This window comes from Solanum dulcamara, chromosome 2, assembly GCF_947179165.1.
Source record: "Solanum dulcamara chromosome 2, daSolDulc1.2, whole genome shotgun sequence".
In the NCBI taxonomy this organism is placed as follows: Eukaryota; Viridiplantae; Streptophyta; class Magnoliopsida; order Solanales; family Solanaceae; genus Solanum; species Solanum dulcamara.
Genome location: NC_077238.1, coordinates 80,696,328 through 80,767,407, shown reverse-complemented (window position 1 = coordinate 80,767,407; position 71,080 = coordinate 80,696,328). Strand labels below are relative to the sequence as shown.

Below are 71,080 nucleotides of genomic sequence, written 5' to 3'. Positions count from 1 at the left end.
AAATGGAATATTTATAACTTTAAGTCTAGATGTTTACCTCTTTTAGCTTTCCAGTGTAAAAATAAAAATGTAGAAGAGGTAGATAGGATGATTAGTTTCCTTAGTTCTTTTTACATGTAGCTATTGCACTAAGATGCATTTTACAAATGGTTGTACTACTCACCAGTGCACTCTTTGGGCATTATTTTCTAATTAAATTTTCACTGCAATTTCAAATATACATATGTTCCGGTTATGCACTTCTTCCATTTCTAACAGTTTTAGTTGCAAAGTTCTTCACATTAAAAATGTTGTCTCCCTTGTGAATCAGTTCGGGCATGGTCAATCAAATCCTACTTTTCTCATTGAGGTTCGTTCAGGAACCTTTGCAAAGAGATATGTGTTGAGAAAGAAACCGCATGGAAAGTTGCTGGCATCTGCTCATGCTGTTGAGAGAGAGTATGAGGTTGTAAATTCTGTTCCGCTGATGGATTTATTTATATATACTTACATTCATGTAGTTTTGTGTTCCTTGGAGGTGGGCGTGGGTCGGACCTGCACATAATTATGATACTTTTTGTATTACGTGGAGTTGTAGTAAAATACAACTCTGCAGAGGACTTCATTTATTTTATTCTGATAGTTAATATTTGGTTGGAGTAACTGGTAAAGTTGCTGCCATGTGACCAGGAGGTCACTGGTTCATGCCTTGGAAACAGCCTCTGGCAGAAATGCAAGGTAAGGCTGCGTACAATAGACCCTTGTGGTCGGGCCCTTACCCGGACCCTGCGCATAGCGGGAGCTTTAGTGCACCGGACTGTCCTTTTTTTTTTTAGTTAATATTTGGTTGGGTTTATCTTTGACATTTTGATTTTTGATATTCCAGGTTCTACATGCACTAGGTACTCATACTCGGGTTCCAGTCCCAAAAGTATTTTGTTTATGTACAGATTCAAGTGTGATTGGGACTCCGTTTTACATTATGGAGTATTTGGAAGGACGTATATTTATAGACCCAAGCCTACCTGTATGAAAGCTGTATTCAACCTTATACTCCAAGATTACTTAAATTCTGAATTCGATAAATTATATGTTTTCTGTAGCTTGCTTCTTTTTGGTTCAATAATTAACCAGATAAAAAGTGCTCTCCATCTATTCTAGGATGTAGCGCCTAAGCGAAGGAGGGATATATGTCGTGCGGTTTCTCAAGCGTTGGCCTCTATTCACTCTGCCAATGTTGATGCAATCGGTTTAGGTAAATACGGGAAGCAGAAAGACTACTGTAAGAGACAGGTGCTCAACCTTATATTTCTTGGAAAAAATAGATTTGGATGTAGTTTGTCGTTGCATTGGTCTTGAAACTTGAAATTTGTCATACTAGGCAAGTAATACAGTGTTCCTTCCTTTTACTCGAAAACAAGAAACAAAAAAAGTTACAGCATTTATACATTGCATCCATTCAATTACTCTTTCTGAGCTTGAAATTTGTCATATATGATTTATGCTCCTTTGTTCTCAAGGATAGTATTCTGCGTCACACTTATGAGGAGCTCTGTTGTGTGATAAATTGTCCGACCTACTTCAGGTGGAGAGGTGGGCCAAACAATATCTTCTATCTACTGGTGAGGGCAAGTCCAGGAGAAACCCTAAAATGTTAGAGCTGGTTGATTGGTTGCGACAACATATTCCCCTTGAAGATTCCTTAGGGGGAACAGCTGGTTTAGTACATGGTGACTTTCGGATTGACAATATTGTGTTTCATCCCACTGAGGTGCAGTCATTGACAGTGTTTGATAAATCTTTTCGTTCTTTCGTATAGTTTCTGTAATTAATAGTCCTTCCTAATATGTGTCAAATTCTCTCCCCCCCCCCCCCCCCCCGACAAAAGAAGGTGCACCTGACTCTATAGTTGATCTTGTAGGACAGAGTCATAGGAATTCTTGATTGGGAGCTGTCGACTTTGGGTAATCAGATGTCTGATGTTGCTTACAGCTGCTTGGTACTGCCACCTTTTTTCAACTTGTAATTCTTTTCTTATAATAATTTGTATAACTACATGAACTTAAATATCTTGCCAGGATTTTCAGCACATGACTATTTATGGACCTGAATAAGAAAATTACTAAATTTCTTATTTCTTCCTCTTTTTCTGTCAGAGCTACTTTGTGAATATTTCATTAGAAGATCTAGTAGAGAGTGATGGCTTTGAGCGCAGCAGCTTCCCTGAAGGAATACCTTCTCTTCCAGAATACCTTGCAGATTACTGCTCAGCAGCTGTAAGGCACATTCTTCTGTCTTTGTTACAATGTAATTCACAGGAAGAGGAATTTCTTCTATGGTGTTTTGCAACTAAGTAGTTCCAAGAATTTCTTCGGTCAGCACTAAAGAATTTGTTCTTGTTGCTTTGCAATGAGAAAAATATTGGATAAGAGAGCGTAGATTGTGATATGTTTTGGGAGTGCCTACCTGTGGTATATTTCCCATTATCTGAATCATTGAATATGTATGGGGAGCACAATTGTCATTTTAAATTTCATGGTCCTTTTTGTTAGTCTCTAGAAAAGAGCAGTGTAGAGATTTAACTATTCGTTTCCAAGTTCTTGATGTTCACTGTTACATTATCATCATCAGCCCCAACACCCTACTCAAAAGAGAAAATGACCCTGAAAAAGATAATAATACATGAACGTTAAGATGCCGTTGCACATTTTATATGAACTCCAGTTACTAATTTAATTGTATAGAAGGTTAATTTACTGTATGTCAGGATTCTAACTGTATTTCTTTGGCTTTAATATTGGCAATCAGGGAAGACCTTGGCCGGTTGATCAATGGAAGTTCTACATTGCCTTTTCTTTATTTCGTGGGGCTTCAATATTTGCTGGTATACACAGCAGATGGATCATGGTATCGCCTTTTTGACCTGCAATGTGGATGATATCGCTGGCTTTTGGTCCATGAGCTTTGTTAAGAAGGATTAATAACCAATATATGACTTTTATATTCACTTTATAGGGTAATGCTTCTGGAGGTGAACGTGCCCGGTTTGCCGGGGAAAAGGCTGATTCCCTCATCAAAACTGCATGGTTATTTATTCAAAGAAAATCTGTTCTCCCCCTTCACCCACCATCTGGTAAATATTGCTTTTTCACGACTGTATTCTGGATAAGCTTAGAAAATCCTTCCCTCCAATTTTGTTTCTGTTGCTGAACTTTTAGTTATTCCTAAATGTTTTGTGTGTATATCGAGAAATTCTCATTGACGGTGGCACAAAATCTTGTATACTGTTCTCAAATCACAACCTTGGCTGCTCATTATTCATTGGTTGTCATTTGACTTTCATAGATTCCTTTAGCTGGACTTTTGCACCCAGTATCCTTCGAAGCATGATGTAACATTCGCAGGTCGACAGATAGTTATCTCTTCTCTGTTCGGTGAATTTGCAAATGGTTGCTGAAAAACCAAAATTTGACTTGCTTTCCTATGGAACAACCAAGAAAATATTCCTACTTTACATTTCACCTAAATTCTCAGCCCTGAATTTGTTGTGATTTTCTCCAACAGAAACAACTAGAGAGGATCATGTCAGGCTTTTTGGAAGTGGAAAAAATCAAGTAACGCCTACGAGTGGGAAATTTGTGCCTAGTGAGAAGGTTCAAGATCTGAGAGACAAATTGATTAAGTTCATGGAGGATCACATATATCCAAGGGAAAGAGACTTTAACGAGCTTGCACAGTCTACCATGCGCTGGACCATTCACCCAGATGAGGAGAAGTTAAAGGAGCTGGCAAAAAGAGAAGGCCTTTGGAACCTGTGGATACCGGTGAGTTTGCAAGTTTTTTTCCTGACATAGCAGATACTCCAGAAGATTTATTTTCTAAGATATCTATCTAATATTGTCCACACAAACATGCAGTTTGATAGTGCTGCACGGGCAAGAGAAGTGATATTTGGCAGCGGAAATGATTCTCTAGTTGAAAACAAATTCAACCGCTTATTAGGTGCTGGCCTTTCGAACCTTGAGTATGGATATCTTTGTGAAATTATGGGTCGTTCTGTTTGCGCGCCACAGATTTTCAACTGTGGGGCGCCTGATACAGGAAATATGGAGGTAAAAGAACTCTCTTTTTACATTAACAGATAATGAGTGCCAACTATTACCGTGGTCTTCATTGAACTAAAAGTTGGAGATTTCTACTGCAACTATTGGACAAACAACTTAAAGGATGATAAACTATTTTCTTCAATAAGTAGAGGATGATTAGTTGCATTGTTATCGAAGGCGCGCTTAAGCCCTGAAGGGAGGCTCAAAACGCTTTGAGCGCTTCACCTCGCTTAATGTCCGCTTTAGTGTTGTCATCAAGGCTCTAAGACATACTTTCCCTTTGAATGAGCATTTCCTGAAGAGGCGACACTAAACCATTGATATTTCATTTTATAGTAAAAACGATCAATTTCTTAGTCCTTATATTTGTTATTCATGCTTATATTATTTGGTTTTGGACTAAACATATATATATTTGTATGTTTTCTCCATTTGCGCCTTTTCTCAATAAAGCCCACGCTTTATTTGCGCTTTGCACACAATGAACCTTAGAGCTTTTTTGCGCTTTTTGCTTTTGATAATACTGAGTAGTTGTCACTTTCACAATTTTTAGAGGAAAATGTCGCCACTTAAAACTAAAACAGATTCCTAGAGGACATTTGCTTGTTTTCTGTCCTGTTCAGTTCAAGGCTTGTTATCTTCTAACTCTCTGGGTCGCCTTTGTCCTTTCAGGTATTACTTCGGTATGGGAATGAGGAACAGATAAAGGAATGGCTTGTCCCCTTGCTTGAGGGAAAGACACGGTCTGGCTTTGCAATGACAGAGCCACAAGTTGCTTCCTCAGATGCCACTAATATAGAATGTTCCATCAAAAGGTACAAGCTGCATCTTTGAGGAGTAAAAAAGAAAGAAAATTTACCCTTTTTTGTTTGTTATTCTTGGGAAATTTGTTATCTTACTATGGTGGTAAATTTGGGCATAAGATACTTCAGCACCTCCATAATGACCAGTGGGTATATCGGGAGTGTAAAAGCATAGACTTAATTCCTGTATCATCAGTTGCAGTTTCAACATTCCACTCCCCCCCCCCCTTTTCTTGGGGAGGCTTTGGGCCATGACAGGGTTGGGACAGGGTGCGAAATGGGAAAAACAATGGGGAGAATAGGTAGAATAAGAGATTTTCAACGTAAGATACTGGAAATGATAACACAAACTTGTTAATGGTTTTTCCTTATTCTTTTAATCCTTGTCTCATAATCAGTTTCCTCTTATTAAGATGCTCCTCGAATTGTGTTACTCTCTAATATTCCTCGGTACTAATACTCTTTTCCTCCTTGCCTGGATAGGTAGTACTCCTTCCAACTTGTTGTTTACATGGCTCAATTGTGCATTTCTAAATGAGGAGCTAGTCGTGTACGCCTTATTATTTTAGTGGTGAAGGAAACAATTTAATAATCCATCAAATTATAATTCTAGTATTATTTATAAGTCACCTCATAACTTTTATTCATATATAGCGAAGCTGGATTTGTCAAAACTTGTGTGGGAAAATGTAGTGTGTCAAAATGTAAAAGAAGTTTGTAATGCACCTTGGGATCCAAGTATTATCTTGCAATCTTGGAAAGTAAGAACCTTTTTCATGGATCTAGAGGGAGCGGATTCAGCCTGATTATTCTGTGTTTTCACATACCCCCGAGCTTTTATCGAGATTTGATCATATTACACTCAAATGCTGGAGTTGTAGACTATAAACTTAATTATGAGAAAAAAATGTATTCAATAGGCATGGAGACTCTTATATCATCAATGGGAAGAAGTGGTGGACCAGTGGAGCCATGGACCCGAGGTGCAAACTTCTCATTGTGATGGTTAGTTTTCATTTTTCAAATGAAGACATGATTGACTTCTGTTCTATAATTCATTCTTGAATGCAGCTAGTTTGAATCAATGACAGGGAAAAACGGACTTGACTGCACCAAAGCATAAACAACAGTCCATGATTTTGGTGGACATTAATACTCCTGGTATTACGATAAAGAGACCACTGACAGTGTTTGGCTTTGACGATGCACCTCATGGGCATGCGGAAATATTCTTTGAGAATGTATCCGTCCCTACGAACAATATTCTACTCGGTGAGGGGCGTGGTTTTGAGATTGCCCAGGTATAGGTTTTTACTTTTGAGGAACTATATGTTTAAAATTCGAGCTTCTCTTTCAAGCATTACAGTGATAAAAAGTACCTAAGTTTATTTTTATCCAAACAACATGATTTCTTTATCAGGTTCCTTTGGGTTGGCACAATCTAGAAAAGCACATTAAGGGTATTTTTCCCTTAGTACCTGTTGGAGTCCCAGATTGATGGGTTAATAGGTACATGGATTCCTTATACGGTCTTGGGCCTAATTCAACCCCAAAAGTTCGCCCAAGATTCACTTATTTATCATGGTATCAACGCCAAGCCTATTCCAATTCATTGTTTTCAATGTTGGGCTCCCCATCTTATATTGTCCACGCTCCAGATGTCCAATTCTGCGTGCCCGGTGTTGGAATCCTACATCGGTGGGTTAATGGGTACATGGACTCCTTATATGGTCTTGGGCAATTCTCCCCTTATGAACTAGCTCTTGGTGTTGAGTTATTCCCAAGGTCCATTTCTTTACCATACCAAATACACCTTAAATGAGGTTTTCATTGATGAACAAATCACTTCCTTTTCTCTTGATAAAATTAGGAAAAAGGAAAAAATTATGAAGAAGTCCTCTATCTCCTTGAGTAAGAGTTTGAAATGACAGAGAACTGCATGTTTTGGTTCTCAGTGAGTGAAAATCTATGCAGCATATGGAATAGTCATCTGAAACTCGGCTTATTGCTTCGATTTTATTTCTGCAGGGTAGGCTAGGCCCTGGAAGATTGCATCATTGCATGAGGCTAATAGGTGCAGCTGAACGCGGCATGCAGATGATGGTTCAACGGGCTCTTGAAAGACGAGCTTTCGGAAAATTAATTGCGGAACACGGTTCATTCCTTTCGGATGTTGCCAAAGTTAGTTTCCTCAACTTTAAGTTTGCACAATATTTGCAGGGAAAAAAGCTCGTTTGTCTCTTTCTTTCGATCATTTCTATAGTAATGTTTACATGAATGGTGTTCACCTCTGATGCTTGCAGTGTCGAATAGAACTAGAGAAAACTAGATTACTGGTTCTGGAAGCTGCTGACCAACTTGACCGCCTCGGAAACAGAAAGGCCCGTGCTACAATCGCGATGGCTAAGGTGAGCTAGATCATCCTGACTAATGTTTACACAATTAGCATCGCATTCCTCTTTTAAATCCTTTACCAAGAGTCATTTGATTTACAGGTTGCTGCACCAAACATGGCATTGATGGTGCTTGACACCGCTATGCAAGTGCATGGTGCTGCTGGTGTTTCGGGCGATACTGTTCTTGCTCATCTCTGGGCTACTGCTAGGACATTGAGAATTGCAGATGGTCCTGATGAAGTACACTTGGGGACAATCGCGAAAACTGAGTTAAGGAAATCCAGGCTCTAAAAACCTTATACATTACTCGTATATGTATCGCGAAATACAATACAAAATAAAATTGAAAGTGGTGCTACATGAAAATAAAAAGGATGTATACCATAGTCCTATTAAGTATAGAAATCTAAATTCTGATGGTGAAAATTGATTCAGCAATTTTACAATTTATATTTTAGAACTTAATAAAGTCCATAAGTGTTTGTGAAGAGGCTTCTTAGAGCATTGCAATTTCTACATAACCTTTTATAATTTGAATAGAAAAAAATTATTTTGCAATTTTTTTTGTTTGTATTTTATGTATAAAAATAAAGATCTTTTGAGAAATTTGATAAACTAAAAAAAGGGGAAGATAATAAAACATAATTAAATTTGTGGCAGACAGAAAACAAGTGAATATAGCAAGAACAAAACAAGAAAATCCCATGTAATAACATTCCTACATTAAACCTTAATTTTAGCACAACTAAAGAAAACTAGGAAACTCCCACCCATTAGGACAAAAAAACAGCCTCCTATATTTTAGGACCATTAATAATTCACATCCTCAAACAAAAAATTACCAATAATGTCATTCATATTTCACTATAAATAGTTGTTTTCATTTTTTTTTGCAAAATCTCAAGCCAAGGGGAAGCAACTTGCCTCTTAACATAATTAACCCCCCAAAAAATCTTTTTTGGTTTAAATAATTAAAATTAATTATAGGGGTTAAGAAGGTTGCAATTGGTAGCATTGCTTCACTTCTTCTAGCAGCCATCTCAATTACAAGCAAGAGGAATGAAGATAATTCATCCAATAATAATAATGATTCTAAAATTTCAACTTCTACAAAGTCTGTCCATGCTCTTTGTCAACAAACTGATTACAAACAAACATGTATAAAAAGTCTTGCTAAGGCTAACAACACTCATGATCCAAAAGACCTCATTAAGGTTGCTTTTAGCGCCACGATTAATGATCTCTCTGACGTAATTAAGAATTCCGCCTCGTTGATCGAAAGATCACAGGACGAAAGACGCGTTGAAGACATGCGAAGGCCTCCTCGACGGACGACTTGAGGAGGTCGTTCGACGAAATCGGCATATTCGATGTCACTAAGTGCAAGGATTACGCGGATGACCTCAAGATGTGGCTTAGTGCGTCCATCACTTATCAGGAAACATGTCTAGACGCTTTTGAGAACACGACTGGTGAAAAAATGCAGGAGAGCTCACAAGTAATGGTTTAGCTATGGTATCTAGCTTTGATCACTGGCACTTTTAAAACTGCCACAGTTGGTAAGTACTCCCTCTATGTCAGAGTCAATTTATCTGACGCTCTTTCTTTTCATAACATTCTAAAAAATCTCGGCATCGTTCTATTTCTATACAACTGTCAAGAAAGTTCGAACTTTGATCATAAAGATTTCCCTACCAAACTACTTCCCGTCTTCCAATTTATGTGACGTAGTATGGAAGACTGAGGTCACCTAATGGTCTTTTAACATGTCATGAGATTTTTGTAGCTATAAAGAGTTAAAATTGTTTTCAAATATATAAACGTGTTAGCTCTTTTCGAAACAAACCAAATAAGGAAATAGTATAGTAACTTTTCATCCGACTACAAAAATTCAAACACCATCACATAAAAAAGAATCGTTTCATTCTACTCAACATTTTCAAAAATATAAATATGCCATAGATTGTGCCGATGCTACACGTAATGATCCCCCAGATACTTTTGGAGGGTCCAATAAAGGTTTGGCTAAAACTTGATCGAAAGTCATATTACCAAAAATTTGATGGGCTAACACACGCGAAAAGAATAAGAAAATCGCCTAATTTCGCTTGTGTTTTCTCTAAATGCTATAAATATATCGTGAATCATGCTGAAACTACACATACTTCTCCTCTGGTTACATGTAGAGAGTCCAATAAAGATTTCGTAAAAAAATTGACCGAAAGCTATATCACCTAAAAATTCATGGCTAACACAAACGAAAAAAATGAGAAAATCGTCTAGCACACACACTTCTCCTTCGATTACTTACGGAGGATCTCATAAAAATTTCACAAAAAATTGATTAAAAATCATATCATCATAAAATTTAGGGCTAACACATACGAAAAATAAAAAAAATTGCTTAATTCCACTAGAGCGACCCCTAAATTATATAAATATATAATGGATCATGCCGAGCTACATTTACTACTCTCCGGGTACTTATTGAGTGTCCCAAAAGGTTTTGTATTTTTTTTTTTACCAAAAGTCATATCACCAAAAAATTTATAAGCCAACACACATGAAAAATAAGAAAATCGCCTATTCAACTTGTGCGATCTCTAAATACTATCATTACGCCGTGATTCGTTCCAAGGCTACACATACTACTCTACGGATGCTTATGAAGAGTCTCATAAAGATTTTAGAAAAAAATTAAACGAAAGTCGTATCACCAAAATATTTATAAGTTAACACACAGCAAAAATTACCAAATTACACCTGTGCGGCCGCTAAACGCTATAAATACGCCGTGGATCATGCCAAACCTACACTTACTGCTCCTCCAGAGACTTACAGAAGATCCCACAAAAGTTTCTACATAAAATTGATCGATAGTCATATCACCAAAATATTTATTGCCAACACATAAAAAAAACGAGAAAACTGCCTAATTTTGCTGTGCGGCCTCTAAATGCTATGAATATGTCATTGTCATTTTGAGAGTATACGTACTGTTCCCTCAGGTACTTACGCAGGGTCCCATAAAAATTTCAAAATTTTTTGACCGAAAGTCATATCATCAAAATATTCATGGGCTAACACAAAGAATTGACGGGGGCCTACACAAGCGGTGGAGCTTGTGGTTTAATTCGATACAACACGAAAAGTCAAAAAATCGCCTAATTTTGTTTGTGGGAGCCCAAAGAGCTATGAAAACGTCATGAATCATTTTGAGGCTACACGTAATGCTCCCCCCATTACTTACGGAGGGTCTCATAATGGTTTCAGAAAAAATTGACCGAAAGTCATATCAATAAAATATTTATGAGCTAACACACACGAAAAATGAGAAAATTTCTCAATTGCACCTGTGCGACCCCTAAATACTATGAACACACCGTGAATCGTGCCAAAACTACATGTATTGCTTCCACAGGTAGATACAGAAGGCCACATAAAGTTTTTATAAGAAAATTAATCGAAAATTATATCACCAAAATATTAATGGGCTAACACACGAAAAATGAGAAAGTCGTTTGATTCCACATGTGCGGGCTAAATAATATGAATATGTCATGTATCGTGCCAAGACTACACGTACTGCTGACCGGATACTTACGGAAGGTCCCATAAAAGTTTCAAAAAAAACATTGACAAAAATTGTACCACCAAAATCTTAATATACTAACACATACGAAAAATTGAAAAATTGCCTAATTCTGCTTTTGCGACCCTATACGATAAAAATACGCCGTAAATCATTATAAGCGGCGACTTGTATAACTTTTAGTGGCGATCATTGTTGCCACTAGCACTAACTTTTAGCGGCGGTTTATATTCATAGTTGCAGCGGTTAAGATAGTTATTAATGGTGACATATATCTCCTTTAGTGGCGACGATTGTTGCCGCTAATGCCAAATTTCAGCTTATCTATTTGTGGCGACATTTATACCTTTAGTGGCGACTAAAGGTCACGCTATTGCCATATTCTGTTATATTATTAGTGGCGACTTTTATACAATTTCGTGGCGACTATAGTTGTTGTTTAATTTAAGCTTTACTTTTAGCGGTAAATTTTATAACCTCTAGTGGCGATCATAGTTGCCGCTAATGATGAATTTCAAAATATCTATTAGTGGCGACTTCTATCACTTTTCGTGGCGACAAATATTGTCGCTAATGCCTAGACTCTGCTTAACTATTTGTGGTAACTTTTATTACAATTAGCGGCGGTTATATTGCATCTAAGACTTCATTTAAGCATGAGTTTTAGCGGCGACATTTACAATATTTAGCGGCGACATTTATAATATTTATTACAAGCGACTTATATTGCTTTTAGTGGTGACTATAATTGCCGCTAATGCCTAGTTTCAGCTTAACTATTTGTGGCTACTTTTATAACATTTAGCGGCGACCGTAGTTGCTGCTAAATCTTAATTTAAGCATGACGTTCAGCAACAACGTTTTATTTCTGCAGTGGCGACCGTAATTGTTGCTAATGCTTTCTTTCAGCATAATTATTAGGGTGACTTGTATCTCTTTTAGTGGCGACAATAATTGCCGCTACCTAGTTTTAGCTTAATTATTTGTGGCGACTTTGATAATATTTAGAGGCGACTATAGTTGCTGCTAAAGATTAATTTCAGCATGGCCTTTGGCGGCAACTTTTATACCTTTTAGTGGCGACTATAGTTGCCGCTATTGCCAAATTTCAGTTTGACTCTTCCTGGCGACTTGTATACCTTTATTGTGGCGACCGTTGTTGTTGCTAGTGATTATTTTCAACATAGCTATTCATTGCGACTTGTATACCCTTTAGTGGGGACAAATTTCACTAATGCTATCTTTTTGTATAACTATTTAATTGTGACTTGTATACCTTTTAGTGGTGACTATAGTTGCCGCTAATGCTAACTAGTAGTGTCGACTTTTTATACTTTTTAATGGAGACTATACCTACGGAGAATTCCATAAACCTTTTGCAAAAAAATTATCGAAAGTTATATTACAAAAATAGTTAAATTTTAGCACACACTAAGAAAAAAAATAGAAAATCACTAAATTCAGCTTGAGTGACCTTAAATACTATAAACATGTCGTGGATCATGTCGAGCCTACATGTAATTCTCACGCTAGTACTTACAGAGTATTACCAAAAATTTTATGGGCTAACATATACGAAAAAAAATTGCCTAATTCCATTTGAGTGACCACTAAATGCTATTAATATATTGTGGATCGTGCCGAAAATACATGTTATGATCCCCCTGTTACTTACAGAGTGTCCAATAAAGGTTTCACCAAAAAATTAATGGGATAATACACATGAAGAAATAGAAAATCGTCTAATTCCGCTTTAGTGACTTCTAAATGTTATGAATATGCCATAGATCATTCTGAATCTAAACGTACTTCTCCTCCGAGTAGTTATGGAGGGTCAAATAAAGATTTTACATAAAAAATTATAAAAATTCATATCATCAAAATTTTTTTGGCTAAAACACACGAAAAAAGAGAAAGTCATCTAATTTCACTTGAATGACCCCTAAATGCTATAAATATGAAATTTTATATGAAATGAATCTTGTCGAGACTACACTTACTAATCCTCCAGGTACTTACGGATGGTCCCATAAATGTTTAGTAAAAAAATTGATCGAAATCATTTCACTACATAATTGATGGGCTAGTACACACGAAAAGTAAGAAAATTACCTAATTACTCTTAAGTGGCCTCTAAATACTATAAATATGTCGTGGATTGAGTTGAGGTTACATGTACTTCTCTTCTGGTACTTACGGAAGGTCCTATAAAGGTTACACAAATAAATTGATTGAAAATCATATCACTAAAAAAATCATGTACTAAAACACACGAAAAAAATAAAACAATCGCCTAATTCTGTTTGAGTGATCCCTAAATGCTATAAATATGACGTGGATCATATCTGGACTACACATGCTTCTCCTCCGGGTACTTACGGAGGGTCCTATAAAATTTTTGCAAAAACATTAACCGAAAGTAATATCACTAAATAATTTATGAGCTAACAAAATGAGAAAATCTCCTAATTCTGCTTGAGTGGCCCTAAATACTATAAATATGAAGTGGATTATACTGAGGCTACACATAATGCTCACCCAAGTACTTATGAAGGGTCCCATAAAAGTTTTGAAATTTTTTAACTAAAAGAACATTTGAGTCACTTGAGATTTGTGTTTCAAACTTTGAGGAAAAAATAATTATTTATCAAGTTTAGTAAATGTGAATTTTTGTTGAAGTCTATGGAATTTGTTGGTCACATTATTTCCAGTGATGGTATCATGATTGATCTAAAGAAAATGGAGGCAGTAAAGAATTGGCCTAGACCCTTGTTTTCTTATGATATTCATAGCTTCTTGAATTTGGCCAGATATTATAGAAAGTTTGTGGCAGTATTTTCAACTATTGTATCTCCTTTGATTAAGTTGACCCAGTAGAATGTGTAGTTCCAATGGTCGGATGAGTGTGAAAGAAGCTTGCAAACATTGAAGGATCATCTTACGCCGACTCCTATTTTGACATTGACGAAACATCCGGATGAGTTTTTTGTATATTTTGATGCCTCACGGTTGTATTGGGTTGTGTTTTATGCAACATGGAAAGATCATAACATATATACATCTAGGCAACTAAAAGTGCATGAACGAAACTATCCAACTCATGATTTTAAATTGGCGGCTGCTGTTTTTGCATTGAAAATTTGGCGTCACTATTTTTAGGGAGTTAATGTTGACATATTACAAACCAAAAAGCTTGCAATATGTGTTTAGCCAAAGATACTTGAACCTTAGGCAACGAAAGTGGTTTGAACTATTAAAATATTATGATATGAGTGTATTGTACCATCAAGTTAAAGATAATATTATTATCGATGCTCTTAGTAGGTTATCCATGAATAATATTGCTCATGTTGAAAATTACAAGAAGGAGTTGGTTGAATATGTGCACCGATTGGCCCATTTTGTAGTAAGGTTGAGTTACTCTGTAAAACCTCTAAATGTTTTACCAAGAAACGAACTGTTCTTCATATACGTATATGATCAAACTGAATGACTTTTAATTGTATATATGAGTTAGGACCAATTTCTAAGTATTTAAAATGTATTAGATGTGGTTTAAGTTCATAAGGGATCTCTAACACCAAGCCAAGCCCAAAGAATTTCTATCGGCTAAGTTTTTGTATGAGTCTGTATAAGGATCCACTTCAAACGATCATAAATTTTGTAATATTAAGAGTTAGTTGGTCCATGACTCTCATAGTAAAGGTCTTTGAGTCTTCTTTTCAATGCCACCAAGTTTGCCTTATTTGGAGTTCAAAGTAAAAAGTTATGACTGTTTTATTGGAGATGCTCTAATATAGTAGAAGTCCCCGATGGCTCCACGACGCGGAGAGGACGCAAACTCCACTCCCTAAGACGAAATATGCCTTTTTTATTTTTAATGGTATTTTTGTCCTATAACCCTTTAGAGAGTTATTTTAATGTCCTTAAACGTGTAAGAATCAGTTTTTCCTTATTAAAAACCCTCTCATTCACTTCTAAATATTAACGCTCAAGAATTTCCAAGATAGCATCAAGTTAGGGTTCTTTTTCAAGATTCTTAAACAAGATAAGTCTTTCTTCATAGATTTCAAGCTTTCCAAACCAAACTTCTTCATATATTTATGAATCGCTAAGATAAATCTTAAATCCTAACCATAGGGTTTCCAAGAAAACAAATCTAAGAATTTCAAGAAAGGGTCTTTTGATTGTTCTTCTTCAAGTTAAGATTTTTCATCAGGATTTGTGGAGCTTTTAAGGTATGTAAGACTAACACAACGTTGGATGAGTTCGTCCACATGCCTCTTCATCTTTATTGATTCGAGTTGAGTTGAGTTAGAGTTTTTGAGTTCCCTAAATTAAATTCTTGAGTTATCTATTATCTCTTGAGTTCCTTGTACTTATTTAAATACGTATTGATGTTGTTCATGGGTTGAGTATTTGATTTGGATGCATATTCATGTCTTCATTTACATGAACCCTAATTGAGGATTATATTTGATTTTGAGCAATGATTTTATAAGAGTTTGAGTTTTCACATGAGTTGAGTCTAAGGAGTCTTTGAAAGTTTTTCATTATTTTGAATATATATATATTACTGAAAGAACTTGATGATTTGAGAATGAGCCGAGCCCGAGTTGAATTAGAAAGAGTCTTTAAGATTATAATTGTGTTGTGATCTTGATTTCTCTATGCATTATTTTAAGTCGAGATTGCATGTGTTTAAAGAGATTTAAAAGAGTTGAGTATTTAATTTAAATGAGTGGGTTTGATTGAATTGATTTGAAAGAGCACCATGATTATGGATTTAGCCTTGAGCCTTGAATTGTGAATGCATGATTGTGATTGGAATGTGAGCATGATGATAGTATTGATAGTGTCGACGAATTGATAGTCTTGGATGTTGTCATAAATGATTGTCTAAAACCTCTCATAACTAAATGATTTGAGAATGATTGGGAAGTTAATTGGTTGAAAGAATTGATTTGATAGAATGAATGAGTTGAAAAAGGGTCCAATGAGACCAGATGAGATGATTTGAATATCTTACTTGATAGATATGAACATATTGAGTCTTGAGAGGAGTATTGAGAAGTGAATTGGGTAGGAGTATAGTTCCTACTCGAATCTCATGAATTACATAGTCAGCATAGGATGGAGGGTTAAACCTGTTAAGTCCCAAAATGATGGACTTTGATAAATTATGGATCCAATGATAGTAACTCGTCCCTTACCCTGGCAAAGTATTGGACGGATGTGGCAACGACACTACTTTGTTGTGCATCACTAGCTCATAGGTGATGAATATCGGTTAGAGAAACTCCCAAATTGAGTGGATTGTGCATGATGTGATTGGTTTGCTTGAGATTGTAGATGATTGAGTCGATTTGAAAGGCATTGCTAAATTCTAATTTGCATATCTATCGAATTGAGTCCTCTGAGTCAACATGAGTATTTTCAGAGTTGATCCAGATTGGTCTTGGTAATACTTCAATGAATGGATTGAATTGGTTTATATATGATTGGTCTCTGTCTAAACCTTAATCTTGCTTTAGACTTATGACATCTTGATTGAGCTACTTACTTCTTGATTTGATTTGTCTGAGTTGATAGTAGTCTACCTTATGCATGTTTCATTCTGTCATATTACATACTCATACATTCTACGTACTGACGTCCATTTGGTCCTGGATTATTTCATAATGCAGGCATAGGTACTAGTGGTCATCAACAAGCGCATCGTTAAGGATCTATTAGTATTCAGCTGATTAGTGAGTCCTCCCTGCTTCCAAAGGATGCCACATTTGTCTTTCTAGCTTTTGAGTTTATTTTTTTTCATTTGAATTGAGGTACCCTTGAACCTATCATTGGCACCATTTAGATAGTAGAGATAGAGGCCTCATAGACTAGATTATTGACTTGTTGATTTTAGATTGTCTTCTGATTATTTCATTCATACTAGTCTTGTTGATTGGATTAGACAGATTGTTGGTCTTTGACCTTATTCTATAAGTATCTACTTGATCATCTTGATGATTTAAGTCTTCCACTGACAGAGAATTGATTGAATAATTGTGTGAACAGGCCAAATGGTTTGCTTGGGGACTAGCAATAGTCTCTGAGTGCCGGCCACGCCTATGGTACCCTCCCGGGGCATGACAAACTCTAATGAGATTGATATTCTTGTTCAAAATGGTTCAGAATCATCATTGGTAGAGGATGTAAAGGCAAAGCAAGACATGGATCAAACTTTAGTAGAATTGAAGAATTTGGTGGTTGATAAGAAGATTATGGTTTTCTCACAAGGGGGAGATGGAATACTTCGTTACCAATGTCGATTATGTGTTCCTAATGCTGATGGCATAAGAGAAATGATTTTGAGTGAAGCCCATAACTTTCAATATTTCATACATCCTATTTTGTTGTATACTGTGATCCCCTCCTAGGTCCGCGACACGGACCGGGTCCCCAAATCTGATTTTCAAGAATTTTCTCCTTCGCGACGCGGAGACAACACAGATTCTACTGTTTAAAAATTTTATTCGAACAAAAATATAGGTACAAGTTTGTGATACGGACTTGCTCCCCAGATCTATCTTTTGCAATTTTTCTCTTATTTTCATGAAAGATCTTAGTTAGAACGGTATGGGGTGTTACACTAACACACATGAAAAAATTGAGAAAATTATCTAATTACGTTTGGGTGGCCACTAAATGCTTTAAATATATCATAGATCGTATCAATACTACACGTACTAATCTTCCAGGTAATTACAGAGGGTCCTATAAATGTTTCATCAAATGATTTAACGAAAGTCATATCATTAAAAAATTAATGGGCTAACACACACAAAGAAATAAGAAAATTACCTAATTCTGCTTTAGTGACTCCTAAATGCTATAAATATATCGTGGATTATGACGAGCCTAAGTGTAATGCTCCTCCAGTTAATTACAGAGGGTCCCATAAAGATTTTACAATTTTTTTATCGAACGTCATATTACCAAAAAATTTATGAGATAACATACACGAAATTAACAAGAAAATCGCATAATTTCGCTTGAGTGACCACTAAATGCTATAAATATATCGTGGATCGTGTCGAGCCTACACATACTGCTCCCGTACTTACAGAGGGTACCATAAAGGTTTCACAAAATAATTGACCAAAAATTATATCACAAAAAAATTTATTGACTAACATACACAAACAAAATGAGAAAATCATCTAGTTTAGCTTCAGTGGCCCTTAAAAGCTATAAATCTGTCGTGGATCATGTTGAAGTTAATATGTACTGCTCCCTCGGGTACTTAAAGAGGGGCCCGTAAAGGTTTCGCCAATAAATTAACAGAAAATCATATCACCAAAATATTAATGGGATAACACGCACAAAAAATAAAAAAATCACCTAATTGCTCTTAAGTGACCCTAAATGCTATAAATATGTCATGAATCATGTCGAGGCTACACGTACTGCTTCCCCAAGTAATTAGGGTCCCATATAATGTTTCCAAAAATATTGACAGGAAACCATATCACCAATATGTTAATGCGCTAACACACACGAAAAAAATGAGAAAATCACCTAATTCAATTTGAGTGACCCCTAAATTCTATAAAATTTCTTGGATCGTGTCGAATCTACATGTACAAATCTTATGGATACTTACATAGGGTCGCATAAAGATTTCGCAAAAAAATTGAACAAATGTCATATCACCAAATATTTAAAGGCTAACACATACGAAAAAAAAATAAGAAAATCACCTAATTTTGCTTAAGTGACCACTAAATGTTATGAATATACTGTGAATCATGCCGAGGCCGCATGTACTGCTCTCCTTGGTACTTTCGGAGAGTCCCATAAAAGGTTTCACAAAAAAATTAACCGAAAGCAATATCACTTAAAAATTCATGGGCTAACACACAAGAAAAATATTGGAAAATAGCCTAATTCAGTTTGAGTGACCCCTAAATGCTACAAGTATGTCGTGAATTGTGCCGAGGCTAAATGTATTGCTCCCCCGAATACTTACGGAGGGTCTCATAATGGTTTCACAAAAATATTAACTGAAAGTTATATCACCAAAAAATTAATAGGATAACACACACGAATAAAATAAAAAAATTATTTGATTCTGCTTTAGTGAGCCCTATAAGTACCGGGGGAGCAGTACGTATGGCCTCAACATGATACGCGCCACATTTATAGAATTTAGCGACCCCTTAACAATAATTTCGCAATTTTTTTAGTTTTTCATGTGTTTTAATCAATTAATTTTTTTGGTGATGTGACTTTCGGTCACTCCACACTCACATGTAAGCCTTTTCAAGTAGATAAGATCATAAATGAAGAAATGTGAAGGAGTTCGAGCCCTTTTTCCCCCAGTTCATGCGTGGAATGATTTTCAGTGAGTAAAGTAATCTGATGAAAAGATAAGTTACCCACTATCCTTTTCCACAAAAAAACAGCCCATCCTCGAGAAATCTGAAAGTACAATACCCTCCACCCATTATTGTTAACATAATATGTACGGCTTGCACAAAAGATTCACTATATATTCATAATTATTGGAAGCAATTATAGATGTATAACAACTGACAAGAGTTGTAAATTAGCTTCATTTTGTTCTCTTTTTTTGAAATTTTTATATGATCCTCTATAATGACCTGAAACAGCAATACGTATAGGCTCACCATGATCCACACAACATTTATAAGATTTAAGACTCTTTCAACAGAAATTAGGCAATTTTCTCAATTTTTTTCACTTGCGTTCATCAATGAATTTTTTGATGATATGACTCTCACTTTTTTGCGAAACCTTTACAGGACCCTCCGTAGTGACCTTGGGGGTAGTACATATAGTCTCTCCATGATTTGCACCACATTTATAGCATTTAGCTGTACCTCAATAGAAATTAGAAGATTTTCTCAATTTTTCATGTGTGTTAGTGTAACACCCTGTACCGTTGTAACTTAGATTTTCCATGGAAACAAGAGAAAATTTGCAAAAGATGGATTTGGAGAGCAAGTTTGCATTGCGGACTTGTACTTGTATTTTTTCAGGTAAAATTTTTAACAATAGAGACTGCGATGTCTCAGCATCGCAAAGAAAAAAATTTCGAAAACCAGATTTTGGGACCAGGTCCGTGTCGCGGACCTGGGAGGGAATTTTTTCCCACTTTCTATTTTAATGAAGGGCATTACGGTCTTTTCCCCACCCTTTTTCAACTTACCCCATGATGTTTTGGGATTAAAATCCGTTCCTTATCAGTATTCTTGGGGTATTTCTTCTCGTAAAACACTCACAACTTTTGAGAGAAGTGATTAGAGAGGAGAAGAAGGGCTAGTGTTCGAAATTTCAAGCGAGGTCTTTGATTTTCAGCGAGATAATCTTCTTCCCAGATATGTAAGGCTGATCACAACGTTGAACTGAGTTCGTTCACGTGCCCTACATATTCATTAAGTCAAGATTGAGTTGAGTTTGAGTTTCAATCCCATTAAATTGAGAAATTGAGTTCTTGAGTTTTCTATGGAATCCCTTATTGAGTTCTATATATCTATATATATATATATATTGTAATAATTTCTATGATTTGAGTTCTTGAATTCGTTGTTCATGACTTCATTCACATGAATCTTAGTTGAATGGATGGTCATTACATCTAACATGCATCTATTTTGAGTTGATGAGAATGATTTTCATGAATTAAATCAAACATGATTTAAATTGAGGTTTGAAAAAGCATGTGTCTTGAATGAAAATGAGTGAGTATGAGTTGAGTCTGAAAAATCTTTAAAAATTATTATTATTTGAACATGAGTATTTGAGTATAAATGAATGTTTTGAGATAGAGTTTTGAAGATATATGAACGAGTTTGAAAGCATGTTGTAAATGAAAGGGTTAATGATTGAGATGAGGTTGAGTTTGATGAGAGTCCAATGAGGCAAGATTAGATGATTTGATTATAATGATTTGATTGAGCATATGAGCATGTTGAATCTTTGAGAGTAATATTGAGCACCAATTTGGGTAAGAGTAAATAACAACTCAAATCCCATAAATTACGTAGCCAACATAGGATAGAGGCTATGCCTCTTTAGTCCCCAAAAAAGGACTTTGATTGATCGTCCCTTATCCTGACAAAGTATTGGATGACTGCGGCAATGACAGTGCAAAGCGTTGTATCATCACTATCTCATAAATGATGATTGTCGGTTAGAAAAATTCCCTAAAAGTTGAATGGTTTGATTTGATTGAGATTGTACATTAATGGGTCTATTTTCGAAGCATTGTTTATTTTTAAACTGCATGCTTATTGAGTTGAGTCGATTTCAGAGTTGAGTTATCTGAGGTTGAGTATGGTTGATCGTATTTCCTTCCATCTATTTTACATACTCGTACATTTCATTTTCTGACCTCATTTGGCCTGCATCATTTTATGATGTAAATACAAGTGCAGAGATCATCAACAGGCGCTTCGTTGAAGATCAATTTCCTTCCTGATAGTGGTGAAACCTTCTTACTTTCGGAGGAATCCTATTTACTTCATTTGTTCCTTATGAGTAGTTCTTTTGAGGTAGCCATAGGCTTGTCTCGGCACCTTTCCAATAGTTGATAGAGATTTCATAGACATAAACTGAGTAGATTGGAATTAATGTTCCTTTTGATTTGTTAGCACACTTAAGTGTCTCCTTTGAGTTATTTTAAGTCTTCAACTGATGTGATTGAATGAGTGATCGGACCAAGTGGTTCTCTTGGGGTCAACAATGGTCTTTGAGTGCCGGCCACGTCTAGGATACTCTCTCGGGGCGTGACAGTTAGTAAATAAGTTTTTTGTTGATATACTTTTCGGTTATTTTTTTTTTTGCAAAACCTTTACAAGACCCTTTGTAATGACTTGAGGGAGCAGTACATATAACCTCACCATGACGTGCACCACATTTATAGCATTTAGGGTCCACTTAATAGGATTTACGCGATCTCAGTTTTTCATGTCAGTAAGTCAATGAATTTTGTGGTGATATGACTTTTCAGTCACTTTTTTAAACCTTTACAGGACCTTCTGTAATGATTTGGGAGAGCAGTAGGTATTGTCTCATCATGATCCGCACCACATTTATAGTATTTAGGGTCCACTCACTAGGAATTAGATAATTTTCTTAGTTTTTCATGTGTGTTAGTCAATGAATTTTTTGGTGATATGACTTTCAATCACTTTTTAACAAAACTCTGTAATGACCTAGGAGAATAGTACGTATAACCTTACCATAATTTGCGCCACATTTATCATATTTAGGGATCAGTGAACAGGATACCATTATTGGATTATTTAGCCACTAATTTTTCAAATTATTTATTACTATCCAAATGAGGAACATGCATATTCAAATTTACTTCGTGTATATATATATATATATATTAACGAATAAAATTCAAGCTTGTGAGATGGACCGAAACTTAAAGTTCATAATTTTTATAATTATTTTAAGTTAATATATGTGATATTTAGTGAATATTTTAATAATTATATATAATCTCAATAAAAAAATACTGATTTTCTGTAAATTCGTAGTTGACATTACCAGTGTCTGCATTCCCAGCATCCCCCACTCCAAGTCTCATTCCCCTCTACCCTAACTCATCGCAATCTCCATCCACGATAATATTAATTTCATCAATATTTGTCTTAATTCGATATTTTATTCTAGTAATTTTTTAATTTGAAAAATTGCTCAAGTCCTATGTTTTTTTGAATTCCATGGTAGATATCGAATATTATGTCAGTCATATCTCTTTGGATAAATTATACTATTTGTTTTAATTGTTTATACGCACTAAAATATCATTTAATTTTGTAGTCTTAAATATGTTATGAGAAAAATTGAAATTTAAAAAATTATCAAAAAAATAAATTAAACCGGAGGGAATATAAAAAAATAATTGGAGTATTATTTTTATTTACTTACCAAATATTAAAAAAAATACAATAAATAAACCACTTCTTTTTAATAAAAATAATTTTAGAAAAATATTTTCTCTGCTTAATTATTCTCGAAGAAAAGGCTCATACAATTCCTTTTCCAGCTATGAATAATAAATATGCCCACCAAACAAATCCCTAAATATCCATTATTTTTAGAATATGAAATCGTGTACACCAATGTGAAGCTGACATAATGGGCAGTTTTTGGACTTTTTCTTATCCAGAAGATATGCATGATTTTTAATACACTGAATACATACACAATTCCTTAAACTTATCAATAAATTAATTTAAACACTCAAATTATAACTAATTTTAAATTAAGCATGTTAGCCGGTGTTTTTATTAGACTCTTCCAATTCAAATTTTGAAAAAGTTATTATGCATGATCTCACTCATCTAAGTTAATTAACCACATAAAATATATTATATTTTTTAATAATAAATATCAGCCTTAATAATAACAAACCTGATTAGTTTTACGACTTATTGAAATTAATATATATATATAATTAAAAAAAGTTGATATATTTTAAATAATTAATTTTTCTATGTAACAAATTTTAAAAATACAAATATAATTTGAGTCAAAAATAATTTATATACACACTTTATTATATATTGAAGTAAAACTGAAAACGACCTATATAATTCGGTGTCAATGTATTCAACCCTTATAAAACTTAAAAGAGTATTGTTGATGCTCTGACAAAAAATTTCACTCAGAGAAAGAACCAAGAAAATACAGAGTAAGAAAAAAAATAAAAAATGGAGAAGATAGAGCACAAGATGGTAGCTGTAAATGGACTTAATATGCATATAGCAGAATTAGGCCAAGGCCCAACAATCCTCTTCATCCATGGCTTCCCTGAGCTCTGGTACTATTTGCTTCAATCTTAAATTATGTTAGATTTTCTTGTAGGTTTTGGTGAGTCGATGATGATAAAGTTATAGTCTACACTTTCTAGAGCATACTTTATGGGATTAGACTGACTATGCTGATTTCTAGTAAGTTTGGGAACTACTTGGGATATGTATAATAGAGGTTGTCTGGTCATTCATAGTAAAAAACTCTTTCTGCTTTTGCCTTGAGGACTAATCTTGACCAGATCTTGTTAAATTATTGTGTTATTTTTTTCCCTCTATTTATTTTGATTGTGTGATCGTGTGCTAGTTAATCCGCGATCTTCCACGGCATGTTTGGAACTACTTGAACTTTGTATGAACAAATTGTAATAGGATTTTTTTCGTACTGTACAATTCCTCTCACTAGTCTACTCTGAATCTTGTTAATCCTTATGTTGTTTTTTGTTCTCTCTTTGCTTTGACCGTGTGCTAGTTAATCAACGATATTCCCCAACAGATTTGGGGAATAACTTTTTGTAGGATTATGAAGGGCAGTGTTGGAGCAACGATAAAGTTGTTTCAATATGATCTATAGGTCACAGGTTCGAGCTGTAGAAGCAACCTACTAATGCTTGCATGTATTAGGGTGGACCGTCTATATCACACTCCACGGGATATGGCTGTTCCCAGGACCCGGTCCTGCATGAACACTGGATGCTTTTTGCACCGGGCTACCCTTTTTACTTCTTGTAGGATTTTGAACTACTTGAGATTTGTATAACAAGATTGTAATTGGGGATTATTTATATTCTACAACTTTTCTCATTCATAGTGAAAAACATTTTCTGCCTTTTGTCTCGAGGACTAGTCTTGGTTTGGTTCTATGATAGTTAACCGACAATCTTCCTTGTCTCTATTTGATTTGGTTCTATGATATTTAACCCCCAATCTTCCGCAACAGGTACTCATGGCGCCACCAAATTGTCTACTTAGCTGAACGCGGCTACCGTGCTGTGGCCCCTGACTTAAGGGGTTATGGAGATACTACTGGTGCACCCATTAACGACCCTTCAAAGTTCAGTATCTTTCACCTAGTGGGTGATCTGATAGCACTGCTTGAGGCCATTGCTCCTAATGAAAACAACGTGTTTGTTGTTGCGCATGACTGGGGTGCCATAATTGCTTGGCATTTATGCCTTTTTAGGCCAGATAAAGTTAAAGCCTTGGTGAATTTGAGTGTTCATTTTCTCCCAAGGAACCCCAAGATGAATCTTGTTGAGGGGCTAAAGGTTGTATATGGCGAAGATCATTATATCTGGAGATTTCAGGTACTCTCTGTTTTTGTCTGTGTATATGTTTCGTTTTGTTTGATATAGGGATTTTTTACATGTTTTCTGGGGTATATTCCATACTTTCTGTTGAATGTTCACAACCTTTAGTATGAACAACAACAACATACCTAGTGTAGTAACAAAATCGAAGCACAAGGCACTACAAGAGTAAAACTACGACTAATACTATGGACGGAACAAGACAATGCTCTCCGTCTCCTTGGTGGCTTGTTCTATATTGCACAAAGTGTTTCTCACTAGCTGGTACAGGATATGGTAAAACGAGCTTATATTAAACTCCATAGCATCAACCTGTGACGTATTTTACCCGACTCACTCTTGATATATAAATTTGATATGCAAATATCTAGGATTTATTGTACAGTAACTAATATGCTACCATGCTTTTATGAATCCTTTTAAACCACAAAATGGCAATATACTAAATCATGTTGGTTATATGAAGTTTTCTTGACTTGAGTCAACCAAAGATTACAACGACAGTAGGAAGAGCCTATTTGAAGCAGCAAGTTTACCATGATTTTACCCTGCAGGTACCGGGCGAAATTGAAGCTGAATTTGCTCCAATTGGTGCTAAGTCTGTTCTTAAGAAAATTTTGACATACCGCGATCCTGCACCACTTTATTTTCCTAAAGGAAAAGGCCTTGAGGCTATCCCTGATGCTCCGATTGCACTTTCATCTTGGCTTTCTGAGGAAGAGTTGGATTACTATGCTAGGAAGTTTGAGCAGACTGGTTTCACGGGTGCAGTTAACTATTACCGAGCTTTACCCAAGTAAGTGTTCCTCGTCTTCTGTTATAACGTAAATTTAATTGCATTTTTTCGACACGTTAGTTGTATGCTTATATAGTTCGCATTTGTTTCGACTATATAGGATTAAGGTTTAGTTGTTGCATTTACAATTGCATTAGATTTGATCTTTGTCAAGAGAATTTTAGTTTTATTTTGAGACTATTAAAAGTGCTTATTTTAGAAAGTTGAGGTATTCGGCTAATTAAACTTTTAGGAAAAAAAAATAAGTACTTTGAGTAGTAACAAAAAACCATTTTTCAAAAGGTAAAAAAAATATCTTTCATCCGTATGCATTCCTAGAACCTTGACCAAGTACAAACTATTGCTCTAATATTGATAATAGTGTGTTTTAAATTGATTAGCTAAACACGAACTGCTACTCTCCAAAAGTACTTTTTGGGAAAGCACTTCACATAAAAAACACTTTTCGAGAAAAATAAATCATGAAAGTTTTGTCAAACAGACTAATTAAAAACCCTTCATTTGGCTTAGATGACAAATTACTGGGAACTTATTAGTATGAAACAAACCTGAACTTAACTAACGATATAAATTATCATGTTTTCTAGGAAGTCAAGATGATTTTGATGTTCATGAACACTATTGTATTCTATTTTGCTCAGACTCTCCAAAACTGTTGCCACACTTGTGTCAAATCCTTCAAAATACATAATTTTTGGAGGATTCGACACGCATTCGAAAGCATTTCTAAAGAGTCTTGAGCAACATAGATCCTAGTAGTATCTTTTAGATTGTCTTGATCAATTTCTTCATACATGCATTGTGATGTATCTTTGGGATTTGAAGTTGGAGTTGCCCAATTTATATACTTTTTGGTAAAACATACATCCTAAAATTGTGTCTTATGAAATGCAGAAATTGGGAACTCACAGCACCATGGACAGGGGCTCAAGTTAAAGTTCCGACCAAGTTAATCGTCGGGGAATTTGACTTGGTTTATCATATACCAGGTTCTAAAGAGTACATACACAATGGTGGTTTTAAGAAAGACGTTCCATTGTTGGAGGAAGTTGTGGTTTTGGAAGGTGCAGCTCACTTTGTCAACCAAGAAAGACCAGATGAGATTAACAAGCACATCTATGACTTCATTCAAAAGTTCTAAATTTCCTTTCATTAATGTTGCTTCTGTTACTTATGGAGAAAGGACTAGTAATCTAGACTTGAGGAGACAAGCAAGAATAAGTTAATAAAGCCTACAACATTTTGCGTAAGCAGTGTCGGTTTATTGTTATAATTTGGCTTATAAGTAAATTTGAATTTCGAACGTTGTGATGTTAAGGTTTTACTATTCTATCACAAATTGTATCCCTAATTCAATTTAATGGCCGATTAGTGATGACTTCTCTTTATATTATGTTAGCTACGAATTATTTAACATCATAAATTGGCTTGTAAGTTAATTTGACTTGTAAATTAGTTTTAATTTGGAACGTTTTGATGTCAAGGAATTTAACGCCATAATTTGGATTGTAAGTTCTTCATTGGTGTAAGTTCAAATTTAACATTGGGAATGTTGTTCTTGTTGTAATTTGGCTTGTAAATTAGTTTGAATCTGAAACTTTTTGACGTTAAGGCTTAGGCAAATAGGAATAAAGATAACAATGGTCGTATCTCTTGATAAAAAAGCTAGCAAAAAAAAGTCTCTCTTCCTTCACCTAGCCTTGAATATTATTATTTAGTTTAGTTCCTTTTCAATTGACGTATAATTTTATAATATCTATTTATTTATTTACTTATCATATCCATGAATACTTAATAGTTGATACTAATAAATAAAATAACCCAACATATTACCATCCATGAATGGTAAGCACTGTACAATGTTGGTGAAAATATAATAAATTAGTTAATAAGTAAATAAAAATGATAAATAAATATTTGAATATTTCACTTTTAAGGAGATTCAAGTTTACGGTGGTAGAGTCTTCGCCAGTTTAATAATAATATTCTTGACTTATCTCCTTTAGAATACAATAATTCGACAACATCGTGTGACTCCAACAATTTCGAACTAATTTTTTATGTGTTCACCATTCAAAAAACACTTTTTTCAATGAAATAATACTCTTTTTTTTAGAAAATAACTTGGAGACGTGAAATATTTTGCTTTATCTCAACTCTCTTTTTATTACACCAACTTCAATTATAATCATAATACAATGTAATTTTTATCGATAACATAATACTTCTCATCCACTCAACACAAGGAAGAAAACATTTTATATATATATATATAATATCTTCCACATAATAACTATTAAGATAGTGGATAATAATTTAAGGTGTAATATGGTAATTATTAACAGAATATGTCTTAGTGATTATATGAGTTAAAAAAAATAATGACTACTTTCTCTTTATATATGCCCTCTAGTATGTCATGCACTTTAAATTCCCTTACCCTTGCCTTCCCACTCATTCCCTCCACCCTAACTCATTGCACCTCCATCTCAGATGACATTAGTTTGATCAGTATCTGTCTTAATTCAATTTTTTGTTTAGCTAGTTTTTTCTTGGACAAATTGTTTGAGGCCTATGCTTTTTTAAATTCAACGGTAGATATTATGCTAGTTATATCTCTTTGGATAAATTATATTTTTTTTGTTTTAATTTATTTGTCTGATTTTGATTTGACACGGAGTTTAAGAAGGTATAAAAGACTTTTGAATATTGTGATCTTTAACTAAAAATATGTAAAATATATTTAAATATCTTTTAATCTCGCAATCCTAAATATGTGATGTGGGAAGCTCAAATTAAAGAATTATCAAATTATGAACTAAACATTAAAAATATATTAGACAAATAAATTAATATGAAAGGAATAAAAAATGAATTTAGAGTAATGTTTTTATTTACTTATCAAATATTAAAAATAATAATGGACAGTTTTTGGACTTTTTCTAATCCAGAAGATATGCATCATTTTTGAAAAACTAAATAAGTGTTTCTATTAATTACTTCCAACTCAAAATTTTAAAAAAAATTATTGTTCGTCATCTCAGCCGTTTAGTTCACTATATAAAATATGACACATTTTTTTATTATACACATCAGTCAATTATAAAAAGTCACAATTTTACGATTAAAAAAAATGACATATTTTAAATAATTAATTATAAACGATTAAAAATATACACATAAGTTTTCTCAAAATTTAAATCAAAAATATTTAATAAAATATTCAAATGCTAAATTCAAAAAACAATTTGAATTGAGCGATTGTAAAACTTACAAAGTATTATTTTAAATGATAACAATCATAGTGAAATTGACAATGACAACCACAACAGAATCATTAGCAAGATATTTGCTACAGCTAAGAATAATATTCCACATTTTCCCAATTCACACCAAGGCTAATAAAAACACACATTTTTTTCACTCAGAGAAAACTCAAGAAAACAAACAAAATGGAGAAGATAGAACACAAGATGGTAGCTGTAAATGGCCTAAATATGCATATAGCAGAATTAGGCCAAGGCCCAACAATCCTCTTCATTCATGGCTTCCCTGAGCTCTGGTACTTTTGCTTCAATCTTGAATTTTGTAAATTCTAAATTATATAAGATTTTCTAGTAGGTTTTGGTGAGCCGAGGTTTGTCGTAAACAACTTTCCTACATTTGAGGTAGGATAAGATTTGCGTACATACACTGGGTATGTTATTGTTTTAGAGTAGGTTTGGGGAACCTATATTCAGTTTGCTCATCCATATTGAAAAATTGTCTTTGCTTTTGCCTAGTGGACTAAAATCAGGCCGGATCTCGTTAAATTATTGTGTTGTTTTTTTATTTAAGGAGACCACCAATTCATTACCAATCAATGTGGACATTTATACCATTTAGGGCCACTTAATAGGATTTACGCGATCTCAATTTTTCATGTCAGTTAGTCAATTTATTTTAAGGTGATATGACTTTTCAATCACTTTTTAAAACCTTTACAGGATCCTCCGTAATGACCCGGGAGAGCAGTACGTATTGTCTTATCATGATCCGCGCCACATTTATAGTATTTAGCGTCCACTCAATAGGAATTAGACAATTTTCTTAGTTTTTTATGTATGTTAGTCAATGAATTATATATATATATATATATATATATATACTAACAAATAAAATTCAAGCGTGTGAGATGGATCGAAGACTTGAAGTTAATAATTTTTATAATTATTTTAAGTTAATATTTGTGATATTTAGTAAATATTTTAATAATTATATATAATCTCAATAAAAAATTACTGATTTTCTGTTAATTCGTATTTGACATTATAAATTTGTCAGTGTCTGCATTCCCAGCATCCCCTACCTCAAGACTCATTTCCCCTCTACCATAACTCATCGCAACCTCTATCCACGATAATATTGGTTTCATCAATATTTGTCTTAGATTCGATATTTTATTTTAGTAATTTTTAAATTTGACAAATTGCTCAAGGCCTATGTTTTTTTTGAATTCCATTAGATATCGAATATTATGTCAGTTATATCTCTTTAGATAAATTATACTTTATTTGTTTTAATTCCTTATTTAATTTTTATTTGATACAGAATTTAAAATGTATAAAAGATTTTAAATCTTATGATTTTAAACTAAAAATATGTAGAATGTACCAAAATATCATTTAATTTTGTGGTTTTAAATATGTTATGAGAAAAATTAAAATTTAAAAAATTACCAAAAAAAAACAAATTAAACCTAAGGGAGTATAAAAAATAATTGAAGTAGTATTTTTATGTACTTACCAAATATTAAAAAAGAAAATACAATAAATAAACCACTTCTTTTTAATAAAAATGATTTTTAGAAAAATATTTTTTCTACCTAATTATTCTCGAAGAAAAGCCCATACAATTACCTTTTCCAACTATGAATAATAAATATGCCCACCAAACAAATCCCTAAATATCCATTATTTTTAGAATATGAAATCGTGTACACCCATGTGAAGCTGACATAATGGCAGTTTTTGGGCTTTTTCTTATCTAGAAGATATGCATGATTTTTAATACACTGAATACATACACAATTCCTTAAACTTATCAATAAATTAATTTAAACACTCAAATTATAACTAATTTCAAATTAAGCATCTTAACCGATGTTTTTATTAGACTCTTCCAATTCAAAATTTGAAAAACTTATTATGCATGATCTCAATCATCTAAGTTAATTAACCACATAAAATATGTAACATTTTTTTAATAATAAATATCAGCCTTAAGAATAACAAGCTTGATTAGTTTTACGACTTATTAAAATTAATATATATATAATTAAAAAACTGACATATTTTAAATAATTAATTTATCTACATAATAAATTTTAAAAATACAAACATAATTTGAGTCAAAAATATTTATTATAAACACTTTATTATATATTCAAGTACTCAACTAAAACAAACTATAGTTAGTTGTCAATGTATTCAACCTTTTTAAAACTTAAAAGAGTATAGTTGATGCACTATCAATGATAATAATGAATAGTGAAATTGACAAATGACAAAAAAATTCACTCAGTGAAAGAACCAAGAAAATACAGAGTAAGGATAAAAAAAAAAATGGAGAAAATAAAGCACAAGATGGTAGTTGTAAATGGACTTAGTAGGTGCATTAGCCCACTATAATTTCTTGTGATCTGATTTCTGTTACTATCTATTACTCTCTGTACTTTGATTACTCTATTTTATCTGTTACGCTTTCGTTATTTGTTTTGCTTTATTTGCTTTCACATAACGCTTTGAACTTCTTGTACTTCTTAGCCTTATCTCACCTCTTTTTATGCTTCTATTGAGTCGAGGGTCTCAAAAACAGTCGTCCTACCTTGATAGGGTAAGGTCTGCATACACTTTATCCTCCCAAGACCCCACGTCGTGGGATTTCACTGATTTGTTGTTGTTGTAGTAAAGCACAAGATGGTAGCTGTAAATGGACTTAATATGCATATAGCAGAATTAGGGCAAGACCCAACAATCCTCTTCATCTATGGCTTCCCTGAGCTCTGGTACTATTTGCTTCAATCTTGAATTTTGTAAATCCTAAATTATGTTAAATTTTCTAGTAGGTTTTGGTGAGTCGAGGATCTGAACGGAAGCAACCTCTCTAACGTTGATATAGTGATAAAGTTATATTCTACATTTCTTAGACCCTATTTTGTGGGATTAAACTGAGTATGTTAGTTTTCTAGTAAGTTTTGGAACTACTTGGGATATGTATAATAGAGGTTGTCTGGTCATTCATAGTAAAAAACTCTTTCTACTTTTGCCTTGAGGACTAATCTTGACCAGATCTCATTAAATTATTGTGTTATTTTTTTCCCTCTATTTATTTGGATTGTGTGATCGTGTGCTAGTTAATCCACGATCTTCCATGGCATGTTTGGAACTACTTGAACTTTGTATGAACAAATTGTAATTCGATTTTTTTGTACTGTACAATTCTTATCACTAGTCTACGCTGAATCTTGTTAATCCTTATGTTGTTTTTTGTTCTCTCTTTGCTTTGACTGTGTGCTAGTTAATCAATGATATTCCGCAATCTATTTGGGGAATAACTTTTTGTAGAATTATGAACGACAGCCTTGGAACAACGGTAAAGTTGTTTCCATATGACCTATAGGTCACAAGTTTGAGGTGTAGAAGCAACCTACTAATGCTTGCATGTATTAGGGTGGACCGTCTATATCACACTCCATGGGGTGTGGTTGTTCCCAGGACCCTGCATGAACACTGAATGCTTTTTGCACCGGGCTACCCTTTTTACTTCTTGTAGGATTTTGAACTACTTGAGATTTGTATAACAAGATTGTAATTGGGGATTATTTATATTGTAGAACTTTTCTCTTTTATAGTGAAACTTTTTCTGCCTTTTGTCTCGAGGACTAGGCTTGGTTTGGTTCTATGATAGTTAACCGACAATCTTCCTCGTCTCTATTTGATTTGGTTCTATGATATTTAACCCCCAATCTTCCGCAACAGGTACTCATGGCGCCACCAAATTGTCTACTTAGCTGAACGCGGCTACCATGCTGTGAGCCCTGACTTAAGGGGTTATGGAGATACTACTGGTGCACCCATTAACGACCCTTCAAAGTTCAGTATCTTTCACCTAGTGGGTGATCTTATAGCACTGCTTGAAGCCATTGCTCCTAATGAAAACAATGTGTTTGTTGTTGCGCATGACTGGGGTGCCACAATTGCTTGGCATTTATGCCTTTTTAGGCCAGATAAAGTTAAAGCCTTGGTGAATTTGAGTGTTCATTTTCCCCCAAGGAACCCAAAGATGAATATTGTTGAGTGGCTAAAGGCTGTATATGGGGAAGATCATTATATTTCGAGATTTCAGGTTCTCTCTGTTTTGTCTGTGTATCTGTTTCGTTTCTGTTTGATATAGGGATTTTTTACATGTTTTCTGGGGAATATTCAATACTTTCTGTAGAATGTTCACAGCCTTTAGTATGAACAACAACATACCCAGTGTAGTAACAAAATCGAAGAACAAGACACTACAAGAGTAAAACTACGACTAATACTATGGACGGAACAAGACAATGCTCTCCGTCTCCTTGGTGGCTTGTTCTATATTGCACAAAGTGTTTCTCACTAGCTGGTACAGGATATGGTAAAACGAGCTTATACTAAACACAACCTTTTCATAGCATCAACCTGTGACGTATTTTGCCAGACTCACTCTTGATATATAAATTTGATATGCAAATATCTAGGAAAGTGCAAGATTTATTGTACAGTAACTAATATGCTACCATGCTTTTATGAATCTTTTTAAACCACAAAATGGCAATATACTAAATCATGTTGGTTATATGAAGTTTTCTTGACTTGAGTCAACCAAAGATTACAACGACAGAAGGAAGAGCCTATTTGAAGCAGCAAGTTTACCATGATTTTACCCTGCAGGTACCGGGCGAAATTGAAGCTGAATTTGCTCCAATTGGTGCTAAGTCTGTTCTTAAGAAAATTTTGACATACCGCGATCCTGCACCACTTTATTTTCCTAAAGGAAAAGGCCTTGAGGCTATCCCTGATGCTCCGATTGCACTTTCATCTTGGCTTTCTGAGGAAGAGTTGGATTACTATGCTAGGAAGTTTGAGCAGACTGGTTTCACGTGTGCAGTTAACTATTACCGAGCTTTACCCAAGTAAGTGTTCCTCGTCTTCTGTTATAACGTAAATTTAATTGCATTTTTTCGACACGTTAGTTGTATGCTTATATAGTTCGCATTTGTTTCGACTATATAGGATTAAGGTTTAGTTGTTGCATTTACAATTGCATTAGCTTTGATCTTTGTCAAGAGAATTTTAGTTTTATTTTGAGACTTGTATGTTGGCATAGGAATAAGTATGAGATTTTATAGCATGTTTGGCTATGTTTCAGAAGCCAAAAGTGCTTATTCTAGAAAGTTGAGGTGTTCGGCTAAACTTTTAGGAAAAAAAATAAGTACTTTGAGTAGTAGCAAAAACCATTTTTCGGAAGTTGAAAAAAATATCTTTCATCCGTATGCATTCCTAGAACGTTGGCCAAGTACAAGTTATTGCTCTAATATTGATAATAGTATTTTTTAAATTGATTAGCTGCTACTCTTCAAAAGTACTTTTTGGGAAAGTACTTCACATAAAAAACACTTTGGGAGAATAATAAATCATGAAAGTTTGGCCAAACAGACTAATTAAAAACCCTTCATTTGGCTTAGATGACAAATTACTGGAAACTTATTAGTATGAAACAAATCTGAACCTAACTAACGATATAAATTATCATGTTTTCTAGGAAGTCAAGATGATTTTGATGTTCATGAACACTATTGTATTCTATGTTGTTCAGACTCTCCAAAACTGGTGACACACTTGTGTTAGATCCTTCAAAATACATAGTTTTTGGAGGATCCGACACGTATTCGAAAGCATTTCTAAAGAGTCTTGAGCAACATAGATCCTAGTAGTATCTTTTAGATTGTCTTGATCAATTTCTTCATACATGCATTGTGATGTATATTTGGGATTTGAAGTTGGAGTTGCGCAATTTATTTACTTTTTGGTAAAACATACATCCTAAAATTGTGTCTTATGAAATGCAGAAATTGGGAACTCACAGCACCATGGACAGGGGCTCAAGTTAAAGTTCCGACCAAGTTTATCGTCGGGGAATTTGACTTGGTTTATCATAAACCAGGTGCTAAAGAGTACATACACAATGGTGGATTTAAGAAAGACGTTCCATTGTTGGAGGAAGTTGTGGTTTTGGAAGGTGCAGCTCACTTTGTCAACCAAGAAAGACCAGATGAGATTAACAAGCACATCTATGACTTCATTCAAAAGTTCTAAATTTCCTTTCATTAATGTTGCTTCGGTTACTTATGGAGAAAGGACTAGTAATCTAGACTTGAGGAGACAAGCAAGAATAAGTTAATAAAGCCTACAACATTTTGCGTAAGCAATGTCGGTTTATTGTCATAATTTGGCTTGTAAGTAAGTTTGAATTTCGAACGTTGTGATGTTAAGGTTTTACTATTCTATCACAAATTGTATCCCTAATTCGATTCAATGACCGATTAGTGATGACTTGTCTTTATATTATGTTAGCTACGAATTATTTAACACCATAAATTGGCTTATAAGTTAATTTGACTTGTAAATTAGTTTTAATTTGGAACGTTTTGATGTCAAGGAATTTAACGCCATAATTTGGATTGTAAGTTCTCCATTGGTGTAAGTTCAAATTTAACATTGGATATGTTGTTCTTGTTGCAATTTGGCTTGTAAATTTGTTTGAATCTGAAACTTTTTGACGTTAAGGCTTAGGCAAATGGGAATAAAGATAAAATGGTCGTATCTCTTGATGAAAAAGCAAGCAAAAAAAAGTCTATCTTCCTTCAACTAGCCTTGAATATTATTATTTAGTTTACTTCCTTTTCAATTGACGTATAATTTTATAATATCTATTTATTTATTTACTTATCATATCCATGAATACTTAATAGTTGATACTAATAAATAAATTAACCCAACATATTACCATCCATGAATGGGAAGCACTGTACAATGTTGGTGAAAATATAATAAATTAGTTAATAAGTAAATAAAAATGATAAATAAATATTTGAATATTTCACTTTTAAGGATATTCAAGTTTACGGTGGTAGAGTCTTCGCCAGTTTAATAATAATATTCTTGACTTATCTCCTTTAGTATACAATAATTCGACAACATCGTGTGACTCCAACAATTTCGAACTAATTTTTTATGTGTTCACCATTCAAAAAACACTTTTTTCAATGTAATAATACTCTCTTTTTTAGAGAATAACTTGGAGATCTGAAATATTTTTCTTTATCTCAACTCTCTTTTTATTACACCAACCTCAATTATGATCATAATACTACAATGTAATTTTTATTGATAACATAATACTTCTCATCCACTCAACACAAGGAAGAAAACATCTTTTATATATATATATATATATATATATATTAAGATAATATCTTCCACATAATAACTATTAAGATAGTGGATAATAATTTAAGGTGTAATATGGTAATTATTAAGGAAAAAATATGTCATAGTGATTATAGGAGTTAAAAAAATAATGACCACTTTCTCTTTACATATGCCCACTAGTAGGACTTTACAGGGTAAATCGATAAATCGCACCAAATTGATAAATCGAACCAAACCGAAAAAAAAACTCGACTAGTAGTTTGGTTTGACTTGGTTTGGTGTTTGGAAAAAAATTCGACCATTATAGGGTTGGATTGGTTTGGTTTTAACTATAAAAAGTCAAACCGAACCCAAACCGACCTGATTATAGATATACTACTTTTAAATTATGTTATACATAAAAATATTTATTAAAATGTAATTTATAAATATTTTTTAAAAAATTTTCATAATTTTTGTTTTCTTTCTTACGTTTAGATTTGGATTTGAGAAGCCCATCTAAATAATATACAAAAAAAGCTCATCTTATAAAGTTATATTATAAAGTTAAAACTTCAAACAATGTTCTGCCTCCATCTTATATGTTGATATTTTGTACTAGAACTCTTTTTAAGAAGCACTGCTCTGTGTTTTTTATTAGATACTATGAAAAATTCGAGAAACCCGAAAAAACTCGAAAAATCCGAGAAAAATTGATATCGAAAAACCCGACTTTTATTGGTTTGGTTTGATTTATAGATTTAATAACCCGACACAAATTGTTTGGTTTGGTTTGGTTTGTAAAAAATCCAAACCAATCCGGTCCATGTACACCTCTACCCACTAGTATGTCATGCACTTTAAATTCAAAATACTTGTAACTAATACATATAACTTGGATCGTAAACCAAACGATCCCTTAATAAAATATTTAATATGCACACAAATTAATTCGAACCCCATTATTATTTTATGTTGAAATAACGGTGCAATAATATTGAGATCCGTTGAGATACAGTTGTTGGGAGTAGGCATAACTAATAGTGACCGTTCGTGCGTGTGGGGTTGACTTAATTAGCTCCAAATTTTGGATTATTAAGCCACTAATTTCTCAAATTATTTTATTACTACCTAAAAAGAATTTCTAACTAATAAAGTTTGAATTTATGAGACAGGTTCAAGATTTAAAGTAATATTTCTTGCTATGATTTTAAATTAATATATGCGATAATTCCCTTACCCTTGCCTTTCCACTCATTCCCTCCACCCTAACTCATTGCACCTCCATCTCAGATGACATTAGTTTGATCAGTATCTGTCTTAATTCAACTTTTTGTTTGGCTAGTTTTTTCTTGGACAAATTGCTTGAGGCCTATGCTTTTTTAAATTCAACGGTAGATATTATGCTAGTTATATTTCTTTGGATAAATTATACTTTTTTTTGTTTTAATTTATTTGTTTGATTTTGACTTGACACGGAGTTTAAGAAGGTATAAAAGACTTTTGAATATTGTGATCTTTAACTAAAAATATGTAAAACGTATTTAAATATCTTTTAATCTCGCGATCTTAAATATGTAATGTGGGAAGCTCAAATTAAAGAATTATCAAAATATGAACTAAACATTAAAAATATAGTAGACAAATAAATTAATATGAAAGGAATAAAAAATGAATTTAGAGTAATATTTTTATTTACTTATCAATTATTAAAAATAAGAAGAAGTGAATCACTTCTTTCTTATAAAAACAATTTTAGGAAAATATATTTTCTACCTACCAAACAAACCTTTAAATATGCATAATTTGTTGTAGTATTAGTATCGCTCCGCCGTGTACGCTAAACACCATGTGAAGCTCCAGACATAATAATGGACAGTTTTTGGACTTTTTCTAATCCAGAAGATATGCATCATTTTTGAAAAACTAAATAAGTGTTTCTATTAATTACTTCCAACTCAAAATTTTGAAAAAATTATTGTTCGTTATCTCAGCCGTTTAGTTCACTATATAAAATATGACATTTTTTTATTATACAATCGGTCAATCATAAAAAGCCATAATTTTACAATTCAAAAAAATGACATATTTTAAATGATTAATTATAAACGCTTAAGAATATACATATAAGTTTTCTCAAAATTTAAATAAAAAATATTTAATAAAAACACTCTATCCTTTGTTCAGATGATAAATTCAAAAAACAATTTGAATTCAGCGTTTGTAAAACTTACAAAGTATTATTTTAAATGATAAAAATCATAGTGAAATTGTCAATGACAACCACAACAGAATCATTAGCCAGATATTTGCTGCAGCTACTCAGAATAATATCCCACATTTTCCCAATTCACATCGAGGCTAATAAAAACACACATTTTTTTCACTCAGAGAAAGACTCAAGAAAACAAACAAAATGGAGAAGATAGAACACAAGATGGTAGCTGTAAATGGCCTAAATATGCATATAGCAGAATTAGGCCAAGGCCCAACAATCCTCTTCATCCATGGCTTCCCTGAGCTCTGGTACTATTTGCTTCAATCTTGAATTTTGTAAATTCTAAATTATATAAGATTTTCTAGTAGGTTTTGGTGAGCCGAGGTCTGTCGTAAACAACTTTTCTACCTTTGAAGTAGGGATAAGGTTTGCATATACTGGGTATGTTATTGTTTTAGAGTAGGTTTGGGGAACCTATATTCAGTTTGCTCATTCATAGTGAAAAGTTGTCTTTGCTTTTGCCTAGAGGACTAAAATCAGGCCGGATCTCGTTAAATTATTGTGTTTTTTTTTTATGTATTTGTTTTGATTGTGGGCTAGTTAACGCTAAATCGATATGGTAGCTGGACGTAAACTAGATCACGAGGGAATGATTGTCTTGTCTTTGCTTTTGCCTAGAGGACTAAAATCAGGCCGGATCTCGTTAAATTATTGTGTTTTTTTTTTATGTATTTGTTTTGATTGTGGGCTAGTTAACGCTAAATCGATATGGTAGCTCAACCCTAAAAACTAGATCACGAGGGAATGATTGTCCAAGTCTACATAAGGAGGCCACCCGTCTATTTCCCAACCAAATGTGAGACTTTTTACCCACTCTAACATGATCTTCCACAACATATTTGGAACTACTTGAGTTTCGTACTGTACAAATCTTCTCGTTGTGTTTAGTTGAATCTCGTTAAATCCTTATGCTGTTTTTTTTTGTTTTCTCTTTGCTTTGATTGTGTGGTCTCACGATTTTTCGCAACAGGTACACATGGCGCCACCAAATGGTCTACTTGGCTGAACGTGGCTACCGTGCTGTGGCGCCTGACTTAAGGGGTTATGGAGATACTACTGGTGCACCCATTAACGACCCTTCAAAGTTCAGTATCTTTCACCTTGTGGGTGATCTTATAGCACTACTTGAAGCCATTGCTCCTAATGAAAACAACGTGTTTGTTGTTGCGCATGACTGGGGTGCATTAATTGCTTGGCATTTATGCCTTTTTAGGCCAGATAAAGTTAAAGCCTTGGTGAATTTGAGTGTTCATTTTTCCCCAAGGAACCCAAAGATGAATCCTGTTGAGGGGCTAAAGGCTGTATATGGGGAAGATTATTATATCTCGAGATTTCAGGTTCTCTCTGTTCTTGTCTCATTATCTGATTAATGTGTTTCATATGGATATTTTACAAGTTTTCTAGGGACTATTCAATAGGACTTGAATATGACTTCATTTATAAAAGGCCAAATCCATCCGTGGCACCAAGTTTCACTTAATCATCTTAAGTGGGCGATGTTCACTTTAAACAACTCATGTAGGGTCCCGCTATATCATTTTAACACTTTTTGCTGGCATGACAAAGTGAGTGTGATATACTCATCAATAGTTCAATAGTGCGTGAAAGGCTTTATTTAGCCATTTTTAAATTTTATTTTCTCTTCTTCTTCTCCATTTCTCAAGCCACCATCTCCCATCATTTTTTCAAACTTAAACTTCTTCAATGGAGGTCGAATTTTTTATTCAAATCCGTTTTTAAGCCATTTTTTTTCTTCATTATATTGCTTTTCTAAATCTACCATCACCTCCCTCCACTTTTTTCGCTAGAAAAATGGATACCAACACCCATATTTTATATTTCTTTTCTCTTTATTTCTTCTTCTCACCATCGCCATTAATTTTATCACTATCGTAAGAATTTTTTAATTTTAATTTTTTTTCAGATTTGAAAATCTCACCCACTATCATCATCTTCTCCAACAATTATAATTATATTTAAAAAAAGTGAAAATCTAAATCTAATAAAAATCCTAAAAAGAAAAAAAAAGCAGAGAAGAAATTGGGGGTTGAAGGAGGCGCTGGGAAAGTTTGGAAAGAAAGGAGGAAGAAGGGGTGGGGTAGTTGTGGTGGGGTTTAGGAATATGTATTTTTTATTTATTATTTATGGTTGAAATTTAGTTTTTTCCCTATAATGTCGTTTTTAAATATTATTTTGCAGGGGTGGGGTAGTTGTGGTGGGGTTTAGGAATATGTATTTTTTATTTATTATTTATGGTTGAAATTTAGTTTTTTTCCTATAATGTCGTTTTTAAATATTATTTTGCAGGGGTGGGTAGTTGTGGTGGGGTTTAGGAATATGTATTTTTTATTTATTATTTATGGTTGAAATTTAGTTTTTTTCCTATAATGTCTTTTTTAAATATTATTTTGCATTCAAATGTCATGTGTTCTTTTTTAATTAGTCGTAGTGTCAGGTCATTCGCGAGTGTGTTACACACAGTGTAATTTTAGCTGACTGTTAAAAAAATGTCAAAGTGATACAGCGGGATCCTATATAAGGTGTCTAAAGTGAACATCGCCCAGTTAAGGTGTTTAAGTGAAATTTGATGCTAACTTTAAGGGGCCACCGATGAGTTTGACCTTTATAAAAATTAATCAGTCATGAAATAAAGAGCAGCACGGTGCATTAAAATTTCCTTGCACACGGGATTTAGGTTGTGGTGGAGGTAGGATTTTCACCAAGGGGTTCATTATCTACCGTATATACATAAGAAAGAAAATTTGACCTTATATATAAGGTGATTTTCTGGCAAAGAAGTTCATGGCCATTTGGGGATTGGCTGGACCACATTGAGTCTATTGTAGACAAGTCTTACCTTGCAGACATGCTACAATATTTCATTTGTGGAACAGCTTGGACTCGTGGCCACGTCACACGACAACAACTCTTATTGATGTGACAATACTCCTTTCCTCCTTCATAAAGGAAGTTCTCTAAAATTTGATATAAAAAAGGATAGCTCGGTGCACAAAGGATCCCGCATTAACAGGGTTTAGGGAAGGGCACCCCCCAAGTTGTCTCCATGTGACCTATAGGTCCAAGGTTCGAGCCATGAAAATAGCCACTAATGTTAGCATTTCGGATAGACTGCCTATATCACATCTATCCTAATGACTCTAAAAAGTTTGTTCTATATGTACAAAGTGTTCCCCAGTAGTACTGGATATGGTAAGATGAGCTTATACCAAACATCTATGTTGCTCGGACTCACTAGAAATGTTGTTGCACCTGTATTTGAAGAGTCCAAGAATCATAGCTAAACACCATTTTTTAATTACATATCCTCACCTCAACTTGTGACATACAAGTAAACAACTTTACTATTCTGCCACTCATTCTTGATTTTTAAAATTTGATAGGACTAATTACATTTGTCTGGACAAAATATCCATCAAAGTGAAAGATTTATTGTATGATAATTGATAGCCCACCTTGCTCTTATATATTTTTCTAAACCACAAAAATGGCAATATACAAAATTATATTGGTAATATCAAGTCTTCAGAGCACAGATGACCTGAAAAACAAAAGTAGATCAACAAATTATCTCATTGATTTGATTGGAAAATGATAGATACCATTGAAGAATTCTTTGGAACAACTGTAAAATAAACTCCACCTTAGTCTACCCACTTAGACTTGAAAGAGTATGTTTTCGCCTCTGTCGTTGAAAAGTCACGACCCATTTGGGATTTGCCCCTAGGTTTGTCGTTTAGCGGTAACATGGAGTTTGCTCCTCTTTCTAGTGATCTAATGATCGTAGACCACCTTGTTAGATAAGGGCTTAGGTTTCTTTAAAGTAAATTTTAATTGATAATTTCAGCAGCAGAAAGTTCACTATGATCTTAACCTGCAGGTACAAGGAGATATTGAAGCTGAATTTGGTCCAATTGGTGCTAAGTCTGTTCTTAAGAAAATTTTGACATACCGCGATCCTGCACCATTTTATTTTCCTAAAGGAAAAGGCCTTGAGGCTATCCCTGATGCTCCGATTGCCCTTTCAACGTGGCTTTCTGAGGAAGAGTTGGATTACTATGCCAGCAAGTTTGAGCAGACTGGTTTCACTGGTGCACTTAACTATTACCGAGCTTTATCCATGTAAGTGTTCCTCGCCTTCTGTGATATCGTATATTTGATTGCACTTAACTTCACATTTGTTTTGACTATTTGGGATTAAGGTTTTAGTTGTTGCTTTTATAATTGCATTAGATTTGATCTTTTCAAGAGACTTTTAGTTCTAGTTTGAGACTTGTATGATAGCATAGAAAGTAAATATAACATTTTATAGCATGTTTGGCTAAGTTTTTGGGAAGCCAAAAATGTTTTTTTTCTTTTAAAGTGCTTATTTTAGAGAGTTGAGGTGTTCGGCTAAACTTTTAGGAAAAAAGCAAGTGTTTCTAGAACCTAGGCCAAGTACAAACTACTTCTCTACTATTGATAATAGTGCTTTTAAAATTAATTAGCTAAACACGAACCGCTACTCTCCAAACGTACTTTTTGGGAAAGCACTTCACATGAAAAGCACTTTCTGAAATAAGCAAATCTTGAAAATTTGACCAAACAGACTAATAAAAAACCCTTAATTTACCTTAGAAGACACATTACTTATAACTTATTACAATTAAACAAACCGGAATGGAGCGGAATCAATACGGTAGATAACCTAACTAATTTGTATTCGACACATAGTAAATTGATCGATATAAATTATCAAGTTTTCTAGGAAGTCAAGAAAATTGTGAAGTTCATTGTTCTATGTTGCACAGACTCTCCAAAACTATTGCCACATTTGTGCCGGATCCTCCAAAATGCACCATTTTTTGGAGGATCCAACACATATCTGGAAGCATTTTTAAAGAGTCTGAGCAACATAGATGTTATTAGTTGCTTTTAAACTATCTTGATCAACTTCTTCATACATGGAAGCTAGCAGGTGTTCGTCCCTTTTCAATTACTTCAACTCCAAGTCCTCTTTAGTCAAGAAAATGACATTTTTGGCATTTGAAGTTGCCCAAATGTACATATATCCTAAAGTTTTTATCTTATGAAATGCAGAAACTGGGAACTCACGGCACCATGGACAGGGGCTCAAGTTAAAGTTCCGACCAAGTTTGTCGTTGGGGAATTTGACTTGGTTTATCATATGCTAGGTGCTAAAGAGTACATACACAATGGTGGATTTAAGAAATATGTTCCATTGTTGGAGGAAGTTGTGGTTTTGGAAGGTGCAGCTCACTTTGTCAACCAAGAAAGGCCAGATGAGATTAGCAAGCACATCTATGACTTCATTCAAAAGTTCTAAACTTCCTCTTTTCCTTTGAATTTTTGTGGAAATATGATCTCATTAATGTTGTTCCTGTTACTTAGAAGAAAGGAGTAGTAATCAGTCTTGATTAAAGAGCCAGAATAAATTAGTAGCTCTGCTACAATTTGTGTAAGCAAGTGTCCATTAGTTGTCATAATTTGGCTTGCAAGTTTGAATTTGGAACATTGTGAGAGATTAGTGATGACTTGTCTGAAATTTATGTTAGCTACGGATTATTTAACCCCATAATTTGGCTGTAAGATCCCCATTTGTGGAACAACATTGGATATGTTGTAATTAGTTTGAATTTAGAATGTTTTGATGTGAAAGAATTAACGTCATAATTTGGCTTGTAAGTTCCTAATTTGTGGAACCACATTGGGTATGTTGTTTTTGTTGTAATTTGGCTTGTAAATTAGTTTGAATTTGGAACTTTTTGATGTTAAGGCTTAGGCAAAAAGGCATAGAGACAAGAACAATCGCATCTCTCGAAGAAAAGGCCAACAAAAAAAATTCCCCCCTTCCTTCCCCTAGTCTTGAGTGGTGGACAGTGTATCATTGAACATATATGCATACTAATTTTTTAAAAAAAAAATAATATTTAACACACTAAAAAAATTCCCATTTCGTCCTGGCTTGTGAAAAAAAAATGTCATGCTTTTTTATTTAGGAAAAAATTAACTTTAAAAATGTATCTTATTGTTAAAATAATTTATAGCCACAGAAATATCTTTGACTTGTTTTAGATTATAAGTTTCAAAAATCTTTTGTTTTTTCTTAAAATTTCATGTTCAATCAACTCAACTTAAAATCTTAAGTTAATCAACAAATTTATATCGGACAAATAATATTTATCCTCTGATTTAAGATATAGTATAGTAAGTATTATTTTAACTAATCTAATTCCTTAATACGCTATTGAGACCTCTATCAACTACAGTTTTGGATTTTGTCTATCTTCTTCTTGAGGATTTTACTTTTCTAATGGGTAACTAGAAAAAAGTATATTTTGTTTTGTTCTTTTGAGAAATAAGATTTTTTATCTTTAATATTTTGGAAAAACTATGTAATTTCCAAGTTTACTATTGATATATATTTGAAATTTGAATCTCATTAAATGAGAAGTTCAAAAATAAAACAATGAATAATTATTATACATAAAAGATAATATAAATTGGATATTACTCCCACATGTCAAGATGCTCCTACTTGTAGAGTGATTTGTATACTAAGTGTCTATAAAAAGGTTATGAAGTAAGTAGGTCTTAAATGCAGGTGATTTAATAGGGAACATTAATAGAAATTAAATTGATGATTTACTCACAATTTTAGTTCAGAGATAAAAGTGTAGCAGCAAACAAAAGAATGATATTTTAGTAGAAAAAAATAAAGATATATACCCTATATACATTATATGTTTCACATATGCGTTAGCTGATTTTTAAAAATTTCTTGATTATAAAAAAAGAAGTTAAAATGAATAAATAAGTGCCACGGTAATTATTTATCACCTAACTCCCCCCCTAAGCAGTGAAAAAGAAGACGATAAAAAAAGATGAGAACGGATAAAAATCTAACTACAAGCAAATTATATTTGGGAAAGAAGACGACAAAGCAAGAGTAAAAAGATAAGAATAAGGATGAATATAACTATAAGTGAGACCAGATTCACGATTTCAATTTTATGATTTTGACTTTGACCGCCTCAATTTATTTAATTTACTCTATTAAAAAATAAATATTTGTGATTTTAATAGAATCTGATTCAAAACTGTTATATTTGGATAAAATCATAATGCTAATAACTCTATGTCCTTAAACGATACTGATTTGTGCATATAAATATTCCCCTTCTTTAGGCATAGAGGTATTCAGAAAGAAACATAAAAAAACATGAGTAAGAAAGGACAAAGTATAATACTTGAAAGCGATGAAGATGTTGGCAGTACTTTCCCACAGATTGTTAAGAAACCTATTTGTGAGTTTCTTGAGTTCTGTCTATTTTGCAAGAAAAAGTTATTACCTGATCAAAATATCTACATGTACATGTAAAAGCATAACCTTTATTTAACTTTTTCACATTTGATAGTGTATATTTTGTTATGATAAATTTAAATTGAAGGTTAAATATGCTTAATCAAAATTTATTGACAACTGAGGGACTAAAAATGTTATTAACCCTATAAATTAAGTTAAAAGTTTATAATCATTGTTATCATGAGTTGATCTTCTGTTCTAATGATATATACTTAAATGGACAGGGGTGATAGGCCATTTTGTAGCGTGGAGTGCAGGAGCAAGCAGATATCTTTGGATGAACAAGAAGCTACAAACACAGAGAAAAAAAAGGCACATCTGAAAGCTGCTTCATCTTCAAAGAATTCAAAATCTTGCTTTAGTCCGATGTTTTCTTAACCTTCTAGTTTTATAACTGCAACATTTTGTTTCGACTATTATGTCCTGTTCCTTTTATAGTACTAGACTACTAGTGTTGCAAGCTGATTCAGGATTTGATCTTCTTGAGTTCGGATTTAGAAATTTTATTACCACCCATCTAATTTACTTACTTTGAAGTCTATTTTGCGTACTTTTTAGTGCATTTTAAAGATATATAAAGTATCTCTTTTTCAAGGAGTTTTTATCACAAAAAGGGACAATTTGATAATAATAACTTATTTTCTAGCCTCCAAGTGATAGGGGCAAGTCACTGGTGCGATCTGTTTTGGTAAGCACACATTTTGTTGCGTCATTGGTCCTTTTATTTATCTCACAGTCAAAGATCATCATTAATATTTGAGCTTTAAATGAAACATTCAAACAAGCATGAGCCAATAAGCAAGCACATTTCAACATGAAGTTGGAGTCAATTAATAGGCCAAATTCATAAATAGCCCCGTAAAACTTGTCTGAATATTTTATCGAACCACCTAAACTAAGACAATAACCATTTGACCACCTAACCTATAGTCAAATTGTGTCGACTGAACACATATTTAACAACGTAGTTGGGTAAACTATATTCAAACTTTAACAATATTTATTGGGTTAACGTAAACACAAAAGATATAATAATCCTATAAAAACACATCCCACTCCACTCTTTTATAGTAAGGACGTCTTTTCATACCACTCATTAAAGTCATATTTTCTCTCCCACTCGAGCTAGCAAGAAGCAAGGGAAGAATGAATCAAAAATGCTTACAGAAGGTAAGAGAAAATGTACATGTATGTGAATTTTCCACAAGATCTTTGTAGATAGGAATTTTCAAACATTGTAACATCATCATCGTCATCCGCATCCCCATCAATGTCACCACCGAGCTCAACCAGATTTGAATAGGAGTGCAACTTTTGAATCCAAATAGAAGTATACAAAGTGGTTCGTCTCATGAGTCACATAAGAACCTACATAGGGAAAGGTAAAACACAAAAATAGCATGATCCATTGATGCATCATAAATTTAAGTCAATCTTTCATTTTCAAAGCAAACAAATATTTGAAAAGCATAATGAAGAACCAAGACTTTCCGTCCTCAACAAACTCTATAATGTGTCAGTATTACAAAGGAAGAGAAGGAAATAAACAATTGACAACACAGTCGCAACCTTTGTAATTGTTTTGTCTGTTCTGTTTTGTTATTTGTTGTGATTGTATTTTTATTCAATGGTGTCAAGCCAAAAAAGAGATCCCACCTCTTTTTTTAAAAGAAAATTTAGTATTTTTTAAAATTTTTGTATGAAATTGTGCTTCAGTTGAAAAAAGATCGTGCTTCGCTTCACGCTTCTCGCTTTGGTGAAGCAAGCCCTTGTCGCCTTTTTCCCGTTTCTTACTCTCCAAGACACTGCCTATAGCTTTTGGCTGTATTGCAACTAGCGCCAGCCTTCATATTGTATGATACCATGGGTAAGTAACCTATAAAGAAACTAGAAAACGGTCTGTCTCCATTGCAAGCCATCATGGATATCCCTTTCTTTCTATAGGTACCCAAAAATGTGATAATTCTATTATACTACTCTGAACAAGTAGCACAAGTTACACAATGGAGAAGTACAAATGATTTACTGAAGTGACCGAAAGAGGCTCAAGTATACATTGACAATTGAAGCCTTAGTGCTGAAAAAGAATGAACACTCTTATCAAACTATTAAAGGATCAGTCCTATGTAAAGATAAATAGGGACTACTGTTAGTTGCAGATTCTGATTCTCTGGTTAAAATACCTCAAACGGAAGGGAAACGCATAAGTAGATAAATTTGATGTATTACTCAAAAATGGATCACTAAAGCAGAGATCTCTTCCTGTTCAAAACAAAAATTAAAAAAATAGAGAGCTCTTATAAGGCATGATCAACTTCTAACCTACTTCATTTAGACATGATCAACTTCTAACCCACTTCATCAGACATTGATTTTCATCGCAAGCACATTGATTTTCATATATGACCAATTAGGCATTTAGATAATACTCTACACGTAATCCTTTTTAAGGCATCTCACAAGACCACTGCTAATTACAAAAACCCTTCAGCGCCGAAAAGATTAGACTAACAATGGTAAAATTTCATAGCAATAACCTTAAGTTCCCATCTTTATAAATGGCAATGCAGGCTTTACCTAGAGAAGCATATAGGAGTTTTACCTATCAGATTATGACATTTACTGTAACGGATCATAAAACAGATAAAACAGAAATAGTTGAATTAACTTGGGAGATGTGAAGAAATAAGTTTGAGATAAAATCAGAAGTTCAAAAATGCTTTAAGAGCACACATAAGTGGAACATCTCCCAAGGCTTATACATTAAGAGAAAATATTGCCTTGTTTACTAATACAATTTCTAATCTACCAGAAACTGGCAAATAGTAAGCATTCCACCAAACTGAGAGTTTGGCAGCTCGTGTGGGCACGTGGCAACAATCTTTGGAACAAGATTTCCACCATTGTACATGTATTCACAAGAGGAATTGCTGATGTGGTCAATTGACAACTTATTTTGTGCTATCATGTTTGTCAAGAAAACAAGCACATAACAAGGTAGACAACATCGTAGAACTCCTAGTAATATTGGCTGTTGATGTATTTAAGATTCTACCAGGTACAAAAGGCTTTTTACCTCACTGGGGGCGACAAAACCATATGCTGGCCATCCAATTCCAAAAAGAAAAACATTACCTTTTGATAGCTGTTTGATTGATGGTATCCATTTGCCATTTCCTTTCTTGTTGTTAGTAAAAATGGTGCTTCTACCAACTTTTATGATTAATGGTATTTTGTTGTAGAAAGAAACAAAAGTTTGAGAATGTTTTAGCACATGTTATGCCAATTTGTTACAAGTACTAGCATAATTCTAATTAAGTAGTCAAGTAACAGCCTTATGCTAGTGAACCTACACATATTCTACCGGGACAAGTGAAAACCTCAACACAAATTTTTTTAACCAACCCCCTCCCCTGTTAAGCCTTTCCTTTGGACCATCAAAGATCAAAATATAGCCGAAAATAAGATCTTTTGACAAGTTATTCAATATGCACAAGTACTAATCCACCCTGGCATTCAAAACAAAGACTGCGGAAGGCTAGATTTGCATAGTTCCAAAATATATTGCACATTTGCATATCATTGCAATAGGTCACAATAAGAAAACAATTAAGCTTTAGCTATTTTACCATACTATCTTCTAAAGTATCTACTTCTAATAAGATAAAGAGAAATTTGATTTCTTTTACAAATGTTAATCAATATAACCAATGCAGCACCTTTGTACTTGAAAAAGAAAAGGCTGGAAAGATCAAAAGACCCAAGCATATTTACCAAAGTTTTTTCCAACAATGCAATGCCAAGTAGGGTCATACTTCTTGTTGAAGTCCTTCTTAATCTGTTCTGCTACATCCTTTTCTACACTATGCTACTCAAATGCCTAAAATATACACAGATAGGAATGTTAATAACCATGTCAGATTATCAGTGTAGAGACTTAAAATTCTGGACCCTTCATGACAATCAAGCAAAGATGCATGGCATGGTTTGGTCAAGAAATACACTTTTTGCTCCTTGAATCAAAAAATAAAACTTAGACAATAAATAGAGAACATTTCTATCTTATACTCGCAACTTAATTACTTAAAACTGCTTTACTCAAAAAAAAATTGTTTTTTAGTTTTCACTCGAAAAAATGAAATCTTCATTACAATTAGTCAGAGTTCCTTTGTTCGGGAAATACACTGCTTCCACCTCTAATTAGAGAAAATAACTTAGAGACAGACAATAATCAGGAGAGATTCCAAATCTACTCAAGCATTCATTAATTAAATTGATTAATTCATGATTTTAGTTATTTATTTTCTCATTTCGAACATCCGTTCTAAATGGAATGGCAGAGAGCGAGAGAGTAATACAGCAATAGCAATGTCCATTCATTAATTCAACTGGTTATTTCATTGGCCAGATATTTGCTACAGCTACTCAGAATAATATCCCACATTTTCCCAACACACCAATGCTAATAAAAACACACAATTCTTTCACACAGAGAAAGACCAAGAAAATACAGAGTAAGAAAAAAACAAACAAAATGGAGAAGATAGAGCACAAGGACTTAATAAGGCAGATTTGGATTCATATATATTTTCCTACCCGTTACCCTTTCTTTCAATGTTGTCAATTCCCAGAATACTAATGTACCCTCGTGTATACAGTTGTCCAACTACTTTCTTCCTTCAACTTCTTGTAATGACCCTGAAGGTCATTTTTGGAAATTGTCATAAAAAGACTATTTTACCCCTCCGGGTAGTTTCCCCGAGTCAATTTGATTGATATCTGATGTCGGTTTCGTGGTTTTCTTGAAAAGTTGGGATGTCGAGTTTAGTAGGGTTGCACATATGGTTTGTTTATATGGGGTTCCGAACGAATCCCGAGGGTCATTCGGAGACTTAAGTAACATTGTTGTCATCTAGTGCCTGAGAGTCCTTCTCCGCGTTCCCGGAAGGACAGTTGTCCCTTCTCCGCGTTCGCGGAGGGACGTCTAGTAAGCCTCCGCGTTCGCGGAGTTTGTGATCCGCATTCACGGAGAGCAAATGACCCCTGAACAGTGACAAAGTCGGGGTCTAGCCTATTTTCACCATTTTTGGTGATTTAGGAGCTTGGGGAGGCGATTTTCAGAGGAGATTTCGTGGGAAAACTTTGGGGTAAGTGATTCTAACCTCCAATCTTGATTACCCATTGATTATTTGAGAGCTTTAGCATGAAATTGAGGTTTTTAAATGAGAGAGGTTGGGGTTTTCAAGAACTTGAATTAGTTTCAATGTTTTGATGATTGTGAGCTCGTTTTAAGTCCAAATCCACTTCCATTTTCATTAGTAAACTCCAAATACCTTGAGGATGTTTATGTAAAAATTTCTGAAATTTTCTGCTCGTTTCGAAATCGGATTTTTCGAGCATTTCAGGTCAATTTTGGCCGGGTTTCCAAAAATATGATATGGATATCGTTGGTTCCGTATTTTGATTGGGAACTTGAATTTGTATAGATTGTGGTGAATTGGAGTGCATACGGAAGGGGAAAGCTCATGTGGAGTGACCGATTGCGTATTGGCTAAGACAAGTGGACTCTTAAAAATTCGTGAATCTCTTAGAATTCCCGAATATCCCGTTGTATATGTGCTGGGGCGTAATGGGGATGAGGTTACGGATTTAATTGTGATATGAAACTAATCTAAAATGAAACGATGGGGTTAATAAAAGACTATGCGACATTGTTGGGTATTGAAACTTGTATGCCATAATCTAGATATCGATGTGTATTTGATGAGATACTTGATAGTCTAATTGTGATTGTGGTTTGTCTGAATTGATTATTCCTCATTACTTGTGTGAGCATGTTGTTGCATTGGTTCTGAAACACTGTGATGAGGTATATGATTGTGAGACCGAGGTCATTTTCGATCAGAGATATGATATGACCAAGGTCATTTTCGGCGAGAGATTGATAGGCCGAGGTCATTTCCGACGAGATTACATGATCGAGGTCATTTTCGATGAGATTATATGACCGAGGTCATTTCCGACGAGGTTGTGGGATCGAGGTCATTTTCAGTCAGAGATATGAGACCGAGGTTATTTCCGGTCAGAGACTACGAGATCGAGGTCATTTCCGGTCAGAGATTATTATGCCAAGGTCTTTGCCGGCAATTGCACACATGCATGATCATTGAGTGTGCATATACATATTCTGCATATCTGTGTTGACAGTTTGATGCTATTTGTGACATTTTGAGTATTTGTATGATATATCTATGATATTGGGCTGTGATCTGAACCTTATTGAACCGTATAGTATGAACTGTTAGGTCAGACTGATTTTTGTGCAGGTTGTAGTTTGGAGGTTCGGTTGGGTTGAAAACGGAGTTCATGTATTCTTTTAGATTTACTTAGTTCTTCTAGTTAGCTTGCTGGGTACCGTGTTGTTTGGTACTCACCCTTGCTTCTACACTTGTGTAGGTTCTGAGCCCGGACATTGATCATCGTCTCTTTTCTTGATCATTCAAGGCTTCTGAGAGATGAGAGAGGTAGCTATTGATATCCAGCGAACTCTCGTACTTCCTATATTTTTATGTTTTACTCTGTTTGAGAGTTGAAGACATATTGAGACTTGTACTTTCATTTCAGTTTCGTTATTTTAGCGGCTTGTACATGTGACAACCAATCTTTGGGGTATTTAAGTTGAAAGACTTCCGCTTTTGGTTTATTATTTATTTATTTAGACTGTTTTCGCTATATTTTCGAAATGTTGGGTTTTAGGCTGACTTGTCCGGTGGAAAAGGACAGGTGCCATCACACCTGGAATCGGATCATGACACTTCTTTAGCCACTTCCACATTTGTCGTATTCGAGAAAGCTTGCTTCGTGGCGGAACATTTAGCAATGTCAGCAGCCTAGTGAGGCTTTTTGCCTAGAAGTAGGTGTCAGGTGAGGGGACAGAGACGTCCTCTTTCGACCAGACTTGTCTCATTAATGAGAAAACTAGCAAGCCCACGGAGCGGTGCCGGTGCGCATGATACCAAGAAAGCCAAGCCAACCACTGTTTCATCCAATTAAGGATAACAGACCACTCAAGGATTTCCTGCTCTCCATCAAATACCACATCTTTTGGAAAGATTTGTATCTGTTTAGGTTTAACAGTCTCACACAGATAATCTATTATTTTCACCTTCAAATAAGGATTGAGGTGCGGAGGGAGCAACCCCATTTTTCACCTTGAATTGGTCAAAATATGCAAAATTTTTGACTTTTCGTGGAGGATTAGATCCTGTAATTGGGGGTCTTCCATTTGTCCAACTAACTGTGTGATTGAATTAATGTGGTACGTAGGAACATCCATTGTTGTTTCCTCGCTAACCCAATCTCGATCGAGAAGACAATATAGCAGAATTAGGCCAAGGCCAAACAATCCTCTTCATCAATGGCTTCCCTAAGCTCTGGTACAATTTGCTTCAATCTTGAATTTTGTAAATCCTAAATTATGTTAGATTTTCTAGTAAGTTTTAGTGAATCGAGGGTCTGTCGGAAACAACCTCTCTAACATTGAGATAGTGATAAAGTCTGCATATAGTACCCCACTTTATGGGATTACACTTGGTATATTGTTGTTTTCTAGTAGGTTTGGGAACTATTTGAGATATTTATAATAGAGATTGTCTGGTCATTCATAGTGAAATACTCTTTCTGCTTTTGCCATGAGGACTAATCTTGAACGGATCTCGTTAAATTATTGTGTTATTTTTTCCCTCTATTTGTTTTGATTGTGTGATCGTGTGCTAGTTAATCCACGATCTTCCATGACATGTGTGGAGCTACTTGAACTTTGTAGTTTGTATGACAAAATTATAATTGGAATTTTTTCGTACTGTACAATTCTTCTCACTAATCTATGCTGAAACTTGTCAATCCTTATGTTATTTTTTTGTTCTCTCTTTGCCTTGACTATGTGTTAGTTACGGTACAATTCTTCCCAGTTCTCACTAGGCTTGCCCAAAATCTCGTTAATCCTTATGTTGTTTTTTTGTTCTCTCTTTGCTTTGATTGTGTGCTAGTTAATTCACTATCTTCCGCAACAGATATGGGGAGTCACTTTTTGAAGGGTTATGAAGGGGAGGCTTGGAGCAATGATAAAGTTATTTCTATATGACCTATAGGTCACAGGTTCAAGCAGTAGAAGCAACCCACTAATGATTGCTTGCATTAGGGTGGTTTGTCTATATCACAACCCACAGGGTGCGGCCCTTCCCTGGACCCTGCATGAACACGGGATGCTTTTTGCACCGAGGTTCCCTTTTTACTTCTTGTTGGATTTCGAACTACTTGAGATTTGTATAACAAGATTACAATTGGGATTATTTATATTGTACAACTTCTCTCATTCACAGTGAAACTTTTTCTGCTTTTTGTTCTATGATAGTTAACAGACGATCTTCCTCGTCTCTATTTGACTTGGTTCAATGATATTTAACCCCCAATCTTTCGCAACAGGTACTCATGGCACCACCAAATGGTCTACATAGCTGAACACGGCTACCGTGCTGTGGCGCCTGACTTAAGAAGTTATGGAGATACTACTGGTCCACCCATTAACGACCCTTCAAAGTTTAGTATCTCTCACCTTATGGGTGATCTTATAGCACTGCTTGAAGCCAGTGGCGGAGCCAAAATTTTTAGCAGGGGGTTCAAAATCTCAAAAAGTAGACACATGAACTAGCCGAAGGGGGTTCGACATCTACTATATATACATAAAAAATTATTTTAACCATGTGTAAATAGTATAAATTTTCGCCGAAGATGAACCCCCTCACTATAAGGTGGCTCTGACCCTGCTTGAAGCCATTGCTCCTAATGAAGATAAGGTGTTTGTTGTTGTATATGACTGGGGTGCCTTAATTGCTTGGCATTTATGCCTTTTTCGGCCAGATAAAGTTGAAGCCTTGGTGAATTTGAGTGTCCATTTCCCCCAAGGAACCCACAGATGAATCCTGTTGAGGGGCTAAAGGCTTTATACGGGGAAGATTATTATATCTGCAGATTTCAGGTTCTCTCTGTTCTTGTCTCTGTATCTGTTTAATTTGTGTTTGATAGGGGTATTTTACAAGTTTTCTGGGGACAATTCAATAAGACTTGAATATGACTTCATTTACAAAAATTAATCACTCATGAAATAAAGAGCAGCACAGTGCATTAAAATCTCCTTGCATACAGGATTCAAGTTGTGGCGGAGGTAGGATTTTCACCAAGGGGTTCATCATCTACCATATATACATAAGAAAGAAAATTTGACGTTATATATACAAGGTGATTTTCCAGCAAAGAAGCTCATGGCCATTTAGGGATTGGCTGGACTACATTGAGTCTATTGTAGACAAGTCTTACCTTGCAAGCATGCTACAATATTCCATTTGTGGAACAGCTTGGACTCGTGCCTCATCACATGACAACAACTCTTATTGATGTGACAATACTCCCCTCCTCCTTCATGAAGTAAGTTCTCTAAAACTTGATATAAAATGGACAGCTCGATGCACAAAGCATCCTGCCTTAATAGGGTTTAGGGAAGGGCACACCTCAAGTTGTCTCCATGTGACCTATAGGTCCAAGGTTCGAGCCATGAAAATAGCCACTAATGTTAGCATTTCGGATAGACTGCCTATATCACATCTATCCTAATGACTCTAAAAAGTTTGTTCTATATGTACAAAGTGTTCCCCAGTAGTACTGGATATGGTAAGACGAGCTTATACCAAACATCTATGTTGCTCGGACTCACTAGAAATATTGTTGCACCTGTATTTGAAGAGTCCAAGAATCATAGCTAAACACCATTTTTTAATTACATATCCTCACCTCAACTTGTGACATACAAGTAAACAACTTTACTATTCTGCCAGACTCATTCTTGATTTTTAAAATTTGATAGGACTAATTACATTTGTCTGGACAAAATATCCATCAAAGTGAAAGATTTATTGTATGATAATTGATAGCCCACCTTGCTCTTGTATATTTTTCTAAACCACAAAAATGGCAATATACAAAATTATATTGGTAATATCAAGTCTTCAGAGCACAGATGACCTGAAAAACAAAAGTAGATCAACAAATTATCTCATTGATTTGATTGGAAAATGATAGATACCATTGAAGAATTCTTTGGAACAACTGTAAAATAAACTCCATCTTAGTCTACCCACTTAGACTTGAAAGTGTATGTTTTCGCCTCTGTTGTTAAAAAGTCATGACCCATTTGAGATTCGCCAGTAGGTTTGTCGTTTAGCGGTAACATAGAGTTTGTTCCTCTTTCTAGTGATCTAATGGTCGTAGACCACCTTGTTAGATAGGGCATAGGTTTCTTGAGAGTAAATTTTAATTGATAATTTCAGCAGCAGAAAGCTCACTATGATCTTAATCTGCAGGTACAAGGAGATATTGAAGCTGAATTTGGTCCAATTGGTGCTAAGTCAGTTCTTAAGAAAATTTTGACATACCGCGATCCTGCACCATTTTATTTTCCTAAAAGAAAAGCCCTTGAGGCTATCCCTGATGCTCCGATTGCCCTTTCAACGTGGCTTTCTGAGGAAGAGTTGGATTACTATGCCAGAAAGTTTGAGCAGAGTGGTTTCACTGGTGCACTTAACTATAACCGAGCTTTATCCATGTAAGCGTTCCTCGCCTTCTGTGATATCGTAAATTTCATTGCATTTGTTCGACATGTTAGTTGTATGCTTATATAGTTCGCAATTGTTTTGACTATTTGGGATTAAGGTTTTAGTTGTTTCTTTTATAATTGCATTAGATTTGATCTTTGTCAAGAGACTTTTAGTTCTAGTTTGAGACTTGTATGTTAGCGTAGAAGTAAATATGAGATTTTATAGCATGTTTGGCTAACTTCCTGGGAAGCCAAAAATTCTTATTTTCTTTTAAAGTGCTTATTTTAGAGAGTTGAGGTGTTCGGCTAAACTTTTAGGAAAAAAGGATGTGTTTCTAGGACCTTGGCCAAGTACAAACTACTGCTCTAATTTTGATAATAGTGTTTTTAAAATTGATTAGATAAACATGAACTGCTACTCTCCAAAAGTACTTTTTGGGAAAGCACTTCCTGAAACAAACAAATCTTGAAAGTTTGACCAAACAGACTAATAAAAAACCCTTAATTTACCTTAGAAGACACATTACTTATAACTTATTACAATTAAACAAACCGGAATGGAGCGGAATCAATACGGTAGATAACCTAACTAGTTTGTAATCGACGCATAGTAAATTGATCGATATAAATTATCAAGTTTTCTAGGAAGCCAAGAAAATTGTGAAGTTCATGAACACTAGTGTATTCTATGTTGTATAGACTCTCCAAAATTATTGCCACATTTGTGCCGGATCCTCCAAAATGCACCGTTTTTGGAGGATCCAACATGTATCCGGAAGCATTTTTAAAGAGTCTGAGCAACATAGATGTTATTAGTTGCTTTTAAACTATCTTGATCAACTTCTTCATACATGGAAGCTAGCAGGTGTTCGTCCCTTTGCCAATTACTTGAACTCTAAGTCCTCTTTAGTCAAGAAAATGACATTTTTGGCATTTGAAGTTGCCTAAATGTACATATATCCTAAAGTTTTTATCTTATGAAATGCAGAAACTGGGAACTCACGGCACCATGGACAGGGGCTCAAGTTAAAGTTCCGACGAAGTTTGTCATTGGGGAATTTGACTTGGTTTATCATATGCTAGGTGCTAAAGAGTACATACACAATGGCGGATTTAAGAAATATGTTCCGTTGTTGGAAGAAGTTGTGGTTTTGGAAGGTGCAGGTCAGTTTGTCAACCAAGAAAGGCCAGATGAGATTACCAAGCACATCTATGACTTCATTCAAAAGTTCTAAACTTCCTCTCATTAATGTTGCTCCTGTTACTTAGAAGAAAGGAATAGTAATCTAGTCTTGAGTAAAGAGCCAGAATAAATTAGTAGCTCTGCTACAATTTGTGTTAGCAGTGTCCATTAGTTGTCATAATTTGGGTTGCAAGTAAGCTTGAATTTGAAACATTGTGATAGTAAGACTTTACTATTCCATCACAAATTGGGTCCCTAATTCAATTTAATGAGAGATTAGTGATGACTTGTCTGAAATTTATGTTAGCTACGGATTATTTAACCCTGTAATTTGGCTTGTAAGATCCCCATTTGTGGAACCACATTGGATATGTTGTTATTGTTGTAATTAGTTTGAATTTTGAATGTTTTGATGTTAAGGAATTAACACCATAATTTGGCTTGTAAGTTCCCAATTTGTGGAACCACATTAGGTATGTTGTCTTTGTTGTAATTTGGCTTGTAAATTAGTTTTGAGTTTGGAACTTTTTGATGTTAAGGCTCAGGCAAAAAGTCATAGAGACAAGAACAACCGCATCTCTCGATGAAAAGGCCAGCAAAGAAAAACCCCTTCTTCTTTCCCCTAGCCTCGAGTAGGCTAGGGGAATGTCATGCTTTTTTATTTAGAAATAGTTCAACTTTAAAAGTTTATCTTACTGGTTAAAATAATTTATAGTCACACAAATATCTATGAATTGTTTTATACTATAAGTTTTAAAAATCTTTTATTTTTTCATAAAAATTTCATGTTCAATCGAACACCACAATGACAACCAAAAAAAGTTTACAACTTAACTTAAAATCTTAAGTTAACAACAAATTTATATCTTACAAATAATATTTATCCTTTGATTTAAGATGATCTGTCATTTCTTACTAGTTACTACTATATATATACCTAATTCCTTAATACGCTATAGATACCTCTATCAACTTCAGATTTGGATTATGTTTATCTTCTTCTTGAGGATTTTACTTTTCTAATGGGAAACTAGAAAAAAGTATATTTTGTTTTCTTCTTTTGAGAACTTAGATTTTTTATCTTTAATATTTTGAAAAAAACTATGTAATTTCCAAGTTTGCTATTGATATACATTTGAAATTTGAATCTCATTAAATGAGAAGTTCAAAAACAAAACTAATGAATAATTATTATTATATATAAAAGATGATATAAATTGGATATTACTCCCACAGGTCAAGGTGCTCCTACTTGTAGAATAGTTTGTATACTAAGTGTCTATAAAAAGGTTATGAAAGTAGGTCTTAAATGCAGGTGATTTAATAAGGAACATTAATAGAAATTAAATTGATGATTTACTCACAATTTTATTTCAGCGATAAAAGCGTAGCAGCAAACAAAAGCATGATATTTTAGTAGAAAAAAATAAAGATATATACCCAATCTACATTATACATTTCAATTATGCTTTAGCTGATTCTTCAAGATTTCTTGATTATAAAAAAAGAAGTTAAAATGAATAAATAAGTGCCACAGTAATTATTTATCACCTAACTTCCCCCCTAAGCAGTGAAGCGAGGAAAAGAAGACAACAAAAAAAGAGTAAAAAGATGAGAACGGATAAAAATCTAACTACAAGTAGATCATATTTGGGAAAGAAGACGACAAAGCAAGAGTAAAAAGATAAGAATAAGGATGAATATAACTATAAGTGAGATCAGATTCGCGGTTTCAATTTTATGATTTTGACTTTGACCGCCTCAATTTATTTAATTTACTCTATTCAAAAATAAATATTTTGTGATTTAAATAGAATCTGATTCAAAACTGTTATATTTGGATAAAATCTAATTGCTAATAACTCTATGTCCTTAAACTACACTGATTTGTGTGTATAAATATTCCCCTCCTTTAGGCTTAGAGGTATTCAGAGAGAAACATAAAAAAACATGAGCAAGAAAGGACTAAGTATAATACTTGAAAGCGATGAAGATGTTGGCAGTACTTTCCCACCGATTGTTAACGAAGCCCCTATCCCTATCAAACCCCTTTCATCAAATATTATAGCCGAAAAGAAACCTACTTGTGGGTTTCTTGAGTTCTGTTTATTCTGCAAGAAAAAGTTATTACCTGATCAAGATATCTACATGTACATGTAAGCATAAACCTGTATTTAATTTTTTCACTTTTTTCCTTTATCGTCACTTTGACTTGCACATTTGATAGTGTATTTTTTGTTATGAAAAATTTAAATTGAAGATTAAATATGCTTAGTTATTGACAACTGAGGGACTAAAAATGTTATTAACCCTATAAATTAAGTTAAAGTTTATAATCATTGTTATGATGAGTTGATCTTTTGTTCTAATGATATATACTTAAATGGACAGGGGTGATAGGCCATTTTGTAGCGTGGATTGCAGGAGCAAGCAAATGTCTTTGGATGAACAAGAAGCTACAAACACAAAGAAAAAACAGGCACATCTGAAAGCTTCTTCATCTTCAAAGAATTCAACATCATGCTTTAGTCCGATGTTTTTTTAGCCTTCTAGTTTTATAAAAGCAAAATTTAGTTTCGACTATTGTGTCCTGTTCCTTTTATAGTACTAGTGTTGCAAGCTGATTCAGGATTTGATCTTCTTGAGTTTGGATTTAGAAATTTTATTACCACCCGTCTAAGTTACTTAGTTTGAAGTCTATTATTCGTACTTTCTAGTGCATTTTTAAGATATCTAAAGTATCTCTTTTTCAAGGAGTTTTTATCACAAAAAGGGACAATTTGATAATAATAACTTATTTTCTAGCCTCCAAGTGATAGGGGCAAGTCACTGTTGCTATCTGTTTTGGTGAGCACACATTTTGTTGTGTCATTGGTCATGTATTTATCCCACAGTTCAAAGATCATTATTAATCTTTGAGCTTTAAATGAAGTAATATTCAAACAAGAATGAGCCAATAAGAGAGCACATTTCAACTGTTCAAGTAAAAATTTAACTATATGAAGTTGGAGTCAAATAATAGGCCAAATTCATAAATAGCCCCGTAAAACTTGTCTGATCGAACCACCTAAACTAAGTCAATAACCATTTGAACACCTAACCTATAGTCAAATTGTGTCAATTGAACACATATTTAACAATGTAGTTGGGTAAACTATATTCACACTGTAACAATATTTATTGGGGTAACATAAACACCAAAGATATAATAATTCTATAAAAACACATCCCACTTCACTCTTTTCCTTTCATACCATTCATTAAAGTCATATTTTCTCTCCCACTAGATTTAGCAAGAAGCAAGGGAAGAATGAATCAAAAATGCTTCAGAAGGTAAGAGAAAATGTACATGTATGTGAATTTTCCACTAGATCTTTGTAGATGGGAATTTTCAAACATTGTAACATCCCCATCAATGTCACCACCGAGCTCAACCAGATTTGAATAGGAGCACAACTTTTGAATCCAAATACAAGTATACAAGGTGGTTCCTACACAGGAAAAGGTAAAACACAAAAATATCATGATCCATTGATGCATCATAAATTTAAGTCAATCTTTCATTTTCAAAGCAAACAAATATTCGAAAAGCATAATGAACAACAAGACTTTCCGTCCTCAACAAACTCTATAATGTGTCAATATTACAAAGGAGAGAAGGAAATAAACAATTGACGACATAGTAGCAACCTTTGTAATTGTTTTGTCTATTCTGCTTTTTAATTTGTTGTGATTGTATTTTTATTCAATGGAGTCAAGCCAAAAAAGGGATCCAGCTTCTTTTTTTAAAAGAAAATTTAGTATTTTTTATTTTTGTATGAAATTGCGCTTCAGTTGAAAAAATATCGTGCTTCACTTCACGCTTGTCGCTTTGGTGAAGCAAGCCCTTGTCGCCTTTTTCCGCTTCTTACTCTCCAAGACACTGCCTATAGCTTTTGGCTGTATTGCAACTAGCGCCAGCCTTCATATTGTTTGATACCAAGGGTAAGTAACCTATAAAAAAACTAGAAAACAGTCTGATCTCCATTGCAAGCCATCATGGAAATCCCTTTCTTTCTATAGGTACCCAAAAATGTGATAAGTAGCACAAGTTACACAATGGAGAAGTACAAATGATTTACTGAAGTGACCGAAAGAGGCTTAAGTATACATTGACAATTGAAACCTTACACTGACAAAGAATGAACACTCTATCAAACTATTAAAGGATCAGTCCTATGTAAAGATAAATAGATACTACTGTTAGTTGCAGACGCTGATTCTCTGGTAAATATACCTCAAACGGAAGGGAAACGCATAAGTAGATAGATTTGATGAATTACACAAAAATGGATCACTAAAACAGAGAGCTCTTCCTGTTAAAAAATAAATAAAAAATAGAGAGCTCTTATAAGACATGATCAACTTCTAACTTCATTTAGAAATGATCAACTTCTAACCCACTTCATCAGACATTGATTTGCATCGCAAGCACATTGATTTTCATATGTGACCAATTAGGCATTTAGATAATACTCTACACGTAATCCTTTTTAAGGCATCTCACAAGACCACTGCTAATTACAAAAACCATTGATCGCCGAAAAGATTAGACTAACAATGGTAAAATTTCATAGCAATAAACTTAAGTTCCATCTTTATAAATGGCAATGCAGGCTTTGCCTAGAGTAGCATATAGGAGTTTTACCTATCAGATTTACTGTAACGGATCATAAAACAGATAAAACAGAAATAGTTGAATTAACTTGGGAGATCTGAAGAAATAAGTTTGAGATAAAATCAGAAGTTCAAAAATGCTTTAAGTGCACACATAAGCAGAACATCTCCCAAGGCTTGTAGATTAAGAGAAAATCTTTGGAACAAGATTTCCACCATTGTACATGTATTCACAAGAGGAATTGCGGAGGTGGTCAATTGACAGCTTATTTTGTGTTAGCACGTTTGTCAAGAAAACAAGCACATAACAAGGTAGACAACGTCGTAGAAATCCTAGTAATATTGGCCGTTGATGTATTTAAGAGTCTATCGGGTACAAAAGGTTTTTTACATCACTGGGGACGACAAAACCATATACTGGCCATCCAATTCCAAAAAGAAACACATTAACTTTTCATAGTCGTTTGATTGATGGTGTCCATTGCCATTTTCTTTCTTGTAGAAAGAAACAAAAGTTCGAGAATGTGTTAGCACATGTTATACCAATTTGTTACAAGTACTAGCATAATTCTAATTAAGTAGTCAAGTAACAGCCTTATGCTAGTGAACCTACACATATTCTACCGGGACAAGTGAAAACCTCAACACAATTTTTTCTAACCAAACCCCTCCCCTGTTAAGCCTTTCTTTTGGACCATCAAAGATCAAAATATAGCCGAAAATAAGATCTTTTGACAAGTTATTCAATATGCACAAGTACTAATCCGCCCTGGCATTCAAAACAAAGACTGCGGAAGGCTAGATTTGCATAGTTCCAAAATATATTGCACATTTGCATATCATTGCAATAGGTCACAATAAGAAAACAATTAAGCTTTAGCTATTTTACCATACTATCTTCTAAAGTATCTATTTCTAATAAGATAAAGAGAAATTTGTTTTCTTTTACAAATGTTAATCAATATAACCAATGCAGCACCTTTGTACTTGAAAAAGAAAAGGCTGGAAAGATCAAAAGACCCAAGCATATTTACCAAAGTTTTTTCCAACAATGCAATGCCAAGTAGGGTCATACTTCTTGTTGAAGTCCTTCTTAATCTGTTCTGCTACATCCTTTTCTACACTATGCTACTCAAATGCCTAAAATATACACAGATAGGAATGTTAATAACCATGTCAGATTATCAGTGTAGAGACTTAAAATTCTGGACCCTTCATGACAATCAAGCAAAGATGCATGGCATGGTTTGGTCAAGAAATACACTTTTTGCTCCTTGAATCAAAAAATAAAACTTAGACAATAAATAGAGAACATTTCTATCTTATACTCACAAATTAAATATTTAAAACTGCTTTACTCAAAATTTTCTCGAAAAAAATGGAATCTTCATTACAATGTTCCTTTGTTCGGGAAATACACTGCTTCCACCTCTAATTAGAGAAATTAACTTAGAGACAGACAATAATCATGAGAGATTCCAAATCTACTCAAGCATTCATTAATTAAATTGATTAATTCATGATTTTAGTTATTTATTTTCTCATTTCGAGCATCCGTTCTGAATAATCAGCAAACTTGAACTCACTAGTTCTAAATGGAATGGCAGGGAGCGAGAGAGTAATACAGCAATAGCAATGTCCATTCATTAATTCAACTGGTTATTTCATGATTTCAGTTACTTATTTTTCCCATTTCGAAATTCCTTTGTGAAAATTTCAACTCGATCGTTCTAAATGGAATGGCAGAAACACAAAGAGAGTATACAGCAATAGCAATGTTCATCCATTAATTCAATTGGTTAATTCATGATTTCAGTTACTTATTTTCTCACTTCGAAATTCCTTCGTGAATAATCAGCAATTTTGAACTCAATAGTTCTAAATGCAGGTGAATAATCAGCAATTTTTTGAACTCAATAGTTCTACATCGCGGTGAATAATCAGCAATTTTGAACTCAATAGTTCTAAATCGCGGTGAATAATCAGCAACTTTTGAACTCAATAGTTCTAAATGCAGGTGAATAATCCGCAATTTTTTAACTCAATAGTTCTGAATCGCGGTGAATAATCAGCAATTTTTGAACTCAATAGTTCTAAATCGCGGTGAATAATCAGCAATTTTTGAACTCAATAGTTCTAAATCGCGGTGAATAATCAGCAATTTTTTAACTCAATAGTTCAAAATGCAGGTGAATAATCCGCAATTTTTGAACTCAATAATTCCACATACCGGTGAATAATCAGCGATTTTGAATTCAATGCTTCTAAATGCAATATCAGAGAGACAAAGAGAGAGAGAGTATACAGCAATAGCAATGTCGACAGCTTCATTCTGCACGATATGTTCCATATCGGCACTTTTGATAGAAGGATCTGAATTCGAAGAGGCTTTTCGATCATCGCTGGCCGATAAGGAGTTTCAATCGTCCGTCGTCTGACGAAGACTTTACCACAACAGTTCCGGCTCCGAAACCGGTTCTCTTCGTGTCTTCGCTCATTTCTTCTACTTCGCTCAAATATTTATATTGAAATTAATTATAAGATATATGCAGAGAGAAAGTTGTTTCCGATAAATTTTGTGCTATTTTTACTTGTCCGCTTACAATTTTGCCCATATTTTGAACAATAATTTGAGAAAAAAGTAATATTGAGAGTAAAATGGAAAAAATGTCTTTTCTTAATACATTAAAGTGACAAATAAAAGTGAATCAAATTTTAAAATATTGGATAAATAAAAGTAAAAAAAAGTATTATTATATTAATGGCTGATTTTTCTAACCAACTATGTAGCAACTGCACTGAGAATTCAAGTATTATACTTCATTAATCCGATCCTTTGTAGGAACTACCCGATCTGCCGTACTTCGAAATGGAACTCACTTTAATAACCACCTAAACTAATGAATTACAAGTTACAATCCACTTGGACAATGAAATACACGACAAAAAATGTAAGAACATAAAGAGTATCCAGAATTCCAAATTCTCTTCTTGTTTGAATAGTTTTTCCTGCTGCTGAGAGACTAGTTATGTAATTTGCTCACAAGGGGGAAGATGGAACATCAAGAGTAATACCAGCCTGGATTTCACCCCAACCGATAAGACGCCAGTGCTTCTCGATTCTCCGGCTAAGAGCAATTTTCTCCCCCTTGCTGGTACATACGGGGGACGTTAATTGCAGTTTCGCGAAAACATTCTTGATAGCGACAACACGAGCCCCAGTTGACATAGACCCTATATTTAACATGAGAATTTCTCCCTTTGCCAACTTTGACACTCTACCCTGTTTCTCTGAGTCCTTTGTCCTCACACCCAAAAGACGTCGTAGCAAAAAGAAATTCACCTGTGTTACAAAGGTATAGAAATAAAGAAAGGATACATGAGAGCACTCTAAGAAGAACTCAGTTGGAGGGAAGATAAAACAAGCCTATTTGATAACACAATCATTAAAAAAAAAGAGCCAGTAGTTCGAAACTTTAGACAAGAAAAGGTATATATACATTGATTGAAAAATCAGTTCTTTAAGAAGAGACGTAAAAGTCTTTGATGAGTACAAGGAAGTCATTTTACCTCTAGTTCAACGTAAATTTCAGGAAGTGACCCGACCTCCCCAAGAACCTGTCCCACCAATCGATCAGCACGTGTCAGTGTTGGATCCATAGTTGTTCCAACTCCAATGAGGCCTCCAGGCACGGCAAATTGTAGTTCATTTTGCTCGGCAAACAATGATACTATTCTTGAATATATTGGAGTACATTTGATGTTGCCACTCTCATCTTTCACAACAATTCCAGGACGAATCTCGATAAGTTGATTAACTTTCAGTACACCCTGCGCAAAGAATCTAATTAAAATTTATCGTGAACAACTTCCAATGAGATCTTCGTTTCTTCATGTCTAACACTAATAGGCTTCAGTACATGTTGAAGGGATAATCAAATAAAAATGGCCTTCAGGCGTTAATTGATTACATGGTGAAACTAAAAGCCTAACATTAAAGAAGCTATGAGTTGCATCATATCATTGATTGCAGAAGATACCTTCAAAATACTGCCACCAGCAACACCCCCTCTTATATCATCAACTTCAAAACCAGGTTTATTAACATCAAATGACCGGATAACAATCATATTTGGTGGTGAGATGAAATTCCTCTCAGGAATGGGAATTTTTTTCACAATATATTCACAGACGACATCGATGTTGTACTTTAATTGTGCAGATATTGGTACAACTGGGGCACCATCTGCAACAGTTCCCTGAACAAGGATTTGAAATATGGTTTTATAACACATCCTTTCATATATCAAGCACAGAATGTGAGAGGCCAATGAATACCAGTATTCCACTAACCTGAATAAATTTCTGAATTGCCTCATGCTGGTTGATAGCAACGTTTTCCTGAACTAGATCAACCTTATTTTGAAGAATTATTATATGTTGGAGGCGCATAATTTCTACAGCAGCTAAATGTTCAGAAGTTTGAGGTTGGGGGCAGCTCTCATTGGCAGCAATTAGAAGTAAGGCGCCATCCATAATTGCGGCTCCATTAAGCATAGTAGCCATTAGAATATCATGACCCTGCAGCAAAAGATGTCATATACAACATTGATATATCAGGAAACTAAATGCTCAAGGACAATGATATTGTCGCAAAATGAACCTAAACAACTGGCATGAGGCTGCAGGAGAAAGTGTCTATGCCTGAATTGTTAATCATTGATGTCATTCTCAACTTCCTAGACTTTTTTAAATCGTCACAAAAGATAATAGGTAATGCAAGTTAAATAAGAACAGCAAAGCTTATATGTAGTGTGGAATATTCACTACAAAAGAAAAGCAGTAACAATTCACAGTAAGATTTCTTCTTTGATACTTTTCTCTTGCTTTAATTCCAACGCCACAATCCTTAAATTTTTCTCTTCTATGGATGTAGGTCATAACTACGTTCAGTAAGACAATAAAAGTTTATCTGTATAGAAACAAAATGCACAAGTAAAATGGAAGCAATACATACTGTAGAAAGTGGCATGTGTGGAACTTACCGGGCAATCAACAAAAGACACATGCCTCAGCAATTTCATTTTGCAGTTCTCAAAACCAGGTACATCACACACGGGACTGTCTTCTTTTCCACTTCCATAAGCCCTGGAAAGGATTGCTGTTACAACACAAGCTACCAGATGAAGCACAAGAATGATTCTTTCTCAAATCAAGGACTTACTTGTAGCACGCAGGTCTAGGACAGCGCTCTTCTTCACATTTGTATATCTTAGCATTTGCATATCCAAGCTTAATTGTAATATTACGCTCTAACTCATTTTTAAACCGAACAGTCTGCAAAATTAAGGGGTATGATTACTCATTTTTAAACCGAACAGTCTGCAAAATTAAGGGGTATGATTATTTGCAGTCTGACTACTTTCACCGGACACATAGTAAAACAAGTAAGACGAAACAAAGTTCAGATCAAATAATGACTTACAAATCAACACCTAATAACTATCAATCGAGCCACAACAGATAAAAAAAAAATCCTGAAAAAGCTGATTACTCCAGCATAATTTTCCCAAACTACTAATACAGGCTCTGTGTCGTTGCAATATGAGCTAATATAATAGTAGCTTTGATTTATAATCACTATACTAAATAGGAGGGCGTGGAATTACTTTATTTTTTAATCATCACAAAAGGAAAAGGACAGAAACCAGAAATGCTTTCTAGTTGATGAAGTAAACAGCAAAATACCCTTAGATATCAAAAGATTAACAGAAAGAATAGTTGTTCCCACAAATACATAGGTAAATAAGTATCTATATTTACAGTTTAGTAAGATCAACATATCATTTGGTTGTAACTCAAGAGATACAGTTAAAAAGAGGAAAGTCAAATATTGACAAGAGCTTGTTTAACTAGAGGAACAAATTTAACTCCATTGATGAAGGTCCAGAATTTTAAACAGTCATACCTGCACACCAGATATAGCTTTTACAACTGTTGACTTCCCATGAGCCACATGGCCAATAGTACCTAGAATATGAAATTACATATCAGAATTAAAGTGTAACACAGATTGTCTGGAGAGAGAATGGAACGGAAAAAAAAGAGAGGTCATATTCCATGTACGAAATGACGTAAGCACTTGTCGAATGCAAGTAATCAATAATTCTTAATTACTAGTTTACCAATGTTTATTGTTGCCTGACGAGAAATAACTTCAGGTGAAAGCGGATGTAGCTTTGCCACATCCAATTTGCTTAGATCCTGCTCCATCAATCCTTTCCGAGACATTTTGGCTGGTGTTCAATACTTCAGAAGCAAGTTTCAACTCTGAATTTCAGAATAAAGACAAGGAAATTCATCTTCAAAACAAGCAAGTTGAACAACACATCAGTCTACTCAAAGCATAGGGCTTCAGACAATGCAGCTTAATCGCCAAAGTTATTTCGTTAAGCAGAGAATATTCAGAACGACTCATTGTTAACTTTGTTCTACTGTCAATTCCATACCAAGGAGATGGAACATTGCTGATCAAAGACTAATCTCCACTCGCCCACCCTTGAATCTTGATGACCAAGGGATTCATCAGATAATTCTAACATCCTAGCATCTAGAAGTGACATTATTTTTTGTTTTTTAATAAATGCATCAATATCACCAATTGACACTATCAGGCTGAATACATATTTTAATTTACAATAGTAGTATATGAGTTAGCTTGCATGTACTTCTCGACTACTCCACTAACCCACCGGCACAGGTACTGAGTAATTCTATCCACCAAGAATTAGGTGGATGGAAGAATTCACTTGGCGTTTTCTAAGCGAGGACTAGAATCATGTTAGGTTGAATTTAACTTAGTGTTTTGTCTCTAACGGAATTTGAACCCGAAACCTGGTGATGCTTAACTCACTTCATATTGACCACTATGCCACACACTTGGGTGCAAGTTGCTAAATTTCTACCAAAACACTTCCCACAAAAAAGAAAAGTAGACACTTTTAACAGCTGTAACATCAATCTGTATTTTTTTAAAATGAATATTCAATACTATTATTCAGGAAATGGAAACAAACACAGCAACATGTTAATTTAATCAACTAGAAATCTGCATTTTATCACTAAAAACCATTGCAAAAAATAAAAAGTTTTTTATTAGAGATACGCTTGTAAGGAAATATGTAGAGAGAGAAAGATAGAAACATACAAATCAGCCGTCGGAGAAGGAGTTGGCAAGCAGCAGCAGAGGGTTTGGCAAAAATTAACGAACAAAGCAGTTAGAATTTGGGCTTTAAGAATTGGGCCAATATTGCCTGCTACAGTGAGTGGTTGGGCCTGTTTTGGGCCACAACTCACGGGTTGGATTAACCCAGTCGATGCTAATACGTGTCGTACTTATGGCTGTACAGGGCAAACCGATAAACCGCACCCAACCGACAAACCGAACCAAACTGGAAAAAAAACCCGACTAGTGGTTTGATTTGACTTGGTTTGGTGTTTGGAAAAAAACCCGACCATTATAGGGTTGGTTTGGTTTTAACTAAAAAAAGTCAAACCGAACTCAAACCGACCCGATTATAGATATACTACTTTTAAATTATGTTATACATAAAAATATTTATTAAAATGTAATTTATAAATATTTTTTAAAAAAAATTCATAATTTTTGTTTTCTTTCTTACATTTATATTTGGACTTGAGAAGCCCATCTAAATAATATACAAAAAAAGTCCATCTAATAAAGTTATATTATAAAGTTAAAACTTCAAACAGTGTTCTGCGTCCATCTTATATGTTGATATTTTGTACTAGAACTCTTTTTAAGAAGCACTGCTCTGTGCTTTTTATTAGATATTATGAAAAACCCAAAAAACCCGAAAAAATCCGAAAAACCGGAAAAACCCGAAAAAACCCGAAAAACCCGAGAAAAATTGATATCGAAAAAACCGAATTTTATTGGTTTGGTTTGGTTTATAGATTTAATAACCCGACATAAATGGTTTGATTTGGTTTGTAAAAAATCTGAATCAACCCGGTCCATGTACACCCCTAGTCATACTCGTATACATTTTATCACTTAACTATGATTAATTATGTATTTTCGTATCAATATACTTTCTCCATCTCAAATTATTTGTCGTGAATTCTAAAGATAGTTGTCTCAATTTATTTTTGAATTTTAAAATACAAAACAAAATTAATCATTTTTTTATTTTATCCGTAGTAGTAATTGTTCATAAATATTACAAAAACATTTCAATATCGTATGCTTAATGAAGAGATTATGACAAGAGGGAGTTGCTTGGATGGTAAGCATCCCGCACTTTCTATCTTAAGGTTGTAAGTTTAAGTCACCAAGGAAGCAAAAAAGACGGGAGCTCCTGGGGGAATGGTAAAAAAAATAATCAAGAGATTATATCTTAAATATAAATGAGGGGAAAATATTCAAAAAAAATCCTAACTTATATTTTCTTAAGAGGCGTGGAAAAGAGAAACGCGACAGATTATTTGAGACAGAGAGAGTAATGTTTAACCGTGATAACTTTTATTAATTTGGTGTAAATACTAAATTTATGAGCAAGTTTTTTCTATGCATTTATCAATGACATTTTGTGGTTGTTCCACAAGCATT

The 71,080-nt window shown here is 34.1% G+C and overlaps 6 protein-coding genes and 1 long non-coding RNA gene across 8 annotated transcripts in view; 5 read left to right on the top strand and 2 right to left on the bottom strand.

The window, feature by feature from the left end:
• Window positions 1–7,772, top strand: part of LOC129881006 (probable acyl-CoA dehydrogenase IBR3) — a 12,361-nt gene extending 4,589 nt beyond the window's left edge. Inside the window, exons 2-17 of the mRNA XM_055955303.1 lie at window positions 311–445; window positions 866–1,006; window positions 1,141–1,272; window positions 1,565–1,750; window positions 1,901–1,978; window positions 2,136–2,255; window positions 2,788–2,886; window positions 2,995–3,112; window positions 3,544–3,803; window positions 3,897–4,091; window positions 4,758–4,900; window positions 5,809–5,893; window positions 5,980–6,189; window positions 6,917–7,069; window positions 7,192–7,296; window positions 7,384–7,772. Coding sequence (XP_055811278.1) covers window positions 311–445; window positions 866–1,006; window positions 1,141–1,272; window positions 1,565–1,750; window positions 1,901–1,978; window positions 2,136–2,255; window positions 2,788–2,886; window positions 2,995–3,112; window positions 3,544–3,803; window positions 3,897–4,091; window positions 4,758–4,900; window positions 5,809–5,893; window positions 5,980–6,189; window positions 6,917–7,069; window positions 7,192–7,296; window positions 7,384–7,575 — 2,352 coding nt within the window. The 3' untranslated portion in view covers window positions 7,576–7,772. The remainder of the gene's footprint in view (window positions 1–310; window positions 446–865; window positions 1,007–1,140; window positions 1,273–1,564; window positions 1,751–1,900; window positions 1,979–2,135; window positions 2,256–2,787; window positions 2,887–2,994; window positions 3,113–3,543; window positions 3,804–3,896; window positions 4,092–4,757; window positions 4,901–5,808; window positions 5,894–5,979; window positions 6,190–6,916; window positions 7,070–7,191; window positions 7,297–7,383) is intronic.
• A 15,753-nt stretch (window positions 7,773–23,525) lies between these two features.
• Window positions 23,526–27,219, top strand: LOC129881005 (uncharacterized). The gene is made up of 4 exons (XM_055955302.1): window positions 23,526–23,726; window positions 24,656–25,022; window positions 25,580–25,821; window positions 26,716–27,219. The coding sequence occupies exons 1-4, from the start codon at window positions 23,617–23,619 to the stop codon at window positions 26,960–26,962; spliced, it is 966 nt and encodes a 321-aa protein (XP_055811277.1). The 5' UTR covers window positions 23,526–23,616; the 3' UTR covers window positions 26,963–27,219.
• Window positions 27,220–29,190: 1,971 nt separating this feature from the next.
• On the top strand, window positions 29,191–35,451 carry LOC129881003 (uncharacterized). 2 transcript variants are annotated; one of them, XM_055955299.1, is made up of 4 exons: window positions 29,191–29,383; window positions 32,841–33,207; window positions 33,780–34,021; window positions 34,958–35,451. In XM_055955299.1, exons 1-4 carry the CDS (start codon window positions 29,274–29,276, stop codon window positions 35,202–35,204), a joined length of 966 nt encoding a protein of 321 aa, XP_055811274.1. In that variant the 5' UTR covers window positions 29,191–29,273; the 3' UTR covers window positions 35,205–35,451. The 2 variants fall into 2 exon arrangements, with proteins under 2 accessions (XP_055811274.1, XP_055811275.1); XM_055955300.1 differs by lacking the exon at window positions 29,191–29,383 and adding an exon at window positions 31,744–31,867.
• A 3,129-nt stretch (window positions 35,452–38,580) lies between these two features.
• On the top strand, window positions 38,581–44,300 carry LOC129881002 (uncharacterized). Its single transcript, XM_055955298.1, has 4 exons — window positions 38,581–38,825; window positions 39,548–39,914; window positions 42,476–42,717; window positions 43,675–44,300. The coding sequence occupies exons 1-4, from the start codon at window positions 38,716–38,718 to the stop codon at window positions 43,919–43,921; spliced, it is 966 nt and encodes a 321-aa protein (XP_055811273.1). The 5' UTR covers window positions 38,581–38,715; the 3' UTR covers window positions 43,922–44,300.
• Window positions 44,301–46,786: 2,486 nt separating this feature from the next.
• LOC129881004 (uncharacterized) lies at window positions 46,787–50,334 on the bottom strand. The gene is made up of 3 exons (XR_008765513.1): window positions 50,320–50,334; window positions 49,736–49,841; window positions 46,787–47,329 (listed from the first exon to the last, which is right to left on the bottom strand). It is a non-coding gene; the product is annotated as an uncharacterized LOC129881004 (long non-coding RNA).
• Window positions 50,335–51,964: 1,630 nt separating this feature from the next.
• LOC129873717 (uncharacterized) lies at window positions 51,965–58,515 on the top strand. Its single transcript, XM_055948882.1, has 6 exons — window positions 51,965–52,063; window positions 52,718–52,842; window positions 54,446–54,654; window positions 54,752–54,897; window positions 56,344–56,618; window positions 57,598–58,515. Exons 1-6 carry the CDS (start codon window positions 51,965–51,967, stop codon window positions 57,842–57,844), a joined length of 1,101 nt encoding a protein of 366 aa, XP_055804857.1. The 3' UTR covers window positions 57,845–58,515.
• A 6,671-nt stretch (window positions 58,516–65,186) lies between these two features.
• LOC129881000 (eukaryotic translation initiation factor 2 subunit gamma-like) lies at window positions 65,187–69,715 on the bottom strand. Its single transcript, XM_055955297.1, has 9 exons — window positions 69,656–69,715; window positions 68,634–68,778; window positions 68,417–68,478; window positions 67,673–67,785; window positions 67,494–67,596; window positions 66,802–67,029; window positions 66,489–66,707; window positions 66,019–66,279; window positions 65,187–65,791 (listed from the first exon to the last, which is right to left on the bottom strand). The coding sequence occupies exons 2-9, from the start codon at window positions 68,737–68,739 to the stop codon at window positions 65,489–65,491; spliced, it is 1,395 nt and encodes a 464-aa protein (XP_055811272.1). The 5' UTR covers window positions 68,740–68,778; window positions 69,656–69,715; the 3' UTR covers window positions 65,187–65,488.
• Window positions 69,716–71,080: the final 1,365 nt, after the last annotated feature.

Excerpts from the sequence above, each read along its gene's own strand:
- LOC129881003 (XM_055955299.1), top strand. The coding sequence starts at position 29,274 with ATGGAGAAGATAGAACACAAGATGGTAGCTGTAAATGGCCTAAATATG. Across the intron at positions 29,384-32,840 it reads CATGGCTTCCCTGAGCTCTG|GTACTCATGGCGCCACCAAA; the intron begins GTACTTTTGCTT and ends CTTCCGCAACAG. Across the intron at positions 33,208-33,779 it reads ATTATATTTCGAGATTTCAG|GTACCGGGCGAAATTGAAGC; the intron begins GTTCTCTCTGTT and ends TTTACCCTGCAG.
- LOC129881000 (XM_055955297.1), bottom strand. The coding sequence starts at position 68,739 with ATGTCTCGGAAAGGATTGATGGAGCAGGATCTAAGCAAATTGGATGTG. Across the intron at positions 67,786-68,416 it reads AAGCTATATCTGGTGTGCAG|ACTGTTCGGTTTAAAAATGA; the intron begins GTATGACTGTTT and ends TTAATTTTGCAG. Across the intron at positions 67,030-67,493 it reads TGTCTTTTGTTGATTGCCCG|GGTCATGATATTCTAATGGC; the intron begins GTAAGTTCCACA and ends CTTTTGCTGCAG.
- LOC129881002 (XM_055955298.1), top strand. The coding sequence starts at position 38,716 with ATGGAGAAGATAGAACACAAGATGGTAGCTGTAAATGGCCTAAATATG. Across the intron at positions 39,915-42,475 it reads ATTATATCTCGAGATTTCAG|GTACAAGGAGATATTGAAGC; the intron begins GTTCTCTCTGTT and ends CTTAACCTGCAG. Across the intron at positions 42,718-43,674 it reads TATTACCGAGCTTTATCCAT|AAACTGGGAACTCACGGCAC; the intron begins GTAAGTGTTCCT and ends TATGAAATGCAG.
- LOC129873717 (XM_055948882.1), top strand. The coding sequence starts at position 51,965 with ATGACCGAGGTCATTTCCGACGAGGTTGTGGGATCGAGGTCATTTTCA. Across the intron at positions 52,064-52,717 it reads TCAGAGACTACGAGATCGAG|GCTGACTTGTCCGGTGGAAA; the intron begins GTCATTTCCGGT and ends GTTGGGTTTTAG. Across the intron at positions 56,619-57,597 it reads TATAACCGAGCTTTATCCAT|AAACTGGGAACTCACGGCAC; the intron begins GTAAGCGTTCCT and ends TATGAAATGCAG.
- LOC129881005 (XM_055955302.1), top strand. The coding sequence starts at position 23,617 with ATGGAGAAGATAGAGCACAAGATGGTAGCTGTAAATGGACTTAATATG. Across the intron at positions 25,023-25,579 it reads ATTATATCTGGAGATTTCAG|GTACCGGGCGAAATTGAAGC; the intron begins GTACTCTCTGTT and ends TTTACCCTGCAG. Across the intron at positions 25,822-26,715 it reads TATTACCGAGCTTTACCCAA|AAATTGGGAACTCACAGCAC; the intron begins GTAAGTGTTCCT and ends TATGAAATGCAG.